Source organism: Prunus mume, linkage group LG2, assembly GCF_029339155.1.
Source record: "Prunus mume cultivar Tortuosa linkage group LG2, ASM2933915v1, whole genome shotgun sequence".
Lineage (NCBI taxonomy): Eukaryota > Viridiplantae > Streptophyta > Magnoliopsida > Rosales > Rosaceae > Prunus > Prunus mume.
The window spans coordinates 43,262,763-43,334,590 of record NC_142699.1 but is presented as its reverse complement, the minus strand read 5'-3'; the positions used below and the strand labels follow the sequence as shown (position 1 = coordinate 43,334,590).

Here is a 71,828-nt window from a genome sequence, read left to right as displayed (position 1 = left end):
AGGTGGTGCGGTAAGCCCAAATAACCTCTGGGAGTAGCTCTGGCAGCAACCCTTGGCTTTGTCAAGCTTGGTCTTCAAGGTTTTCTTGATAATTTTGTTCACGGCTTCGACCTGGCCATTGGGTGAGGATGGGCTGGAGAAGCGAAGCAAAGTTTTATCTTGAGATTGGAACAAAACTGCCTAAATTTTGCGTTGTCAAATTGCCGGCCGTTGTCCGTGACGATGGCGTTAGGGATGCGAGCGACTGCGATATTTTGCCAAACAAAAGTTTCAATGCGAGCGCGCGATGATGGTGGCGGGCCTCGGGCCCATTAGTGAAGTAGTCATTGCCACTGCGTGTGACACAGCCTTTGCCCTCGGGCATAGGTCCAATGAGTCAAGTCCCCAGCGAGCGAATAGCCAGGGTGACCATGGTGTTAAAGGTTCGGTTGTGAGTTGCGGGATATTGGCAAGCCGCGACACTTATCGCGCACGGGTGAAGGCTTAGGCATCGTGTGAAGTGAGGGCGGAAGTATCCTTGCCTAATGGCCTTATGCGCGAGGCGGCGCTGAATGGCTACCGGATGCCCCGTGAATTTCCGGAGGACATAGTGGCCTTCCTCTGGTCGGGCGGGTAAGGTAAGGTGAATCGGCGCTTATCTGAGGCGCCATTAATGATCAGTATCAGGCGGGCGATAAGCGAACATGTCGCGCCTCAGTAGTCGGGTAGTGTCAGTTACTGCAAAAATTGGAGGATGGGGTCCATCCATGTTGGTGTGATCGATGGCGCGGATGAGTGGTGTCCGTGTGCTTGGTGATCCAAGATTTCCATGTGGATATTGCGGCCAAGACCACCTGCTCTCATGGTGAGGCTAGTCTAGCTAGGGCATCGGCATGGCTATTCTCGGCGTGGTACGGCATGAGATAAGCATTGAAGGTTGCTGGCGGATGGCGTGCATGTTGGAGGTAGGTTTGTCATGGACACGTCCTTAGCGTGAAGTCTGGTTGACTTGGTGCCTGACAGTGTAGTCGCGAAAATCTGAATTTGCCTAGTGCCCATCTCCTTGGCTAGCGGAGGCCACTAAAAGTGCCGTATTCGGCCTTATTGTTGGGCGTGGAATTGGAAGCGGCGTACTCGGGACAACCTTATGCGGAGGGGCGAGAACAAGGCGACTCGCATCCACAGGCGTTGGAAGAGCCATCCATACAAAGTCCATAAGGCGTATTGTCTGAAGCTGCCGTTGCCGGCGGCGTGGACTGGCTCGGGGTGGGAGTGGGCTCCATCGTGATCTGGTGGCCATGGCATGGGGTTGGTGGTCGGATATAAAGTCAGCCACGGCTGGCCCCGTGGCAGGGCGGGGTTTGTAGTGGATATCAAATTCGCCAAGCTCAATGGCCCATGACTAGCCTCCCGAAGTCTCAGCCACGCAATACTTGCGAAGTGGTTGATTGGTTAAGACATGAATGGTATGAGCACAATACGGCTGAGGCGCGGCCGAGACCACGGCGAATGCCAATTTCGATGTGCGGGTATCGAGCCTCGGCGTCCTATAGCGGCTTTGGCGTAATGCTGGGGTGCTCGGCCGTTCTTGTCGGATGAGCCTGAGGCCCGGCCGTGGCGAGGCGGAGAGATAGATCATGAGGGTGTCGCGGGCTCGGTGTTGACAATAAGGCGGCCGCCATATCGCCGGCTCGTTGAAAGCTTTATCGCACTCGGCCGGTCCGAGGTAATACTCCGCTTGCTGCCCTTAAGTGCCTTGAAGAAGAGCGCGATCGGTGGCTTTGGAGATGAATACAGTGGCTGCGACTTCGCCCGGTAAGGCTCTGGATGTCCTTGATCGTCTTGGGTATGGCCATGTCTAATATGGCCTTGATCTTTTCTGGATTGGCCTCAATACCCCTCTGGCTGATCATGAAGCCAAGGAATTTGCCTGAAGCCACCCCAAATGCACACTTGGTGGGGTTGAGCCTCATCTATCTTGCTTGGAATGGTGAACATGGCTGAGAGGTTGGGGATGTCTTTGGTCAGTAGTGCGACTCTTGACGAGCATGTCATCGACATAAACCTCCATGGTGTTGCCAATCGGGAAGCGAATGCCGTTCACGAGGCGATATGTGGCCGGCATTCTTGAGGCCGAAGGGCATGACCTTATGATAAAGGCCACGATCCGTGATGAAGGAGGTATGTGCCTGGTCCTCAGGATGCATGAAAATCTGGTTGTACCCCGAGTAAGCATCCATGAAGCTGAGAAGGCGTGGCGGTGTGGCATCAACTAGCGGGTCGATCTTGGGTAGGAAGCTATCCTTGGGCGGACTCGATTGAGGTTGGTGTAGTCGACACACATGCGCCAGCCCTTCGTACCCTTCGGACCATCACCACATTGGCCAGCCGGTGGGATAGTCCACCTCCTTGATAAATCCAATGCTAGTTAGCTTGTCCACCTCTGCCCTCATGGCCTCGTATCGCTCTGGGTCATAAGCACGGCGCTTGCGAGCGGGTGAGCGGCGGGATTAATCTTGAGCGGTGGGATATGATCTCGAGGTGATATGCGGGCATGTCATTGTGCGACCAGCGAAGACCTCGTGCAAGCGAAGAAGCGACAAGATCGAGCAAGCTCTGTGAGAGAGAGTGCCAATCGACTGCCCGGTCAGGGATGTTTTCATCAGCGTAACGGCTCAAGATCTTCCACGAGTTCGGCTGTGGGGTAGCAATTCCTCCTAGGGTCCTCACGGCGCTCGGTGCGGCTTGAACGGTGTTGGGCACAGGTTACTGCGAGGCCTCGCCCGATGTTGGCGGTTGGTGGACCTTCTTTGCCGAGCGTAGCTTGAGGCGCCAAGTTGGTCTCCACGCACCGTGCACTGTGCCATGAGGTGTAGGAAACTTGAGCAGCAGCATATGGGTGGAGATGAATACCTTCATTTGGGCCATGGCGGGGCGGCCGAGGATGACATTGTAGGCTGTGGGGCAGTCGATAATGAGGAAGGAGTGGTGATTGTCCTCCGCTGGGGTGCCGACCGATAGAAATGGGAGATAGAATGCTTCCAATGGGCTGGACCACCTCACCGAGAGAAGCTCACTAGGGGTGTGATGCTTGATCGGCGGAGTGAGATGGGACACAGAGCTCATTGAAGGCCTCGGCAAACATCACAGCGGCCGAAGCTGCCGATGTCCACGGGATCGCCCCACATCAAAGTTAGAAATGTCGGCGCGGATAATGATTGGATCATCGTGGGGGAGGATAACACCGCGCTCTTCCTCCTCACAGAAGGTAATGGGAGCCCAGCCTGATTTGTGGGTCTTGACAAGCGTCCCTGCTCGGTGGCGAGGCACAGTGCGCTATAGGTGGAGCGGACATAATGTTTGATGGAGTTGTTGGAGGTTCCAGCCAGGGTGGGACCACCACTGATAGTTGAGATCATGTTGATCTGGCGTTGGTGAGGGTTAGGTGGGGGTGGGAGATTGCTCACATACTTGTCCAGTTTCCCATCGCGAATAAGTCCTTCGATGATGTTGCGCAGGGCAACACAAGATTCGGTGTCGTGTCCACGAGGCGGTAAGCGACGAAGACACCCGTGTTGGGCATGGGCTTCTTTGCAGTCTCGGGGAGGCTTGGGTATTTTAGGTGCCTCGTGCACAGGACATTTCGTAGGTGGTGTTGAGGTGGTGAAGACCTCGAACAAGGCTTGGGTGAGAAGGAAGTGGAGCCGATCGCTTGCCGTCTTGGAGTTAACCCATTGGGTGAGTGGTGGTTGTTATATACTGCCCGTTTGTTATTGTTGAAGGTATCTTGGTAGTTATCCTTAGTTTGGAAGTCTTGGGCACCCTGGATACTAGGCGGGAGTAGAATGTTGAGGCGGGGTTGAGGTGGGTCTTGAAGCGAGTTGGGGATCGTGAAAAGATGATGTCTTGGGGTGGCGGGCCACGCTTTAGAGTTGAAATACTCGGCCTTGGCGTGTCTGCGGCTTTGCTTCATTAATTGACATCGTGTTCCAAGGGTTCTTTGTGGACAAGGTGCAATGCCGAAAGTTAGACTCTCGGAGGCCACTCTTGAAAGCAAGCGGCACGATCATCGGTCTCGGGCAGCAGGCGTACTCGTGGTGAACTGGCTGCATACTCCCGAAGGGCTCATCCTCACCTGCGAAGCATATGCGGTCGTCCGCGCGAGTAGAAGCGATCGGTCGGATCATGAAATGGTCGGGAAAGCTGCCAGGTATCAAGCGTATTGATGGTGCGGGGCTCGGCTGTAGAACCAATTGGGCCGCCGGCGAGGGTAGATGGGAAGAGGAGGCACATGCCCTCGTCAGTTAAGCCTTTACATCCCATGGCGGTTGGAAAGAATGTATGTGGGTGAGGATCCTCCGTGCAGTGTAGAAGGCAATGCGGAGGGCTGGATTCCCTTCTCTGGTGGAAAGTAAGGATCGCTCAGTAAAGGGCCCAGTCGTGGCTTTGCCCAGTGGTTGGTGGTTCTGCTGCTGCTCATTCTCAGCGTCGGACCTTCTCAAGAGAAGTCTCATTAGTCGGCATGGGGAGAGTCTCGGTTCTTTGGAGGTGCGGTGTGTGTGTGGCGGGGAGCTAGATAAAGGTCAGTCCATCGAACTCCTCGGTGTGATAAGGCTCGCGCTCTTACAGTAATCATGCTCCCAATCGTCAAAGTCCCCATACCTCTCCGGTAGGCACATGGGTTGGTTTTGGTGGGGGCCTAAGTGTGTCACATTTGGGTCTTGAGATTGCAGAGGATAAAAGGGGTCCCGTCGGCGGTCGAGATCTGGTCCTGCAATCCTGTAGACCCGTTGGTTCATGAGGCCGGTTCCTCGGCGGGAATCTGGAGAAAGGCGCGACAGTCGTCTCGGATGGAGGGGTCCTTACCCTTCTGGGCCCAGGCTGGATTGAGGGCCATGGTGGGAATGCTCATTGGTTTGGTTGTGTCTTTCGGGTTCTGGGTAGGGCTGCGTTAGGAGCCACAGGCTTGGTTCCGTTCAGTTTCGCCCGGGGCCAGCGATGAGTCGTGTTCCAGCTCAACATTCCAGGTGAAGATGGTCACACCTCTCAGACATCTTGACCACCTTTGGCGCGGAGGAGTTCCACCTCGGCACGGAGGTTAACCTCTGTGATGGTCCCCTACGAGAGGTACCTTCACTGAGAGATCTGTATTGGGCATCGCGGCTATCCTCGGTAGGCATGGTGAGTGTGGAGTGAAGAAGGCGGCGGGGCGGATAGGTGAAGGAGCAGTGAGGTAGTAGAAAAATGGGTTTCAAGTATTGGTTTCCAGAGTGGCGCCAAGCTGTGATGCTCTTTTTGGGAGGTCAACTTAGAGAGAGGGGTTGTCTTTAGCAAGAAGAAGGGCCTGGGCCTTGGTAGAAGGCTAACTTGCAAAAAGACAAAGATAGGAGAAGCAATCGTTAAGCCGGACACGGTGTGGTGCGGCCGAAGGCTCTCGATGCACAGTCACTAGGGTGATGACTATTGCAAAGTAGCGATAATAGTGAGAGAGAAGTTACCATTTTCTTGGTTCTGTTCCTATTTATAGGGAAGTAAAGGTAGGAGGTTTGCACAAAGTTCCGATGTGGGACTTTGTGCAAGTTCTTGTGATGATGATATGTGTCTCATGTGTTTTAGGTTTGGCGGTTCGACTTGGTGGTTGTCCCTTGGAAGAGCATCTCCCTTTGGCAGGGAGGAAGACATGTCTACCTTGGTGTTCAATCACGCTTGGTTAATCATGGTGTAAACAAAACAGATTTTCAGATTTTGGAATCTTAAAATTTGGATGCTTAAATCAAACTAGAGAAAAAAAATACAGAAATTCGGATGGTTAAAGTTCATCAAGGAAATGCTTTGCTTTCCTAAAAGAAAAACATCAAAGGAATTCATCAAGGACATGCCTATATTACCTATATGCTACAGAAAGCCATCCAGGCTTAAGCTAAATGGAAATGTACATTTTAACTAGGCAAGATGCATAGAAACAGATTTTTTAGATTTTGGAATCTTTAAATTTGGATGCTTAAATCAAACCAGAGAGAAAAAAGATAGAAATTCAGATGGTTAAAGTTCATCAAGGAAATGCTTTACTTTCCTAAAAGAAAAACATCAAAGGAATTCATCAAGGATATGCCTATATAACCTACATGCTACACAAAGTCATCCTGGCTTAAGCTAAATGGAAATGTACATTTTAACTGGACAAGATGCATAGGAACAGATTTTTAGATTTTGGAATCTTTAGATTTGAATGCTTAAATCAAACCAGAGAGAATATGACAGAAATTCAAATGCTTAAAGTTCATCAAGGAAATGCTTTGCTTTCCTAAAAGAAAAACATCAAATGAATTCATCGAGGATATGCCTATATAACCTATATGTTACACAAAGCCATCCAGGGTTAAGCTAAATGGAAACGTACATTTTAACTGGGCAAGATGCATAGAAACAGATTTTCAGATTTTGGAATCTTCATATTTGGATGGTAATGTTGCACTTTTTATAAAGGTGGAATACTTCTGGGGTCGGATATTCGACGTGGAAGTATTTTGAGCTCGGAACATGTCGACTACAACCTGAAAATTATGCAGTTGAGTGACTCACTATTTGTGACAAAATATGAATGAGCGACATCATTAATTATTTCATCCACGATATTAAATCGAATGGCAGCTAATACTTTACATACACATAAACTTACCAATGAGGCATACAAGTTTCTGGAACACAAACAAATTTGCAATGTTGCTACTCTTATTATCGGCTATAGTGGAAATGTGCCAGAAATTTATAAATTTGTGGAGATTTGACTGAGTTGAATTTCCACATAGTGACAGAATTAAAAGAATTGATAAATTTGTGGCAATTGGTTCCGGAGCTCCTTATTCTCGTGGATTTTTGGACCAGACTTCATATGCACTGACATGCCCGTGAAAAGTCAAGAACTTCTGTCAACATGCTCTTATCCATGCTTCATTATTTGATTATCTATCTGGGGGTGGGATTGATCCATATTTTATTACTGAAAATGGATATACTACAGAAGGTAGGAGGGTGTTGAATACCTACCTAGAAAGATATAAATTCCATCAAGATGACAACAGCCGTGCACTATTGCTTGCTATTCCATCATCCGTTTGTGTGCTTGGTGAGTTTGTGACTAGTAGAATGCATGAATCGCTTGTCGGGTAAGTTGAATGATTGATTTGCTTACTTTATCCAAGTTTTTTGTTATATCGATTTTTAAATTGAATTAATTTTTATTTTGTTGCAGGGATTATATTTTGAAAACTAAACATTGTGTGGGCGAATTGAATTGGTTCAATGTCCAATATCATGTATATCGGATTACATTGGAAGGCGGAGGTGGAGCAAATGAATTGTATTTGGCGATACAAGAAGGATTTAGAGATAATGAAGGGCCATTCCCAATAAATGATGATGTTGCAGGCGTGTGGGTGGAAATTAGGCAATATGAAAATGAGGTTCTTCAATGCTTTTTATGTGAAGATACCGAGGGAGTGCTAAATGATCTGTTGAATTAAAATCCCAACAATCCTTATCAATTACAACGATTGAAGAGGACAGATTAATGTCATGGATGAAACTGACAAAAGAAGTGATTTGGGTGGTGATATCATCAGATTGTTCAGATATCATCTATGAGAGAGAGAGACGTGGAGAGAGAGAGAGTTGACCTGACCCCACACAACTACTAAAAATGAGCTTTTTGAATTATTTGGACATGTTTTAATTTTCCAAGTGTAGTTTGTTCAGGTTCTGGGGTTCTTTCTGACTAGTTGCTTTCTATTGTACTTTTGATTAAAATCATGTTATTGACTTGTACTGAATTGGGTTCTATTCTATGAGAAAATACCAAAAAAAACATTTTTTCTTTGGTAGTAGAGGGGCAATGAAAAATCTACAGTGAATATTTGCAATGCCAACTACCATTTTTCAGGGGTAAGTACATCTGACAAGTACAAAAACATTCGAGTTTACTTCATACGTATAAATGATGGGTAATTATAATTTGGTATTTACCATTTGCCTTTACCAGTCTAGACATGTATTCTTCATCCAGAGGCTTATTTCGATTATGAATGATCTTTTCTGCATGAAATTTATAATTTTTGTTGTGGCCAAATCAACATAACCAATGGCAGTGATCTCTGTTTTTGTTTATGAGTGTTGTATAAATGGGTATTTATTAATCTTTGGTTATGAAAACAGCCTGGGCTTCTTGCCAAGATAATTGAACAAAATGGGATTCTTTGCCTTATAAGTAACAAACACAACTGTACATAACTATTCTTGAGCCATTCCCTTTTTCACAGTCTATGCATTGAGCCAGAAAAAGAAGGAACTCTTACTACTTGTACATGTTGTTCTTTTCTGGTTCCTACTAGGTGGGGGGAGTAGTCAATTGTAGAACTTTGGATGAACTTATTTGAACATAATCCTTTTGATGCTATGCTTTGTTATATGGTATCAAACTGATATTACTTTGATACAGTGGGAAGCCCTTGCTTTGTTTCTCATCAGGATTAGCATAAATCAGTTGCGATCTTTACAGGAGGGTTCCACTGCTTTAGGTCTTCCAGTTTCAACAAGCGCATATGTATACACATTGATCTGTGTATACACATTTTATATGTAACAGTTCCATCCTTGGCCTCTGTTTACAATGAGTATTCTCTAAAGAGCCAATATGACACAAGTATATACCTCCAGGTGAGATGTAGGATTTTATAATTTGCTCATGAAAGTAACTGGTTTTATTATTAAAGGATGTTGAGGAATTGGTTTTCTAAAGGTAGCAAATGGCCATTTGCTTCTGTTCTTGCAGTCAGTGATCTAGTACCAATTTGGATCTTGATTACGGTTTTAGGATTTTATTTTGGGTGGAGCTATCTATTCTGTTTCTCTAAATTTAATAGGTGGTTTATGCATATGGTCGGGCTTGGGCTGGAATTTGCAAATGATGAGCATGCCATATAATCTCTTGGTAGCTTAGGTTATACCAAGGATTTCTATGGGTATTTCACTGATGTTGAAGCTTATTAACAAGCTGGACAATATCACCGAGATGTCGGCGATAAGGTGGAAGGACATACCCTTTTCCACTCGTTTTGGTTTGGATGCATGACCTCATCTAAGATCAAATGCCTCAGTGTGAACCTAGAGCTTCATAAACATATCGTAGCAGCTTTGGTTTGGATGCATGACTTCGTCTAAGCCTTCTCAACAAATTCTGTCCTCTTTTTTCTTCAAATATGCTTGTTGGTTTTCTGCAATTGCAACTTCAGGTGTAAGTGTCATGCCAATTTGTGTATGGACACGTTTGCTGTAATATAGAGATTGCTATCTTCACAGGCATGGCATCTGCTTTGCTGTTTGGTCATAAATTGACTGTGAACTTTGTTTTAGGAATTTCTATTGTCTTCATCTCAATGCACCAGGTAACCTAATAAATGAACTTTTTTTCGTTTTCATTACTTAATAAAGAAAATGACAGAGTTCCAAAACAAGAAAATGTGTAATTAAAAAGAGCTTTCTTTCTTTTTCTTCTTGTTCTTCTGATTTGAATGTTGGGCAAGCAATCAGCTGGTATTCACAATTCCCTTTTCAAATTTTCCTCTCTGTGTGTTCTAGTATGCTTCGAATTCATGCATTTCTTTCATATTGTTATAGTACACCCTGGCTATGTTTTTTTTTTCTTTCAGTGAACTCTTTTTCAATCATGTCTTTATATCTGGGCAATGATCAATGAAGATCCTCGTTTTCTGAAAGCGTAGTTCTTGACAATTTATTTCAATACTGGCTGGAGTTTTATTACAATTTTTCTAGAACATGTTGTGCAAACAGTAGTAGGCAGGTATACATCTGTGCGTGATTTCAGTTTTGCATCTGGAAGCCTCTTGAATTTGTAATCAAGATTTGTCTATGCATTGGTCTTCTGTTTTATGGATTTAATTGTCTAAGCCTTAATGTTGTTTTTGATGGAGCGATATAAAGGTCCTATTCTCCTCTAATTATTCACTAAAATCTTTTTGTTCTTCCATGGCAGTCGAGGCAAAAAGCTCTTGCGGATTTGCACCAAATGCGAACTGTGAATGTAAGTATCTGTAAAATTTCTACATGCGCACATACATATATATTATTGATACATACAGACATGGGTTCATGTGCTTGCTATCTTCATTCTACAATGGAGTAGCTGGTAACAAAAGTGTTCAAAACATAAATGATCTTAGTACTTATCTTTCTACCATATTGCAGAACTAGAACCATATTTAAAACTTTTGCAGATTTAAGTCAGCAAGGCATCATTTTTGAAATCCCTATGCTAATCCCCAAGAAGAGGCTGTGGCTTACAAGCCTCATCTGACTAGTACTCTGCATTTACTTTATTGATATCCTGGCTGTGTTTTTCTCAGATGGAGGAGCTTAGCGACGTACAGCGCAGACCCGAGTCTCAGCTCAAGTTCATAACTGATGCCTGGCAGAAGGTGAACTACTATCTTTTTGGTTAGATATATAAAGATTTATTTTCTTTGAAAGATATGAAAGGAATTATTCTAGTGTTTTTTTACAAAGTAGCTATAACATCAAATTTGATTTGATTTGCCATGAAATGTTGACAAATGTGTAGGAGAGTGCTGAAATGGACTTATGCTTATGGGCACTGTACTATTATCACCAGTACAACTTCAGGCATGTGGAATCCTGAATGTCTCTTAGTAATTGGCATTATATCCTTAATTGTGCACCAGTCATCCAATGAAGTGCCTTCAAAAACCATTCTTTCTTTTCTCTAGTTCATGCAGCATGTCTAAACTATGAGAAAACAAGCTTTGAAGAAGTAATATGTGTGCTTCTTAATTACTTCTCTATAAGAAGGTTAGTTCCTCCGATTAGTATCAACCATACAATTGCAATTTTCTTTTGAAGCAATTTTTTTTTTTTTAATTTCTTCAGAGTTTGCACGCTGTTTTACTGGGGATTGTGGACTGCAAAATTTGGTTTGATCGTCCCCAGAGGATGATGCAGCCAATTTCTTTCATCCAAATCTACTGCAATAACCCATTCAGACTAATGCATTTCAGATCTCCTTTGGTCAGGTCATCAGAGGAATACAGATGAAGAGTTGATATGCACCATAGTGGCTATGAATCAAAATGTCATTGTTCTAAAGGATTGTAAATGCCCTTAATGTTTTGATTCTTTCTTTTTCTCAAACAAACTTGGGTGCTTGTTATACACTTGATTTTCAAATTTTAAAGAATTTATAGCACTATGTATGATCATATATCTTTTGTCACACTCAAAAAATAAAGCAGAAATCCAATGATACCTTTTCATGATCGTAAAGGGAAGGGGACCAGAAAAGAAATGAACTATTATTTTGATTTTCAAATTTTAAAGAAATAGGAGAGGGAGAAAAGAATAAAATCGTTCTTTTCCTCGGTCTTTTTCTTTTCTTTGGTGAAATGACATACTTTGTCTATATTTGGTTGGCTCTATGTAATTTCAATTTTATCAATAAACTTTTGTTGCAATCAAGTACATTAAGCTCTTTAGATTAAATTTTGTTGATCTATGTGGCAATTTGAAAAGGTTTATTTGCTACTTTAATAATCTATGCCCCAATAGACTCTTCAATGAAATTAATGTAATGTTATGAAAAATAATGAAAAATACGAAACCATGTCAAGAATGTCTATGTATTTATTATCTGAAAAGAACAAATTTATAAATAAATCCAATCCTAGACATGTATTTATAAAAAAAACCCAAGCACTATTTAAACATAGAAACACACCCAAAATCAACAATTGTATATTTTTTGGGTGTGTTTATGAATGAGTTTTGAGTGTGTGTAATGATGGGTTTTTGGTGTGTTTATAAAGTGTCTTGGGTGTTGGGTTTTTTTATAATTTCAGCCCCTATTTTGGATGTTTTAGTAAAACTCCCAAAGAAAAAGTGCATGTTTTTAACATTTTCAAGGTAGGTTTTGATGATGTGGCTAACTTATTTTAGCAATCCAAGGCTATTGGAGATAGTTTTGATGATGTGGCTAATCTATTTTAGCATTCCAAAGTTGTTGAAGAGGTTATTGGAGATGCTCTTACTATTTCATCACTTTCGGGTCAAAACAATCACTTGGGACTGCCCTGAAAATATGGTCCAATAACGAAAAAAAATATCTATTTAAGATGTTAAAAAGTGAAAAGCAAAAAAAAAAAAAGTACTTATTGTCCATTATACGCTTTTCTCTCTCATCCCTTTGAAACTTTTTGTAGGAGGATACTTTTATTTTATTTCGCATAAAAGGAGTGGAAAAAAAAATGCAAGAGGAAGATGAGGATAAAATCTTTATGAAATGGCACCTAAAGTGGAAACCAAAGACTAAAAACTAAAAACAATCCCAACTTCCGTTGTCAAGTTTTTATTTCATACATTCTTCTTTCATTTCTCTCATATTCCTCACTCATCCCTACCTCTTTCCCGCTTTTTATTTTATACATTCTTCTTTCATTTCTTTCATATTCCTCACTCCTCCCTACCTCTTTCTTGCTTACTACATTTCTTACATACATTCTTCTTTTATCTTTTAACTAAAAATGAAAAAGGATAATGCTAAGTTTACCACATTTATATATACATTGGTACCACCTCTTTAATAAAGGTGGAGCCCACCAATACCTGTATTACAATTCACAATTCTCTCACTTTCCTTTTCCTTTTTCACACTGCCCAATATTTTTCTTATTAGAAAAAAAATACTTCAAAAAATAAATAGAATAATAACATAAATTATGTGTTTTTTTAGAAGGAGAAAATAAGACCAAACTTAGTTTTAAAAAAGCAAGAATGCAAGAGAGACACAAATTGTATGTATAAAAACTGGTAAATTTTTTAGAGAGAGAAAATGAGACATTTGTAATATGCCATTATCACACAATACATTTTAATTAAGTTTTTCTCTTACACCAACACAAGTGAAACATAATGAAAAAACCACTCTCTAACACTGCTCATGTTCTCTAAATTTGGGTCTATATCGTCTTTAAATGAGGTTGCCACAATCACTCAATTGTTATTTGTCAAGGTAGTTTTTTTTATTCGTTCTTAAGCGCATGTAGATCGTTAGAAACCATGTTTTCCCCAATTATGTTACGGATGTAGTGGTGGGTGTAGCTGCGACGACACTTCTTCAATGTTGGTGCTAGGGTTTGTTTAGGGTCATACATTGCTTTAGAATTTTGGTTATGTTGGGTATATGAGCTTTGTTTAGGTTTATGGTTAATTGTGGTGATGTAGTATAATAGTTTTAGTGCGGCTTTTGTGCGCTTTAGTTTTGTTTTTAACATTTTAGTTTGTTGCCTTCTTAGGATTGATACTTGTTAATGTTTTTTATTGTAATGTTTTGTAATGTTGAAGTTTATCTAATAGAGTTTATCTTTGATAAAAATAAAAAATAAAAACATAATAAAATAAAATAAGACCAAGACTCAAAAAAGTATCAAATACCCCAAAAACACCAAAGTCACCAAATTCTCTCACTTTCATGCTCCTCTTTCCCACAACCAATCTTTTCCCTTAATACTCCAAACAATGAATAGAATAATAACATATCATAACATACTGATTAAAAAACAAAACATAGCATAACATATGTTTGTTTAGGAGGAGAAAATAAGATCAAACTTATAGTTCCAAAAAAGAAAATAGTTTAGAGTTGTGAAAAGCGAGGGACATTTGTAAATTGTATGTATCGCAAATGGTAAAAAAAAAAAAATTTAATAGAAAATTTGATGGTTTTAGAGAGAGAGAAACCAAGACAAACAAACTTGTAGAGAGAGAAAGTGGACATTTTCCATAAATAAATAAATAAATGGGAAGGACTTAGAGGGTATATCTATCTGTCCATCTGAGCATTTGTTGATTTGCCTCACCAGTCGGCCACTCCGCGTTGCCTCTCTGTCTTTCTTTCTTTCTTTCTTTCTTTCTTTCTCTGCTTTTTTTTTTCCTTCTCACATACAACAAACCAACCCAACCTCTCAGCTTTCTCTCACCCCCCAAAAAGCAACAGCCTAAGCCCTTTCAAATCCTACCTGTCCCTTCACCTTACAAACCCTAAAAGAGAAAGACAGAGAGAAGCGAAGAAGAAGAGAGAGAAACAGAGACAGAAAGAGAAACAGAGGTAGTCGTTTTCATCCTTATATTGTTAATTTTCTGTTTATCTTGTGTTGCCCCTTATTTCCTGTAAATACGGTTTTTCGATCTGGCTGGCTTTTCTTTTACGACCCAATTCTCATTCCCTATTTGACCTGTTCTCATTTCTCTCGTTTCCCTGAATCTCAGAACTCAACCCATTTCCCTTTCTCTGATTTATTCCTTTTTGTAATTATTCTTAAATTGAATTGGGGGTTTCCTTCGCTTGTTAATTCTGAGATTGTTTGGTTAATTTGAAGAATTGGGATCAATTCGTTTCTGGGTTTCTTGCTTTTGTCCTGCAATTGATTGGTTTTGGTATAATTGTGAATTTGCATTTGTGTTTAATCTTGATGGAGGGTGCTAACTGCCGTAGCCGTGGTTTAGTGGTAAGAATAATGTCTCTTTTATTAATGATGTTTAGTAGAGGTATATATGCGAAATTTATTGGTTAGTATGTAATTAAGATGAATCTGATTCCATCTCTCTTGATTGTTGAGACCAGGCTCACTGAATTGGAAGAAATAGAAAAAGTATTCTAAATTATGTTATGAATTACAAATTATATGAATAAATTTAGTTTATGTGCAATGCTTTGTTTGGCAATCATATAAATCTATGACAGTGCTGACTGGATTACCAAAAAAGACAGTCCTTACTGATTGTTTCATTTGCTTGTATTTCTCTTGGATATTTTTGAAAGCATTAATTTTTCAATTATCAGGACTTTTGTTCGTTTTAGAAATTACTTATTATGTGATGATGCTGAATCCAATCAAATTATGGCACAATGCAGGCACATGCCCCTCCCCCCGGTTACTTTGTACGGTTGGAGAATACAAGTACTGACGACGATTTATATTTGAGGAAGAAAGTCAGGATGCGCAAGTGGCTCTGTTGTACTTGTCACGTCGAAGAGTCTTATCCATCAAACGAAAATGAACACCTGAAGAGCCCGAAGCATTATGCAGATGGTACAATTTTCTGACTTTTATTTAGAATTATGAAGAGTTTCCTGTAATTGAAAAAAGGAAATCACTTTAGTAACCTAAGGTGTTAGTTCTCGAAGTTTCTAGTGATTCTAGAATCATGGTTACAGTGTTAAATTTTGAGTTCAAGTTAAATCCTTGAGCTATCATTTTCAAAATTTACTACTGCCCCCACAACACAAGCGCCAACACTATGCCAAACTGGAAACCACCAATATTCCGTTGCCATGTTTATTATATGACCTTTGCCACATCATGGATTTCAACCACAATCCATATCTCTGTCAGCAGTCTTTGAACATTAAGTTTTAATTCTTGACTCCAAATAGCAAAGTTTTTTCTATGTTTCGGCTTTGAACATACGCAGGCAAATGAAACCTGTGAATTTAATGCTGTTAAAGATCACCTATTGAACAAGTGTCTGCATGTGTGAGTATTCATGTGTGTTTATGTGTTGATTTTTCCTCATCAGACAAGCTTATTTAACTAGTTTTGTAAACGAAATTTTCAGGAGTTATTAATGTTTCATTATAAGTTGGTTTTTTATAAAATCAATTTGTATGAAATTTTTTTAGTGTTATTATAAATATGAAATAAATTCAATAGTTTAATTGGTTTTTGAGGTTGCTAACAAAGTACTGGAACAATTTAATGGAAATGTCTTCCGGTTATAACATAGGATTATTTTGGCCATCTATTTTTTGCATGTTTAGGGAACCAAAAGGGCAATAAGGTGTCAGCTCCTGTAAAATCTGACGTACAGAAGGCCCCACCACCTATTGAAGTGCCTCCATTGTCTTTGGAGGAGCTGAAAGAGAAGACTGACAATTTCGGATCTAAGTCATTGATTGGTGAAGGATCATATGGAAGAGTATATTATGCAAGCTTGAATGATGGTAAAGCTGTGGCCGTGAAGAAGCTTGACGTTGCATCCGAGCCCGAGTCAAATGGCGAGTTTTTGACCCAGGTCTGTCTGCAACTCTCTTTCTTGAAATATAATTGTATCACAATTTGGTATATGGTATGTGACTAGTGGTTTCTTATCGTATCTGACTGCATCTTGACATATTTCATATAAGGTTTCCATGGTTTCGAGATTGAAGCACGAAAATCTTGTTGAGTTGCTTGGTTACTGTGTGGACGGAAGTTTGCGCGTGCTTGCTTATGAGTTTGCGACCATGGGATCTCTACATGACATATTACATGGTTTGTAAAACATCTTTTCATTTTAATTACAATTCAGATTCACTTGATTTGAAATTTCCTTTTAGAAACTAGAACCCATTAAGTTCAATGCGAGTGCAATTACAGGTAGAAAGGGAGTTCAAGGGGCTCAACCAGGTCCCACACTAGACTGGTTGCAGCGGGTGAGAATTGCAGTTGATGCGGCTAGGGGATTGGAATACTTGCATGAGAAGGTTCAACCTGCTATTATACACAGAGATATAAGATCTAGTAATGTGCTTCTCTTTGAAGATTTCAAAGCCAAGATTGCAGATTTTAATCTATCAAATCAGGCTCCTGATATGGCTGCTCGTCTTCATTCCACTCGAGTTTTGGGAACGTTTGGCTATCATGCCCCAGAGTATGTCTCTTAAACTACATATATGTGTTTATTAACTTATTGTCATGTATTTTATGGTTGTTTACTTTGGGTTGTTGGTTTTCAAGTTTTACTCCCTCCCTCCTCCTCCTCCTCCTCCTCCTCGTGTAAATAAAAGTTTGCTATGACCTGTCTACTAGGCTATTTGATGCATCCAGCTGGAATGAGATCTCGTAGTTCGAAATTCTTTGTATCATTTACTTCACCGTCTTTGGTGCTTATTTGTTGATAGGAATTAAGTGGCAAAGTGCATTTATCTTGGGATTCATTGTGAAACACTGTTTGCGATTCTTTCGACCATCAAATTCAATATGCCTTTTATAAGATGAAGTAGTTTTTACTTAGAATAGGATGGTATTGGACTGGAATTGTGGTGGGTCTAGATGATAATTGCTTCTCAATGGATCATGTTATTATTGAGATATAGTTCAATTAAACTTTGATGATAAGGATTGTTTGAATTATGTGGACCTACAAAAGGCATCACTCAAGTAGTCATTTGTATCAAGAGTCACTGGAATTGCATTTTTCCATATATGATGTCAACTAGTCTGATCACTGAACACTGAGTGGAATTGTTTGAAAACATTTCTTTGAGGTATATGCACCTCTATTGGTCATTGAGGAGTGTAAATGGTTATAGATCACAGTTAATTTGAATTTGCAAAAATGTTCTGCAGGTATGCAATGACTGGTCAATTGACACAGAAGAGTGATGTGTACAGCTTTGGTGTGGTTCTTCTAGAACTTCTGACTGGGAGGAAACCTGTCGATCATACAATGCCACGTGGACAGCAGAGTCTTGTTACTTGGGTGAGTCTATATGCTTACTTCTTTGGGAATATCATTTCCTTTCTGTTCTACCAGTCTTCTGCTTCATTTAGTTTGACCTGACATATACCCTGCTTTTTCTCAGGCTACTCCAAGATTGAGTGAAGACAAAGTTAAACAATGTGTAGATCCAAAGCTAAAGGGAGATTATCCTGCTAAAGGAGTCGCAAAGGTTTCTCTCTCTCTCTCTCTCTCTCTCTCTCTCTCTCCACAACCACCTGTCCACCATTCACAGAATTTTTTTGTTTAATATTGGTGTGCTCACAGTTTTTGATATCCAATTATAGATTTAGCAACTTAGAATGTGATTTTTGTTTTGTTGATACAGCTGGCAGCTGTGGCAGCATTGTGTGTGCAATATGAAGCTGAATTCCGGCCAAATATGAGCATTGTTGTCAAGGCTCTTCAACCCCTTCTGAAGCTGCCACCACCACAAGCTCCAGAGCCTTGAAGTTTCCTTCTGTTGGAATTTCTGCGTCCCTGAAACATTCTGCTTTCAAATTGCCTGCTGATTTCATCATAAACTTTCTATAAATATATATTTTTCTTTTGTTTTTCATATATGATATTGGATGTGTAGGATTGGTTTGGCCAGTTTCATGTCATTGCTGAGTTCTGTATGTTGCTGGAACTATCCCGGTTTCTAATTTTTTAGTTATGAATTGACTTGGGGATTGGGTTGTGAGGTGGATATATTTTTCTCTGAATACTGTTTGCTTTCTTTGGCTTCTGTATCATTGAATGAAGTCTATCGCGCATGTTTTGTAATAGAAAATCAAACTCTGCAAAACCTGGTATATAGGGTGTTCATAATTGTGCATAGTCTCGACCAACCTGGTATAGAGTTTCAGTTTTTGGTACTTATAACTGCCATATTTGAGGCCCCAAATGTTGAACAGTTATTATTATTACTTTTAAATTTTTAGAAAGAAACAATTTAACAGCCATTTGCTCGCAAACAGGCCGCATGTACCATCTACACTGATTGGTCTTTTTGTTACAACTTTATGAAAGAATAGTAAATTTCACATTGCTATTCGGAAGTTTACGTTTCAGCCTTTCCTATTTCAAGTATTTTTCATGTTAACTTCGAACCTAAATTTTGATTTGGGTTATTTGCCCAAATGGTCATAAAACTTATACCCGAGTTGCATTTTGGTATCTTAACTAAATTATTCATTTAAATGGTCCACCAACTTTTTATTAATCGGTGCATTGGTCCTATTGTTATATTCTGTCAATATTGCCGTAATATATGGGTAAAACAATCCAGTTAAATAAAATTGTAAATAAATTAAAAACTAAAAATCAAAGAAAAAAAAACCTATATCCCTCTCCCAGCCCCCAGCTTGATAACCATTGCCCCAGGCCCCCATCTTGTCCTCCCCACAGCTAACCCTATCTTCTCCATGTCCCCTCCTCTCTCCCTCTATATCCTAGAGAGGGAGAGGGAGAAAAAGGGGGACGGGGATGGGGAGAGTGGAGTGCCGAGATGCTATTGCAAACCCACAATGAGATGGGGGTTGGGATTGGAGTGGGGGAGGATGAGATTGGGGTGGGGTTGAGTGGGCTGGTTTTTTTTAGGGTTACTTTTTGTTTTTGTTTTTTTTATATATTCCTTTATAGTTTCTAATTAATTTAAAAAATAAAATTTGTAGTCATATATTTTTATTTTTTAGTTGTCAAAAGTTTTATTTACCCTCATAAATGTAGCATGTGCTGCTCACGTGACTAAATTTAACAAAAAATGTGATGGTAGGACCAATGCGCTGATTAATAAAGAGTTGGTGGACCATTTGAATGAATAATTTAGTTGAGGAGCCAAAATGCAACTTGGGTATAAGTTTGAGGACCATTTGAGTAAATAACCCTTTTCATTTCCTACCACTTCATACCATTGTTATTTTGATTTCTTTGTCAGATGGTGTCATAACAATTAATGGACTCATTGGACTTGCTCGTATTCTGCCACGTGGAATGACAAAATAAATAATAATTTTTTTTAACATTAATTAATTAAAAATGGAAGAAAAATACTCCTCCCTCACCCTCGCACTACCCTCCTCTCTCTCTCTCTCTCTCTCTCTCTCTCTCTCTCTCACCAACAAATGGAACTTAGAATGCATTCGTCATCAAATATCACCATAGCAACTAAGGTAATTGAAGCTACCAATGTGGGCAATGAAATTGATGATGATAGCTTAATTTGGCCAAGAGACCGCTCTAGTTGCTTCCTTTTACTGTGAAATCACTCACTTTTTGCATGAGAATTCAGAGTAGTGTCCCTCCTTAGTAGAGGGCCTTTGAGCTTTTCCATAAGTTTTTAATGCATGTGGTTTTTTTCCACATGATGTGCATGCATCCATTGTATGTGCATCAATTGAATGTGCTTGGTTCATTAGATGGTACAATGCATCTAAAGCCTTCTTTATGACTACATGAATGGAGGTCTATTCTCATTTGGGAATCAATTGAGGCATCAAAGCATCAAGTCAAGTATGAGTGTGAGTGAGTGATGACAAAAAAAAAAAAAAAAAAAGTGTGAGTGCGAGTGTTCATTTACTAAGGAGTTGGGTGTGTATCAAGAGTGTGTATAATTCTTGGAGAATTCAAGAGAGGGAATTTCTCTTGCGTGAGAGTGATCTTCACATGTTTTTCAGAGAAAGGATGTACAAGGGGTGTATCCTAAGGGATATGGGCTTCAGTTTGGGTACAAAACTATTGTGCAATTTATTTTATTGTACTTTTATTTCTTTCATATAGTGAAGCGTAGACTAGTTTTTCCTGAACCATGTTAAATTCTTGGTGTCTTTTGTTTCACTCATTGTCATTTTGGCGCATTCCTTTTTTATTTTGTTGTGACGAGGAATACTAATTTTTCCAACAAGTGGTATCAGAGCTTTGGCTAGATGATCATGGTGCTTGTAATCATAGTTTCGTCATGGCAATAAGTATTCCCTCACAATTCAGGGTGGAACAATTTGATGGAAATATGAGCTTTACTATTTGGCAAAGAATAGTGAAGGGTAAGGATGCAAAGCAGGAGAGGATGGTGGGTGAGAAGACTTGGAGTCGAGGTATGTCAGTATAGAGACTGACTCTATAGATGAAAGTGGCGAGGTCAATAAGAGTCGAAGTGAATCTATTTGTCAAGCAATAATCTATTGAGCTTTTCAATGTGCAATCCATCAAAGGCATGCTTTATCAAGGCGTAACTCTATAGATGAAAGATGGAAGGCGCAAAGAAGCGCCGCTCTACCCAACGACATTTTTTTTGTTATATGGCAGTTTTTTATTTATTTAAAAAAAAGGTGTTGGAGAGGCTTACTACTTCCTTTTTTCTCAATTTTAATGCGATAATCTCCATCAATTTTATTTCTCTCCATAAGTCTCTCTCCTTCAGTTAATTCTCTTTGTACAAGATTCATATAAATATATATATATAAGTTGTTTTTTTTTTTTTTTCCAAACACCACAATAACAAACTAAAAATAAATCTCCACACAAAGCGAAAATCATAGGATTTGTACAAGCTAAATGTTGATGTATTTTAAGATGAGAATGTTGTACTAGAAATCTCATTGAGCTTTTCAATGTGTCAAGGGGTTGTTGAATCAACTGGAAAGGGTTGATGTCAAGATTAAGGAAGAAAATAAAACTTTTTCACTGCTTACCTCACTTCCCAATTTGTATGACCACGTTTTTACTACGATGTTGTATGGTAAGTATACATTAAAGATGAAGGATGTGGAGGCAACTCTCTTGTCTAATGAGAAGAGGAAGATAGTTGAGGATAGCCAGGGGTCCGTCTTTGTTGCTCATAGTCAAAATCAAAAGGGAAGGCAAACTGTTAGGGGATCTAGCAGTCACAACAAGTCAAAATCCAGGGATAGTGGAAAGGGCGTTCAATGCTACAAGTGCAAGGAGTTGGGGCATTTAAAATGAGACTATCTAATTCGAAAAAAGAATGAGAAGGATAGTAAGGCTCGGATAGTGCCACCATTATGGTAACACTTCTTCTCACGATGATTGGATATTGGATTTGGGATATCGTAATCACATTTGCTTTAGGAAGGAATATTTTGATGCGTTCAAAGATTCAAACGGAAGGTTTTCTTCTTTTCCTAACATGTCCAAATGTGACGCCATTGGGTTTGGAATAGTGAAAATCAAGATGTTTGGTGGAGCGGTGCTCACTTTGGGTGTTGTAGACTTTTTCCCAAAGTTGCGAAGGAATCTGATATCCTTGAGCCAAATAGAATCCAATGGCTGCAAGTGTTCTGTAGTAGGGGAGTTCTGAAAGTCACACGTGGTTGTATTGTCCTGATAAATAGAGAAGAGTGTTGTGGTTTATATCGTTTGATAGGAAGTACTTAAACCTCGATGGCTTATGGGAAATGGCGTGTACATGAAATTAAGTACTTAAGGCGGGTCTCATTTGCGGGGACAGCAGAGACATGTTATATGTTTCTTAGGTTCAGATGATGGGAAGAAGGAAAATTCAGCTAGGGAAGGGGTCGAGTCAAGGTTCGTCTTCAGAGCTAATCAATAAGTGTTGCTCGGCACAACTGCACATAAGCATTAGTCGTTATGAATCAGTGGGAGCTAGGACCACATTCTGATTCTAATTACGTGTAGATGGTAAAAGGTTAAGGCCAATGTTTGTTTGTGGAATTTACAAATAGTATGTCGGATTGAGATGGACTTTAGGCATTGAAGTGGTGGTGTGATACCCTTCATCTAAGTCAAGAGGGGGAGATTGTTGGGTGCAATGTCCCTTCTTGGCACCTTTGGGGTTCTCAACAAGTTTTCAATGCATATGGTCACATGGTACATGCATCCATTGTATGTGGATGGTGGTTAGCATGTACTCATTGAATGTGTTTGGTTCATTAGATGGTATAATGCATCTAGAGCCTTTTTCTATGGCTATATAAAGGGAGGTCTATTCTTATTTGGGAATCAAGTAAGGCATTAAGGCATCAACTCAAGTTTGAGTTTGAGTTTGAGTGTGAGTGTTCATTCACTAGGGAGTTATGTACGCATCAAGAGTTGTATAATTCTTGGAGAATTAAGACAGGGGATTTCTCTTGGGTGAGAGTGATATGGGCTTGGAATTAGGTACAAAACTCTTGAGCGGTTTATTTTCTTGTACTTATATTTCTCCCATATAATGAAGGCGGTAACACTTCGTGGGTGTAAGCTTGTTTTTTTGTCGAACCCCATTAAATTCTTGGTGTGCTCTCTTGTTTCACTCATCATCATCTTGGTACTTTTTTATATCTTTCCATCGTTTTTGTTCTGACGAGGGGGAATAATTTTCCGAAAACACATACCTTCCAAGTGGAGTGAATCCCTTGAAAAAAACTTGGGAAATCTCCTATATGCCCACCTTTTGAGTGAAAGTTATGAGAAATATATGAGCCTCCTCGCCACTCTTTTTTGAAATTGAATGATGATGCCTCATGGAACAAGGAAGCTTTCAAAGTGAGTTTGGGGGCTTATCCTTAGAGTTAGGATTGGTACCGTCATAGCAGTTGTTGCTTTTCCTTCCTTCCAAGGTTTTAGGCGAGTGTTGATTGGGGAAGCAACTACTGCTTTTTTAGGGTTGAGACAAAATGGTCGGTTTAGGTCTTAGAAATATGTGCATGAAATCAAACTCGTAGGATGTCTTTTTGTTGATTGAATCATATTTATCTCAACATGAAGTTAGTCATTGTGGGTATTTCGAAATTCAGAACTTTGAGATGCAGTCCAATTTTAATGTTTTTTTTTTCTTTTTCGAAATTTGGAAATTTGGAATTTTTGATTGCCATATTTAATTTGTGAATGCCAAAGCTGGAAAATTTCAGATCGGAATATATCGAAATTGGAATTTCTTATCCAACTTGCACCCCTAGGTCGGAGAAATGGGTCATATACCCACATCTTTTATGGTTCAATGTACATCTTCTTTGGTTCAACATGTTGGATTGAAACCCAAACTTTTGGTTTTTAGGTTGAAAAAACGGTTGTATATGGCTAGGCCATGATGTAAGAAATATTATGGGGCCATGCGTAAATTGCAATTTGGTAAGCTCGCTACAGCCCAAGACGGTACTGTTCACAGGCTTAAGTGTGTTGTAGCCCAATGCAAAATCTATAGAAAACTAAAGGGGGTCTAAATTTTATAAGCTATTTCTACTCCCCAAAAATTTTAACCTACCCCACTTGCCTTTTTTTAATTTTTAATTTTTAATTTTTTGCCAAATATTGTAACTTGCCTTTATTTAATATTTCCAACATTTCTGGGTTGACTCTAATATAATAAGCTAATGGAAAAAATACATATTGTTATTTAATAATATATCTTCAACCCACTTGCATTCTCTTCGCTTAATTACCTTCTTTTTATTGTCGAATTTTACCAATTAACCATAAAGTCTATTCTTTGGCTTTTGTTTGGCCTAACAAAACAATCCTATGTTCTCTTCTCTCTCAACCACTAAAAAGTATCTCATATCTCCTTGAACTTTGATCAAGTGGCAATAAAGAATCATAGGTATTCTTACTTTATTTCCTCTCAAGGTAAACTTGATTGTAGTTTTCAATCTATTTTCTTATGCTGTGTATTTACTAAAGAATGCTATTCTAAATATTTGAGTTTATATTATATGTATTTCTACTACAGGTATTGACAAATTAAGGTTAAGGTACAAAAAATTGTAATTTTTTTTTTCTGGCTTTTTGTACAGTAAATCTTGATAGTAGGTACAATGAATATTATGATTAAATATTGGCTTTATGCTCCATAGCTGTAGTTGGATTGCATATATTTTGGATTGCTTCTGTTGGATTGCATTTGCATTGCTTCTAGCTTTATAGTATTCTTGTTTGGACATAATATCACATGTTGATGATAATAGGCCGACAAAGAGGGGAAAAACAATTGATTCATTCTTCGAAAGAAGTTGTAATGATACTTCAATTCCGGAAGAACCTATGCATCTCAAACCTCACATAGTTGGACCTAAAGAATTTGATGCTACTTCTTTAGAACGGGATCCAGTGAAACACATTGCAATTTGTGAATAGCCCATTAATCAAAATTATGAGATTCGAAGGGCGTATATCAAAATGGGGCCTTATCAATCTAAACTTTTTGAGTATCCAAGGACTTTATTCCGGAAACAGAGACGTTGATTTCAATATTCTTGGTTCTCACAGTTTCCATGGTTAGAGTATTCTCCTTCGTCACATAAGGCATATTGTTTACCGTGCTTTGTTTTTGAAAAAAATCCAGCAAGTGGGTCTGCACTAATTATTGATGGGTTTAACAATTGGAAAAGAGTTAATGATGGAAAAAATTGTGCATTTTTGCTTCATGTTGGAGGTCCATCTTCATCACATAACAAATGGGTAAGATGTGCTGGGGACTTAATGAAATCTTCTCAACATATTGAGAAAGTGATTCATAAACAATCGAAAGAGCAAATTTTGAAGAATCGATTACGACTCAAGGCAACAATTGAGAGTATTCAATGGCTTACATTTGAAGCATGTACTCTTAGAGGGAATGATGAATCGATAGGTAATGATGAATTGTGGTAATTTTATTGAATTGATAAAATATACAACTCAATGGAATGACAAAGTTGTTGAAGTTGTTTTAGAGAATGCCCTCGGAAATACTAAATATATCTTAGGGTTGATTCAAAAGCAAATTTTACATATTCTTGCAGACAAAGTTAGAACTAAAATTCGTGAAGTTAGAGAATCAAATTATTGTATTCTTGTGGATGAAGCAAATGATGCATCTAATAAAGAGCAAATGACCATTGTTCTAAGATTTGTTGATAAAGATGGTTTTGTACGGGAATGGTTTTTGTTTTTTTTTAGATTGTGAGGGTTGAAGATACTAGTTCTTCAACACTAAAACAAGAGATATATCGGGTTCTTATTAATTCTGATCTCCAAATTGATAAAATGCGAGGTCAAGGATATGATGGGGCTAGCAACATGCGAGACACATGGAATGGACTACAAGTATTATTTCTTAGAGATTGCCACTGTGCATATTATGTGCATTGTTTTTCTCACAGACTACAATTAGCATTAATTGCAGCATCAAAAAATGTTGCTCCTATTTGGTTGATCTTTTCAACATTGAATTCAATTATCAATATCATTACTGCTTCTCCCAAGCTATAGGCAACTCAAGCAATTGATATTGCACATATGTTGGATATTGGTGAACATGAGACAGGTAGATGGGCTAATCAGATTGGTACCTTGCATCGACCTGGAGCTACTTGTTGGGGATCTCATTATGATTCTTGTTTGGACTTGATAAATATGTATAATGCATCTTGTACAATTGTTGAGACATTGATTAAGGATGGAGCCAATAGCTCCATACGCAGGGAAGCTATTGGTACTTTCAAAGCTATGATGTCTTACGAGTTCATTTTCATCTTGCATTTGTTGGAAAAAATTATGGGACTTATTGATAGCCTTCGTCGAGCATTATAGAATAAATCTCAAGATATCTTGACTACCATGAATTTAGTACATAATACAAAAGATATTCTTAAGAAAAATTTCATTTGGATGGATGAGATATTTTCCTAGAAAATGTGGAATCATTTTGCAAAGAAACATGACATCGATATCCCATATATGATTTATTCAATGATATAATAGATTATCAATTGGAAGAGTTAAACAGTAGATTCAATGAAGGAATAATGGAACTTCTTATTCTTAGTTCTGCTTTGGACCCTACCAATGATTTTAAAGCATTTAAGATTGATGATAATTGCAAGTTTGCAAAGAAATTTTATCCGCTGATTCTCATTGTTAAAGACTTGCGTTTATTGACGTGTCAGCTAGAACTTTTTGAGTTTGAAGTACATCAACAAGATCTTGATATCTTTCGAAATATGTCTACTCTTTCTGATTATGTCAAGTATTAAATATTAAATAAAACAAACAAAGCAAATGCATATTATTTGATTGATAGGTTGGTTCATTTAGTATTAACTCTTTCGGTTTCTATAGCAACAATAGAACAAGCATTTTCAACTATGAAACATATTAAGATTGTACTTCGCAACAAGATGGAGGATAAGTATCTTGCAGATTCCCTTATTGTCTATATTGAGAAAGAACTTTCTGTGAATATTGATTCAAATTCAATAATCAATGACTTTGATTCTCTCAAGGAGTGTGGGTTCCACTTTATTAGATCAACTCTTTTTATTTTTATTTTTTTGCAATGTAATATTTGTTTGTTGTTTGACAATATGTGTTTAATTTATTGTTTATATATATATATTTTAAAGAAAAGTAAGCTTATAATAGATATCTCATTATATATAAAAAAAATATTAGTCCACCCTTAAAACAATTCCTGGTTCTGTCCTTACTACAGCCTACGTGGAGATGGGCCCGTTCAAAAGCTAGTATGATGTCAAATATGTTTTTAATACAAACAGAATGACTACCCTAAATCACAAAACCATATTTAATCTCTATGATTCCAATGGTATAAAAAAAAATTCAATGGCCCAAATTCAAATGCAACGATCAAAATAGTAATATTTTGTTAGTACGATTCATAATCTAAACTATAGGAAAGAGGGGGTTTCTCACTCACACACACTACTATAATGCTATAGGGGTCTAAACCTGAGACGAGCTAGACCATGTTGGCATCAAAATAATAATATTAATCTAAATCGGATCCAATCTCAAAACTCATCCCAAACTCTATAAATAGCTATCTATATGTTTAATTTTCCACACAAAATCAATTTCTTCCTCTCTCACATACATAGGTGCTTCAATCCTTTTCATTGTCCTTTCATTAAGTGAAATAAAATTATGTTTTCGAAATTTAAATTTTTTGAGTTAAAGTGTTCATAAAAATAAATTATAATGGTATAAACAAAAATTACTCATAAAAAGTTAACTTCACAAAAAATTTGAGGTTAAAACTACTCTTAAATAATTAATAAAGTTGTGGACTCAATTTTGAGACTATTTGTGTACATGAACATTTGTATTTTGAAAGATAGAATTTTTGGTTTAGCTCCATAAACATTGAATATGGTCTTTGATTAAGAAAACTTTGAAAATGGTCTAACAATAATATTAAAATGCGCTAACGACAAAAAACACCCTGTTGGTTTAGGGTCATTCTCAAATTGGACCCCATAGTATCAATTTTATCAATTTACGCCCTGACGTTTTTAAAATCGTCCAATTTCATCATTCTGTTAAGTTGACCAGACGTGGCACCCGTGGGACCTACCCCACAAGCGCTTTGACCATTCCGCGCATGCCAGTTGAAGGGCGATTTGGGTTCCGGCAATTCAAAAAAAAAAAAAACTGAACATCACGCCCAAAATTGGGCATGCTTTGCAAGAGCTGGAGATCGAAGAGAAAGCCCCAAATTTATCCTCAACCTCAGTTTAACCTAAATCCTAAATTTCCATAGCTGAGAGCTCAGATCTACGATTTCGAAGAAGTGAGCCACCCAAAAGGTGTATCCGAGTGTATTGGCTTCTTAACCCAGAAAACAAAGGAGAAATGGAGCATAAGGCAATGTTGTGTTGGTGTGGTAAGAATGCGAGAATCCAAACCTCATGGACAATTTTGAATCCTGGGAGCCAATTCACTGTGTGTGCAAAGATAAAAAACTGGATTTGGTACAAAATATTAGATTTTGAATTGTAACAAGTGCAAATATTAATTTATAGAGTGAGTTTTGTGCAGGGTAGAGGAGGTTGTGATTTCTGGGTTTGGTATGATGTGGAAATGTGTGAAAGGTCTAAAGTTGTGATTCTGGGGTTGCTAAAATGACGGGATAAGTTGGAGAATTCACTAGCAAAGGCTAGACGCAGAGAGAAGGTTCTTTGGGCAGCATTGGTGGTGTCATGGATGCTTATTGCAATGTTCTTCTTTGGAGGGAATGGTGGATCAGATGGAGTGAAGCGGAAGACTTTGGAATTGGCATGAAAGGGGGTGTTTTAGGGATGCACTGTGCTTTCGATATAGGAAGTACTGTGCTTGTGGTGTAATGTAGTGTGCTTTTGGTTAGGGTCTACACCGTGCCTTTGGTATGGAAAGCAGTATGCTTTTGGTTATGTAATGGGAATGAACATTTTGCATTTTGGTTATGTAATGGGAATGACTATGTAATTTGCATACAATGTGAAATTTTGGTAATGCAATAGCCTGTTCATTCCAACAACTTCTTTGTACAGCATATGAACAAATTCATTTCCACTTGCAACATTACAACAAAAAAGGCCACATAATAACATATCCACTTGCAGCATTACAACAAAATAGGCCACAGAACAACATCTACAACCTTCCAAAATAACACAACTTGTTTTCCAAAAAAACAGAACCTGTCTTACGAAATATCACAAGCTATCTTCCTAACATAAGGCAACTTGTCTTTCAAAGTTACATAATAAACTATTCCAACCAGCTAATAAAGCTAAAACTGTCTGATGCTCAAAATAACCAAACCAGCTAATAGAACACAGACAAGTGTGCAAGACCATCATTGTTCCTTGCTCAAGTTTGATGCTCCCATAACCATAGGTCGTTTCCTCAATAAATAAGAATTGCAATTGAAGCTTCAGTTGATGTATAGGAGGGGCAGATCCAGTTGCAAGAGAGGCATATCCACTTGCAGGATGGGCATATGTTGAGGATGGAGCAACTGAATAAGTTGGTGATGCATTTGAACTTCCAGCTACAATGGTGCCATTTCTCTTCCATTTTCCTTTCTGCACAGATCTTGCAGGCTTAGCACGCCTTGTTTTTGTACTAGGACCAGCTTCACTTGTTTGAGTAATTTGCTGGGATGAGACAACAAATAATAAACTATTAGTTGCATCATATTCCAAAAACATTAACATTTATAAAATTAACAAATGTTCATCCTTAGATGTTTACCTCAGCCTTCCTTTTTTTGGTTTTTTTTGTTTTTAGGGGGAGATTCCTATGACAAGTCCTTTATTGTGGCCCTTTCTTCCATATTGGCCACACTTCAGTGAGTCTTGAACTTTTGTAACAACATTGACTTTCTTGCTGCATTTACCTGTTTCCTTCCTTCTAGCCTTTCTTGGCCTTCCAGGTTGTTTGGAGTATGAATGAGGCACACATGATGGCATATTAGTTATATCTCACAACTCCATCCCATTCATAGGTAGTATGAGGTTTTCATATGCCTTGAAATATGTCTGAGTGTGATAACATGCATCCAGATAATCCATTATATTCAGGCCCCCATTGTAATTTATAACTGCTACTCCATGAACACAAGGCCAACTAGTCAAATCCCATTCTTTGCAAGAACAGGTCCTCAAATCCAAGTCCACAGTATACTGTGAAATCCCACCACTGCCAACTTGAAATTTTCCTCCACCTGACCACATAGTCACACAACCACCTGCTTTTGCTTTATTAATCTGTACATTCTTAAAAATCTTGGGGCAAATTTCCTTTATCCAATTCTTCATTTTGTCCCTTCTGCCTTATATCCTCCTCATCAACTTACACCTAACTATCTCAAGCATGGTCAGTATTGACTTATCTTTGCATGCCAATATAAATAAGTTGAAAGGACTCACACATACTGTTTAAAAAAATATCACACTTCACATGAGTGCTGAAGTGTGATCAAGATTAATGCCTGGGAGGTTTTTCTGGTTTAGTCAGCCAAGCATAAGCACCCTTATCAAGGTTTTTCAGCTCTTCCATCTGTTTTGCAAACTGTGGAACAATTGTTGCTTTTGCAGTGCCCCAGAATTTGTTAGACAAAGCTTTCCCTTTGAATTGTAATATGAAGTTGGTGAACAGATGTCTTGCACAAAACCTATGTTCATTATTAGGAACAACTTGCTCAAAAGCTGGTAATAATCCTTTTTGCTTGTCTGATATGAAAGTGTATCCAAACTAGTTAACAATCTCTACATCATTTACCAGCAATTCCAGAAACCAAACCCATGAGTCTTTGCACTCAGACTCAACCACTGCATACACAATCAACCATGTTTCATTATTAGCATCTATACCAATTGCTGCTAAAAAGTGCTCTCCATATACACCATTCAAGAAGCAGCCATCTAATCCAATAATGGGTCTGCATCCAGCAATGAACCCTGCTTTACATGCACCTAGGCATACATATAACCTTCGAAAAACTGGATGACCCAATTATTCATTGAAATCACATTGAACTTTGGTTGTTGTTCCTGGATTGGTCTTTCGTAACTCTTCACAATAATCCCAAATTCTGGAGTATTGTTCTGCGTATATTCCCTCAATCTGCCTCAATGCCCTCTCTTTTGCCCTATAAACTTGTTGTCTAGAAACTCCAGTGTTATAATCCTTCTCCAGCGTCTCCATGAATGAGCTAACTGGCCAACTTGGATTGCTTTTCAATGTTTCCATATATTTGGTGTTCGCACTAAATCTGAACAGATAAAATTTTAGGCTAACTTACAAGTATGCTGATGGTTCCGAATTTAGGAGGGGATACCGGTGTGGTACCTGCCGAAGGTACTCCGATGCCAAAGTTAGTGACTAAGAGCGATTCTATTGATAGTTAAAGCACTAATCAAGTCAGAAAGTCTTACCACTTGGCTGGGCGAAGAGGCTTTATTTATAGAGAGCATTTGGGATGCTCTTAGCACTTAGTTTTGATGTGGGACTCGTGGGAGTGTCTTCAGAGGTCGACACGTGATTTTGACAGGCTCTGTCAGGAATTCTGAGGCAATATGTTAGAATCGGATTGACGTGACGGTTGGTCTCTCGGTAGACAATACCGAAGGTTGGAGGAGATAGTGATACTTCGTTATCGACCCCCTGAATCGGTATTGAGTGCCGAGAGAACATTTGGTATGGCTCAATTGAGCTGGTCTCTGGCTTGAGAGCGTTCCACGTGTCACGACGTGAGTGGGTGGTCAGATATGGTACAAACAGTAGTCCCCCAAGTTTCCAATGGAGGAGGGACTTCTTGGTTAGAGACTTGCTTGTGTCCCTGAGCTCGCATTCGACCCGGAACGAGCAGCCACCATTTGTAAGCCGATGGTAATCATGTAGTCCCCAAGTCCTCAAGCCAAGGGTTGGTTTGAAGATTGGAAGGGAGCGGCAGCGAGCCGAAGGTGGGTGAACATCGCATAAAGGATGAGGTAGGAAGTGCCGTTGACGAGAGGTGAGTGTAAACAAGACCCATGCGTGCGACGCGTTCGCACGAGGGGTGATTGAAAATCTACCGTGTGTGCTGCCGTTCGCACGAGGGTGAGTGAAAACAAGACCCGTGCGTGCTTGCGTTCGCACGAGGTGATTGAAAATCGACGGTGCGTGCTCGCCATTCGGCACGAGGGTGAGTGAAAACAAAACCCTTGCTTGCTCGCCGTTCGCACGAGGTGATAGAAAATTGACGGTGCGTGCTGCTCGGCACGAGGGGTGATTGAAAATCTACCTGTAAGTGCTGCCGTTCGGCACAAGGGTGAGTGAAAACAAGACCCTTGCGTGCCTACCGTCCGGCACGAGAGGTGATTGAAAATCGACCGCGTGTTTTTGTTCGGCACGAGGGGTGATTGAAAATCTACCCGTGCATGCCTGCTGTTCGACACGAGGGTGAGTGAAAACAAGACCCTTGCGTGCCTGCCGTTCTCCAAGAAAGTTGCTGTCTCAAAAAGGAGAGGAATGGAGAAGTCGAAACATCGAAGTGTAGGCGCTTGGGCTCCCCTGTGCATGGGTGACACGTGTCGGCAAGGCGGCGAAGAGTTGCGACATTTCGGTTCCCGAAGCGAGGCTCGTCCTATAAAAAGGAGGAAGAGACGGTAGGGGGAGGTACTTGAGTTTTGGAGAGCAAACGGAGCTTGTGAAAGGCGATTTCCGGCGAGGGTATTGCGGCGGCGTAAGGCGATTTCCGGCAAGTATTCGCGAAGGCGGAGCGATTTCCGACGGCTTCCACCACCGTGTGAAATAAGGTATGTTGGTTTTTTCCCTCTCAGTATGAATCAAATGCTTGTATACTTGCATGAACAAATAAGAACTTAGATGAACTGAGATGAGCGTAGATGAACATCAGCTCTTGGGCTTTAGGATAGGGGTTTGATTCGAGCATGTTGTTTAGTTTCGTTTTGCTTTTGTTTGTAGATGTCAGACACCGAATCAGACTATAGGCGTAGCCCAAGATCTTTTGATGGAGAAACGGCCTCGGAGAGCACAACCGCGAGCCCTGGATAGTGCTGATTTCGAGGACACGAAAGGGAAGTATCGGAGGTGTCTACCGATTCGGGAAGCACTTCGAGTGTAGAAGTAGTGGGGAAGTAGTGGGGGCTGATGGCGCTCGGCCATCGACAAGTGGGCATCGGATGGGAGAGGCCGAAGGAGCTGTCACCTTTGCCGATCTCGAGAGGGCGTCTTGGACGGTGGTAACAGCCGACAAAGGATACCGATGGCGAAGCCAAAGGACCTTGTGTTCGGTGGACCACCTAGAGCCGAACATCATGACCGAGGCGGTGGTGGCAAAGATAAGGGCTCTGTACAACATACCGGAATCGGTAAAGATGCGGATCCCGGCGTTGGAGTCACCGAGGATCAAACAGGAGGTGGTCTTCTTCACGGATGTCTTCAAGCACGAGCTTCGGTTGCCGTTGAGGCATTGGTGCGAAGATCTTGGCGGCGATTGGTTACGCCGGCGCGTTTAATCTGAACTTTGGATTACACTCCTTGGGGCGATCACGGCGTTCGGCATAGCCGGTGAAGGAGAGCCGAAGCTATGAGCAATTCGCCCATCATGCAGTGTGACGAGGCGAAGAGCGCCGATCAAGGAGTTTGGGTGCGGTAATGAACCGCTGGTGGCAGGCGGAGGGCACTTCATAGTCGGGTGCCGACTTCGTAAGAGTTGGTGCCGGCATCGGTGCCGTGTCCGAGCCCGGAATCGCACCGGGTAATTGTGGAGAGGCATATCCCTACGTCCTTCTAGACAGTCGGTAGGTCCATGGGATGCCGTGTGGTAGTAGTATTATTTTTATTATTTATTTATTTATTTTTTGGGTTCCGAAGCTAACCGAAAGTTGTTTTTTGTGTTGCAGTGTCCTTGAAACGGCCTATCGCTACAAAGAGGGAGATAGAAGTGACTGCGCGTTCGTTAAGGATATCGAGGAAGGTCGCTTTCACAAGGCTCTACTGGATTATAAGAACTTGTACAAGGCAGGTCTAATCAGCGAGCTTGAGTACCTCCGAAGGAAGGAGGAGGAAGAAGAAAAAGAGAGGCAAAGTAAATGATGTCGTTCGGTAATGCATCGGTTTGGTGTATTGTAGCGTATACCGAATGTGCCCTAACCGTGTTTGTTGTGTTATGCGATTGCGGGAGGGAGGAGATGACGGACGGACGAGGAGGCGGCTTCAGCCCGGGCTCCCTGAAGAAGATGGGTTCCTCGCGGTCAAAGACGAAGACGCCGCGCCAGGGTGCATTGGCACAAGAGGGCACGCCCGCCGATCGGCGGCGGGAGAAAAGGGTTTGAGGCCGAGCTGATTAGAGAGGCCCACCTCCAGGTCTGTGGGTCTTCATTGAGCTCTTTTATCACCACACTTGTTTTTTTTGTTGCCTCCATTGTTTGCATTTCCCACCAACAGGAACAATAGCCCCATAATTGTCATCAAGCTCCTCAATTACAACTCCTCAATTAGGCACAATATCAGATTCTACATCAACAAACAGATTTGATCCTGATTGACTATAAAACCAACCCTCATTACTATCAACCCCATGATGTAGGAAGATGTCTATTAGCCTTGTCTCTGGTACAAATACAAGCATGTCTATGACATCTTGATCTTCCTTAAGCTTTGTTAGGCCACCATTGCTATAGATAGGGATACTGTACCAGTAACTAATCACCTCATCATAGCCTAACTCCCTCACCATATTGTCTATCTCAGTCATTGACATTTTATCCTTGTTACAATAATCAAACCAAGCTACATTGCCAGAAGCATAACAATTACCACAGATTTGACCACCATGATACATTCGAATAGAAACAATTCAGGATCACCTACATATTACATGTCCCAAACATAACACATAAAACAAAACACAGCATTCAAACAAAGTATAAGCACATTACACAAAAACCATAACTCACTTTTCAATTATTTTCAGTTTAGGACCATTATACAAAAGGCCAAATTTTTATTAAACAACCCTTTTCACACCCTTCCACCTAACACTTTTGCCTTATTAAAAGCAGACACTTTGACCTTATTAAAGGCAGACATTGCCAACACATGCTTAGCTTGAAGGACCACCTATATTCGAAATCTGCAAAAAGGCCATCTATATTCGACAAAATCTTTCATACTTCTCCCACTATTCCACTAAACCCTATAAAACACAACATTCAAACCAGAATAACCCATACGACCTCTAACCTATTCAACATAGATATTGCAAATCGCAAAAATTTAAACCAACTTACCGTACGAGGGATGCGGAGTGCTTGGAGCCCTGAAATCCCAACTCATTTCTTCTCACTTCTTCGAAATCGTAGAACTTCACCTGGCATGAGCGGAATGGTCAAAGCGCTAGTAGGGTGGGTCCAACGAGTGCCACATCAAAAGCACGAATTGAGTATGATTTTCAACTTAACAGAATGATGAAATTGGACGATGTTCAAAACGTCAGGGCGTAAGTTGATAAAATTTATACTGTTGGGTCCAATTTGAGAATGACCCTAAACTAACAGGGTGTCTTTTGTCTTTAGCCCTGTTAAAATTTTCAAAATTATAGAGGCACTTTACGATAAACCCTAAAACCTTTCGATCGATCCATACTCTTGAACAAAAAAATGAACAAAAGAAAAGTGAATAAATAATCTCGACATATACTCTACAACTATATGATTCAGTTGAAACTTCACCGCTACACAGAAACGAACCTTCACAAGTTACAGTCTCTCTCTCTCTCTCTCTCTCTCTCTCTCTCTCAGTCCCTTTCTCAGTCTGTACCTCTCCCTCCCTCCCTCACTAACCTATGGCAGAGGATATGGATTCTGATACATGCGTCGGCTTCAAACGAACAATCAAAGAGATCCAAGAAACCCAAACTCTCACACAACGCTCTAACTCTCCATCTGCTGCAATTCCAGAACAAGATAGCCACTCGTCTGAGATCGTTTCTCCGCTGAAACAAGACTCAGATTTCACCGACAAGAGTCCTCCTTGTTCGGTCTCCGATTCCTCTAAGAAGGTCAAGCTTTCACCTCACGGCCAAGTCTCTGAAACCCATCTTGAAGAAATTCAAGAAATGCCCAATTATGTGAGTGGAAAGGCCGAAGCTTGCGGTTTAATTTCTGGCTTAACTGTGTCTGATGGAGTTGCTCAAGATTTTATGGAAATTTGTGAAATGGGTCTTGTTTCTGATAGCGAATTTGTGAAAACTGAGACTGAACAGACCCCGGATGATGAGAAAGAAAGGGTTGTTTCGGATTTGGTTGACAAGAAAGGTGAAGGTTCTGTGATAAGTGAAGTGGGTTTTGCTGATATCGAAAAGTTAATGCAAGAGACGAAGTCTGTTACTGAATTGGACTGCAAGGAAGGTGTGGATGCTTCTCTGTCTACTTCTGTTGAAAACAAAGTGGTGTTTGTTGGAAAAGAAGCGGAATCTCAGAGTTCCTTGGAACTGAAAAAGAAGCAATTACTGGAGGAAGTTGAAGCCATTCTTGTGCCTGCAGAAAAGACCCTTGTGCAAAGTGGTACTGATGGGTCTCTCAGTTCTTTCAAGATTGAAGTAATTGATGATACTGCAATGATATCATTGCTTGGCAATGGCTGTGGAAAGGAGTTGGGTTTTCTGGGTCCGGCTAAATGTGTTGCACAGGGGAATGGAAACAAGAATGCAAAAAAAGAAATGAATGGGAAAAAAAAGGCAAGAACCTCGGGAAGAAAGGAAAAAGTGGCTAATAATCTGGTTGAAGCTCATAGCGTGAGTTTAAAGAAAGGGAAAGGAGCCAAGATCTTTTACTCGAGGATGGAGTTGGAGGCCATGAGGTATGTGAACGTGGTTGAACAAAAGAAACTGTGGAAAGATATATACCGTGGACTTGGGCCAGTCGTGGCCAAGGAGTATGAAAATCTGGCAAGTGTTAAGCATCAGAAGAACATCCACAATAACTTTGAACCTCACAAACGCTTTGAGAAGATGGAAGTGCCACCTGGTATTCTTGGTAAGTACACTTTTTTATTATTATTATTTTCTTTATACATTTTGTGGGCTAAATCTTATTAGAACTCAGTTGGATGATGAAATATGATGTATGAAACTTATATGTTCTAGTAATTGTAATTTTTATGGGTTAATTGTTATTAGTATGGAGAGCGGTATTTAAATTAATTTCTTGCAACTTATATCTGATAGTAATTGTAATTTCTATGAGTGAATTGTTTTTAGTCTGGAGATGTGTGTAAAATAATTTGTGGCACCTTATATCTGCTAGTGATTTTGAACTCAATGAGCTCCCAGCTTGGTCGTCAAAGAATTGCTCTATCTTTTTCTTTTTAAATTCCTTCTATTGTAATGCATGGCATTCTTAATGTATGAAATAGAAGAATATTTCAGAATTAGCTTTTGTAGCATTATTAATTTTTATGCAATTATTCTTTCTAATGAAAAGATCCTTCTATTATAGCATAGCATTCTAAATGTGTGCGAACCACCGTGACAAAGTGTCCATCATAATAGTTTTACAGAACCAGTTCTTTAAACCTCTAGACAACATGATAGAATACTGCTTAAATGACATTTATTTGGTTAGGATAAAGTGCTTATGACTTAATCTCCCAGGTTGTGCCCAGGACTCTATAATAGTTTTGGCTGTTGTCATTGTCAGCATTAAAAGGTTGTTTGGATATTCCCTTACTTTGCTTCGGATTTGTCAATGTAATGATAGAGGTTGAACAAACTCGCCTACTTTAATGGCGAATAGCCGTTCTGTTTTGTCTTGGTCAAGTTTAGTGGGTGCAGAGGCAATAAATTGCCAATGGACCTTTTTCACAAACAACATTTTCTTTTTCTTTAGGCATCATCTTTGCTGAACCATATCTGGTTCCTGCCCCCTTCCCCCTCTATTATAGCCTTAAGTAGCTAGTCTTCGTTCTTGCATTCCCTAACCAGTAAATACGTGGTGTCATTGTTTCTTTGATTACTCAAATAAGTGATATCCTAAACGAATTTTCCTCACTCACTCTTTCTACTTTGCTAATGAAAACACTCGTCTTTGTTGCCTACTGCCTCATTTAAAGTAGTTTATCAGGTACCTTATTGTTCTATCTCCACATCACTTTGACAAGGAAGCCTGCATTGCCATTCAAGTATATGCATTGTGGCTTTTCATAATGTGACATGTCCAGTATTTTGTCCATTCTATTTCTGACACTCAAAATTCCAGATTATTTGATTTTCAGCACTTAATTTAGACTTATTTTCTTCAGCATTTGAAAATGCTTTGTGGTTGTTTGGATCTGGTGACAGTATTTTATCTCTCCTTTTTTTCTTTTGCATTTACTTTAGGCTGTTGTCATTTTGAAATCTATCATTTTCTCAAAGTACATCTCCTATGTTTCTTATTCTACATTAACTCGATTTCTTAAAGATCAAGGGCATAAGATTTTAAATCTTTGTCTTTCTGTTCGTTGTTGCACTCATAGTCCTTTACTTTCCGAAGTTCAGCTTTTAACCAGTTTCACAGCCTTTCTTCCAATCCTGTAATCCATTTGTGGACATTTATGAATTCTCTTCACATGTCTTTTCTCTCGTTGTTCTTAGCTCTGATTGTGTCAATTTGATGGGTTCAATTTCTGTTGTGCACAGGTGTGGTTGCTTCAAGGGGAAGATGGAATCAAATGAATATCTTTGTGCATTGAAGAATGGCCTAACACAATCTGCAAAAGACTTAATGTCCAACGTTCTCGATATGTGTTTCTTCTTCTGTGTACTTAGGTCCTTGATAGGGTTGTCTTGTGTACTACTTGTATACAGTCCTTGTACATGGAAATTCTTGCTTTTGGTTTCTAGTTTGTGAAACATACTTTAGTCATAAGGATGTTGGTATATACATTCTTCCTGTTGATGAACAGTAATAAAAATGATATTCCCAGGTAATTTGTAGTTGTGTTGACTGCGCACTTGAATGAAAGGAGTTTCTTTAACCTGTTTACCTTTACTTCTATGGATTTCACTAAAAAACACATTACCTTTTTTTTTTTTTTTTTTTGGTTCAGATCAAATCTGTTGTTTCTACATTTGTGTGATATTGCTAAGATTTTTGTGATTACTTTCAGGGGAAGCATTTTCAGAAAATGTGGATATTGAATTAGAAGACTTGGTGAATAATCAAACCCAAGATGCAAGTCCCCTGGACCCTTTTTGCAGTTACAGTGCCACTGATGAACATGGCTACCCATTTCCAGAAAAAGAGTGTAGCGAAGATGATGACAGTGATGAAGATTATGCTAGCATTCAGAGACCTGCCTTTGTGGTTGAAGGAGAACCCAACTTTGATTCTGGTTCACCAGAAGATGGACTTGAATATCTTAGGCGTGTCAGGTATAATTATTTGGTCTTGTCTATACCATCCCCTTCCCCTCAGTATTTGATTGATAATGCTAACTGCATGCAGTATGTAGGCTATAACATGGTGGCCTTCTTCATGGTATATAGGCCATGGGTTAAATGTTGGTTCTCGAGGGTGATTGGTTGCGTGGGATGACCAGTTGTTATAACCATGACTATTGTCGGAACAAATTTCTTAATTACTGAAGTAGATCCTACATTATTGTGACACGGGGAGTTTTCTTGGTATGCAAAAGATGCAAAATCAGAGGATCAGATTCCTTGCTGTATGGCTGGAAGTCATGAGTTACATTTTAACGCCAGCCTAGTAGAAACCTTCTTTTGAAATTCCTTCTTTTATAGCAAGGATCAGATTCCTTGCTCTACATAATGCTTTTGAAACCTTCTTTTGAGACATGAATGAATTTAGAGAATTTCCAGCAAGCATATGCTTCTCCCTAGGATTGTGTGATGCAACCTAACCTTAGGTATGATGCCTAAGGCCTCTAGGATTGATTGCTAGAACCATATTGATGTCATGATAGTAGTTGTATCATTTCAACGCTTCCTTAATTCCTTTCTTTAACTGCCAACAATTTGCATCAACCACAAGGACTTATTCACTCAAACAAGAGTTTTTTCTGCTTATCATTTTTGCTTGTCCTGCATCATATTGATTTACTCATTATGGTTTATCTATTTATTTATTCCTTCTTCTCTGCGTCGTTCTTCATTGATGTGTGAAAGTTGAATTTGTCGTTGTTTCATCTCATGGTCTGTACATCCTTGGCGTAAGGGATTACATCTTTCAGGGCTAATGCCATATTCATTATAATTTTTTCTGTATATTTTAGAACATAAAAGGACTGTTGACCCACATCTTAGAAAAGCTTAAGATTTTAAAATTTTAAATTTTTTTATTTATGCGAAACATAGATTTTCATTGAAAAGAAAAGGAGATCACAACACGGGGCAAGGTGTTCCATAAACTACACCCAACTAAAGAACAAAACAGAAAACCAATGAAAACAGAACAAAAGAACAAACTAATATACAACACTGCTCCAATTTGAAAAACAAAAACAGCATGAAAGGACCAATCCTTCAAATGTGAGGAAACTGAACACATAAGCATTTCCAGAAATGAACGCTGTTCCACAAATGATCAATATCCTTCCCCTTAGCAGCCTAAAGAATTCTCCCATTTCTCTCTATCCAAAACAACCCAAAACATTGTCAGCACATCACATCTTCCTAGCACTTTTCCTCTCCATAAAACTTAGTCTACTCACAATGTAATGCATCAAGATTCTGATATTCACGAACTCAATCTGGACTCCCTAAACACCCTTATCGTCAATGATGCACAACTGGACAATGGAGCGTTAAATGGTTCAGACATTCAGCATCTCTTTTGCACATTAGTACACACCATTAGGACAAAGATGACAGTAAATTTTCCTCTTCTGCACCATGTAGAAAAAGCTTAAGATTACAACAGTTGTACACTAATAAAAGATTATCATGGTATTACAACATCGACAAATTTAAGATAACAATAGTTGTAGAAAAGCTTCAAATCCCTGCAACTACTATCTTCCGGTTTAAGATTACATAAGGATATGATGGGGAACTTGGTAATTTTGCCTGATTTTGAATTCTGCATCAGTTATTTTGCAATGACTTGTCTATCCATTATGTCGCTCTTGGTTGAGGTATTTGACCTTGATGTGCAAGAATAGTCAACGGCCATTTTAGGGCCATGGGGCCACTTAAGAGCTAGAGATCACTGTAATGAGCTTCTAAGTTTGGGTGGAAGGCTGAGGTTTACTTTTTTCTTGTCACTACTTATGGTACATTTATTTATGTAATTTTACTTTTACATTTTTGAAAGGTAATGTTCTGTGGGGTGTGAGCAAGAATTTTTGAAATACACTAGTTGTAAGATTGAGTAGAATGTAGAAACTAATTCGTATACGACTGCATGAGAAGGAATGACAACTTTATATCTGAGAATTTAAGTCCTAAAATGCATCTTTAGATATTGGCCAAGGGAAAAAAAAGCTTCTTGGACTAGGCTAAATTGGGTTTTCATGCCATTTGGCAATCAGTGTAACATTTGGGGAATCAGGCTAGCAACTCATGTATTTATGGGGGGTCTCTTGAGTTTTCTTGGGAGAGTTGGATGGAAGCCTCAAGGAATGTTTGTAAATATTGCTTACTTCTTGTAGGAGTAGCCATGCCCATCTTGCAATGCTTGTGAGCAGAACGCTTGCTGGAATTTAAAGCACAATATGGAATGGATCAATAATGCATTAATGCCTACATTAGTTTGTTATTTGGATTATTGATTGACAAGATGCACCAGGCTTGAGATAATCTGAGATTGTAGAAAAAGAGGATAGAGGAGATAAGTGGTTGGTAGGCTTGGCTACAGTACTTGTCAGAAATTTGTCTTGGGTGTATTGGTTGCTCTTTTTACAGAGCTGACTTGTAATAGCGAAATTTCTGGTGTGTCTAGCTTTCTGGCCACCACAAAATGTGGGATATCACATGCATTCGAAGAGAAAAAGCTGCATGTTCTGTTGAGTCAATATATAATATCTCATAGAGATATGCATTTTAGTGAAAGATAAGGTCTAGAAGGCTGTCTCCCAGATGCACGTATCTTATTTTTGGTTGATATGATCATTATCATTTGAAATGAGGCTCCAGGTGGAAATTGAGGCTGTTGCTTCGCAACCAATATATCTGGCACATATATAGTCTAATATATATGTCAAAGAGATAAAGGTAATCTTGAGAGTTGCACAGATCTCACGATTGGTCTCCATCTTATGCATGTCTGTGTGGTTGAGAAAGAGAGGGTGTGAGTGCCTTGTGTGTGCACTCGTGCTTGCATGCATGAGATAGTGTACTAGAAGTCAATAATTATTTCTATAGCATACTGTCTATATGACAATAATCAAAGCAGTATAAACATGTATTTTACATTGTTTTCTTGGTGTTGTATGGTTACCCTTATTACCTGTGCAATCCTATAAAAAAGTAATTTAAATATGGTTGTGAAGGAATGAATACTTTTATCAAAGTGAGAAAGCCACCATGTGAATGGGAAGGGGTTGAACCAGAAGAGATCTTAGCAAAACATTAAGAACAAAAGTGGAAGTAATTCATGACCTTAAACAAAGGCAGATTATTTGGACTGCTAAGGGGGGATTAAATGTATAAGTCAGTATCACCTATTGGCTAAAGCATTTGAAAATGGTGTACATCTTTTATTACTGATTGCCAACTGAACTTTAGTTGGTGATGTGCCCCACTAAAAGCTTGTTCAGAAAATTTATGAACTGCCAGCTGTCGTGAATTGTGTAATGGTCAAAGTTAAGATGGCATACATTGAGTCTATTTGTTGAGCAAATTCATTGAAGCGACAATTAAACCATAGAGAAGTCTCTATAAACTGAAACATTGACCCATTTGAAAGATCACTTGATGCAGATGAAACCACTGAGCTTTGTGTTTAACCAAGTAATGAAACCCAGAGGAGTTCTTAACTGTCCTGATGTTAATTATTGATTATTATTTTTGTTCTCATTAATATTCAAGAGATAAGACTATCTTAGGTATTAATAGGAACCTAGGAGATAGGACCTAATATGTTGACACATTTTGCCCATCAATTAGATAAAGCTGTATGTTATGATGCCAATATCTGTCCTGGTTTATGAGGAGCACACTGTTAGAGAGAGTAAAAGATTGGGGAATTCATCCATCAGATCCAGTTCTCTAATTTTGTTCTCATCTGGCTAAATCATATATGAAATTCTCTCTCTCTCTCTCTCCAAACCTTAATGATTTTCTATTCTTGAAAAGTTGTCTGTAGCTTGAAGTTTTTTGCTAGTTCTCATTTGCCTTAGAACAATGTATGAGGGAGTGGCTTAGGTAGTCTTTCAGTAATATCCTGAGTAAGTTTGAAGTTGATATAGCATTGTTCTAACCGTATTTATCTTTTAGGTGGGAAGCTGCTCGAATTCCAAAAGTGAGAGTAGCCAAGCTTGATAGAAGTAAATTTAACATAGAGCAGAGTGATTATATGCCCAAGATTCCTGAGATTGCCAAGTGTCCAGAACAATTGCTGCCACTGAAACAGTGGGAGGATGCTTTTCTTGCTGAATTTTCAGAGCTAAGGCTGGTATGTTCTCATCCTGATTATTCTTCGTGCTCTTCTTCCTATAGGAGAATTATTATTCGCATGGTAAACATGAAATTTGGTTAAGAAGGTGGTCAGCTCTGCTTCTCTTGGTGCTTCTCTTGACGCCAGAATCCTGTATCTCTTTGTGCCTTATTTTTTACCACAGTGGTTAAGCCTTTTGCATGGAAATATTTTTCCCCCTTCCCTACCTTTGAAAAATCTTTTTGCTGCACATGATGTTTCTAGTTTCGCCATAGACAGTTGGGGGAAACTAAAGTCATTAAGAATGTGGAGGGTAGAGAATGCATTTTATTGAGGTCTCTGGATTTTGTTAGTCAGGACAATTTTTATTTATCAGTCATGTGTTTCTTCTTGAGTGTACTTAAGGTAAATGGCTTAGGGTTTAGGGTATTAATATGAACATAGGACCTAAACCCATTATAAAGCTGGAAGAAAGGTAGCCATATTTGCAATCTTTTGTTTTTTCAATATTCTTTTCCAACATTAAGTGCCGTTTTTCCTATTATATAGAACACTTCAATAAACTAGGGATCTTAAGGCGGCAAGGTAATACATTTGATAAAAGGAGAGTTGACTACATTTTCTGACTTTACTCTGATCTTAATCTCAGGCTGTGTCTCGTTTTGAGGGTTATAATGCAAGCACGTCTCAAGATCCCCAATCAAAAAATCTTCTTCATGACTCCCATCAGCTACCTGGGAGTATTGTTTTTGAAAAATTTGTTAATGTTAAATCCAAGGAAATTGACATCCACTGGCCTCATGACTGTTGCATCCTCGGGAGCTCCATTGATCAGCTTTCCTTGTCGACTACTGAAGGCAGTAATGCCTCTCTGCCTGCTGAGACCTTCAGTCCTAAGTCTCATGTGAGCCAAAGTTCCAGCGACTCCCCTTTGGTGTCGGTGATCTTACGAATGGACTCTGTAGCTCGAGTGTCGATGTTGAGAAAACGCATAAACGCGATAGAGGCCATGAGCACTCTGTCAAGGAATGACTGTCTCTGGCTATTTTCTCTGTGTGCTGTAGTTGATACTCCACTAGATGCCGATACTAGTGCTTCCCTTAGGAGTCTGCTAAGAAGGTGCGCCGCTTTGCGAGCTGCAAAGTATGTACTCGACGATGAGGTAGTAATGTTGAATATTCTTGCCACAATTTCAGGTAGATATTTTGGGCAGTCAGAAAACTGAAGCTTTCTAATATATTACATCTCTTCTTGAAGAAAGGCTGAGGTATCATTTTAGTTCGGGTACGGCATATGTCTTATGTATACAAATCGAGTGTCAAAATACTTAAACTTGTATTGGCATTGCCGTAATTTTGAACGTACCATGATGGTAGTGCTCTATTTTCTGGTGTGTGCCTGGAATCACTTTAAAGGAGTGACACCCCAGTATTTTCCAGTGAGCTGATTGCACTAGATTGGTTCTGGTTGTGAATATTTGACACTGGGTTCTGGTTTTCAGTGGGTTATTTAACGAGTTTTAACACTAAAAATGGCTGCTTGTAATTCTGCGGATGAGTCCCGAGTATCCAGGTTTTTTTTTTTTTTGGTCAGTTGTCCTGAGTATCCAGTTTATTATAACAATTGTCTGCTGTAGTAATTTAAATCTTTTCGAATATTTTTTTTTCTATTTTTGGTCAAATCTGTTTGACAAAGTTGAAAGCAAATTCATTTATTTCTGTATCTTAATTTTTTTTAAAGATAATAAAAATGGTTGACAAACATTTTCTCAAGCGATTCACTGATTTGGCTAAATGACATGCTTAATCCATTAAGACATTAATAATTTCCCAAGTAATAATTTTTATATGAGTGTTGCTAAACCAACTTTAAAATTAACTGAGTACAACATACTACTAAACTATTTATTGAACTACTAATTTATCATCATATAAAATGACCAAAAAAGATATATTGAATTGTGAAACAAATATAATTTTAATAAGTACACATTACTCACAATATTCAATCCTAATAAGAAGTTTTCGTATTGCTTAGTGCTCACTATGAACAATGGCAGCGAGCAATGGCAGAGACGCAAATGAGGTGTCGTTGAATGTTCATTCAACATTCAGTCACTAGGTGAAGCAAAGCAACATTCAATCTGGAGATACGGTGGTGCCTCAATATTTTCGAATCTCTAAAGATTCCAAATTCGGATGTGGTTGTAAAGCTTCAAGTATAATTTTATCTTCAAGTGTCCTCTCTTCACTCCAATCAAAATCTAGATTCAAATCGACAAGGTTCCCTGCAGTAATGAGTTCTGCTTTCTCAGCCGCATTCACATTTTGTAGGTTTCCACCACACCTACAAATATGAAGATACCCTTTGAGGTTCAAAATTTTCAAATCTCCCAGCTTAAATGCTTCGTCCTCATCATCACATGATACAACGAGCATATCGAGTGTTAAGAGAAGTTAGCTTAGCAATTCCCCTCGGCAAACTTTCTAGATTAAAACAATAATCAAGGTGAATATGTCTTAAGTTCACTAGTTTTCTAATTTGCATGCAATCGTTGATCAACAAGGTTTGCAAGTTTGATAAATCACACAATGTCTTCCGCAATATTCTCACATCAGTTTACGAAATTAAAGATTTTGATGCAAATTCAAAATCTGAAAAAGCACGAATTCATGTAAAAAGAGAAACTTGGTTTAGGATTGGTATTAAGGTGTTCTATGATAGAGAGTATTAGGATGTACTAGAGGTATTTTGGTAGTTAAATAGGGTGTACTTAGTTAATTTTACATATTGATTTAAATAATAAGGTGTACTTAAATCATAGGGTGTACTCAGTTAATTTTAAGGTTCGTTTAGCAGCACTCTTTTCATTTAGGAATTCAAATTCTAAATTTAGGTTTGAAAACAAATATCATTGCAAATACCAGTTATCCACTTGTAAATATGTCAATAGTTGAATAGGCAAGTATGAAAAATGGTTTTTTTGAATAATCATTTTCTCAAAATAATTTTTGGCGGCTTTTATTTCTTACACATGAAATAAGAAAACTTGACTTTATGAGATTTTAGTATGAAGTATATATTGACTTAATGAGCCATAATTTTTAGCTTAAATCGTATTTTACACTAAAACCGATTTTTCATATTTTGACTTGGTGAGAATTTGATTTTCTAGTATTTTTATTTGAATTCAAATAGGGGGTACTTCCTTATTTACATTGTAAACTTAAGTAAATGGAGTAATATAAAAATAAATTAAAGTCAAAGGACAAAGACATTTACTTAAATGTTGAAAATGGAAATAAGGTAATCTGTACATCTAGAGTGCATCACCACTAGCTGAGCAAGGGCGCAATTTGAACTACCTCCTTGTGCCTTAATAAGTCCGCCACAATACATGTGGGTACATATCAAAACATAAAGTATTTGAAATAATATACATATACAAATACATAACAGTATAACAAACATATACAAGAAGATACCGTGTTATAGGTTGGGATTGTTCTAGGTGACGGCTAGACACACCACCAACTAAATCTTATGTTATAACATGTTTTTTGTTTATTAATATGAATTTTAAAACATAACTCAGTTTTTACCTATGTTATAACACGTGAATTAGTAGCATCAGTTTTTTATGGGATGATAAACCAAAGAGTTTCTTGGGCCATGACATACTTAAACGTGATTCTATTTCCCTAGATAAAATGTTTAGCACCAAGAGCACAATGATTTTCCACTTAAATGTGATTCTATTTCATTCTACACATTTGTTTACATGAAGTATGTATACGTATTGAGAAATATTTCTTCAGATATTCTTTTTATGTGTTTTATGTTAACCTAGTAAAGTTCTCTTCTTCCACTTATATGTGTTTATGCTCTTAGTCCTTTTTTCATAGATATATAAAATATTCCATTTTATAAAATATAGTTTGTATTGTTAGTTTTGCCATAAATTATGAATGAAAGTACTATTTTTATGTTTTTTTTTAAATATTATTGTCTTCTTAACAAAATTTCAAGACTTACACTATGACCCTATGAGGTCACAATCCTGTGTTGCGTTTGCCATTGCATAAAGTCATCGTGACTAGCCATGTCATAAAAAAATCTTAATAAAGACAAAACGTGATAACTTCGTAAACCCCATGAACCATTTGTGAAAAATTACTTAAACAAGAAGATTGGGCACCTTGTGTGGAAATTTGTTACATAGAACTATTTTTGCATGTTGGTGTAACTGTGGATGGGATTGAAGCACTTTCACATCCCCAATACAAAAGCATAAGGATATTTACGTGGAATGTTGACTTGTACATCTTTTTTACATGAAAGTTTTTCTCCTACCTATATAATATAGGGTACTAAAAATTGAAATTAATTGTACAAAGAAAATTCCTTAGGAAGCAAATTAATGTAGCATTTTTAATACAAATTAATAATAGTCATGTATGAAATATCTGTGCATTGTTTGCATTCAACATCTATGGTAGCAGAAGAATTTAGGACTGGGTAACATCTCACATTGCCCACATATTGCGGCCACCAAATTCTTGCATATGTGGCTACATTTTCCTGAATTTCAACATGAATGCTTAGTCGTGAGCAGTTGCATCCTTCACGCTTTGCTTCTTTCTCACACCTTTCTGTCATTGCTAAATACACAGAAAAATACATTGTATTAAACAAAAATGTATACGAAAAATATCACGAGCCGTATAGTTACATATGTACGTTTTTGTAGGAATATATGCTTGAACAGCTGCATACATCAATGGAAAAATCTAAATAGTACATAACCAGATGTAATCTCTATGCTAGCTAGAAAACATATAACAACATTTCCAAAAATGTCCACCTTTATAAGGAGGATGATGATTATTAATGAATATTAGGAGTCTTTTAATTAGTATATGCTAGTAATTATAATTGATTATCTACAAATGATGTAATGAAACTATTTTAATTAAATTGATTACTTATATACGCACCCATATTGGTGAAGAGGATGGCATTCAAGATGAGAAAGGAGTGGTTCAAATGTGAAATCTTGGCAATCTTTCATCACCTATATGCAAGGCAGCAATATGATAAAGTTATTTTATTTAGAGCACACAAGACTGAATTGATCTTACAATATTTATGATTACAAGGAGCCAGCCATTATAACCCTAGAATACGTTTAAGGGTTGTGAAGGAAGAAAAATAAAGGGACCGCCATTATAACCATCAACAACTTTTAAGGGTTGGCAACTTCTTTACATGTAAGAAAGTACTTATGTTCTCATTTGTTCATCCCATATTTGTATAAATTTTTAGTTGCAAAATTGACTGTTGTAGCCCTCAAATTGACACAACATTGACGGAATTTGAAGGTGGAAGCAATTTGACGCTAACCAGAGAGTTGAAGGACTAATAACTTGAATAATGTAATTGAAAGACCAAAATGAAACTCGGGCATCAGTCCAAAGGACATTTCGATCAAATGGGTGCTCATGCTTATCATATGTTCTATTAACAATGTGGGGACGTCCACTCTTCAACCTTCCTATATGTCCCTCACCATCTGTCAAATTTTCTATTTTAACCTCTCTCTCTTCTCCACATTCTTATTTTAAATGTATTTTACTCTAAATGCTCCTAATCTGATAGGCCTACACTTTAGGCACTAATTAGAAATTACTAAGAAATTTTAATATTTACAAACTTAACTTGGCACCATTTGACACCTACGGAAACTACAGTTTCTACCTGGGCAGCATTTATGCACCTCTGGCCAGCTCGGGCTAATTAAAATACATCAACTAGACATTTGGGGTTTACCTAGAATTAGAATCAAATCCACTTGGAGGCTATTAGAATCAAAACATTTTTATGCACGCCGGATATTGAGAACAAGAAGAAATATTATTAGATTAATATATAAGTACGTGTAGTTGTGGAGATGGAGAAATTATACAATACTACTGTAGCACCAACTGGCATTGCTAATTGATACTACGGTCCAATAAAATTCGGATATCTGTACAACTTATACACATCAACAAAACCGTCATTAGCAGGATCAACGTTAACCAAACAGAGGTTATCAGACCCCAAAAAAAAAAAAACCAGAGAGATTAATTACCAACCTTCAGACTCTGTGACGGCCTTGCCAAAAGCTTGAAGTCATCCGACGGTGGCTTTAGATCATAATTGCTTCAGTGCTTCAGTTTTAGATTGACAAATTTGTGTGCAATTTTATTATTTGACTTTGGGTCATAACCCCAAATAAAAAAGCTTCAGGCACTGATTCATGGCCAGTGAGAGGCACAAGGGGTTGGTTGGGTACCTCACCACCAACAAGCCGTCAATTTTCATGGTAAATATGCAATCGCAAGATATAATTGTAGCCAACACCACTGTTGTTTTTTAATTTCTCAGCCACCACTCATGGGAGAATATGGAAAAAAAAAATTAGTGAGAGCTTATCGGAGATGATGGCGGAGGCCGATGGAACCTATCCTAACCTTTTGAATTGAGGCCCAAAATCGATAAGGAATAGGGCAAGCGACTTGATAAACTCCCAAGTCTGCGATGGTTCTTTCTTTTTCTTTTGGTGGTGAGTCTTTGATGGGCAACGACAAGTTTGGGCATCGGTTAAAGCCACCATAGGGACGTCGTCACTCTCAGGTGGGGTTGCCCAAGAGAAAGTAGTAGTGTCGAGTATTTCTCGTTCGCAACAATGGTGGTTAACGGGCGTTTTTACTTTCCAGTGGTTACAGGATGTTAACGGCAGTACATTAAGTTGGTTGCTGATGTGTTGTACACATGTCCGAATTTTATTGGACCGTAGTACCAATTAGCAATACCAGCTGCTGGTACTACAGTAGTATTGTATAATTTCTCGTGGAGATGTATGGGCCAGAAAGGCCATATAGAGCTTCTAATAATAATAGTATATATGAGAATAAAGAAAAACTATAGGGATTTGATGATATCATCGGTGGAGAATGGAGATGGAAGATGATAGATACTATATACACGGAGGCCCCGTTTGGATCACGAAACGAATTTGAGGGAAAATTATTTCCTATGTCATTTCCCAAGGGATGGAAAATAGAAGATTCATTTCCCACGTTGGTAATGCTGGAAAAATAACTGAGAGATATCACTTTATTTCCTTTTCCATGTTTGTTTTGAATGGGAATGGAAAACAAAGTTTGCATAAATTTTCAATTATACCCATATTAAATCAAATAAAAAAAGAATGAATTTAATGATATATTGTAACTTTAAATTGTTAATGGGGACAAAATGGTCATGAAAAATGTTAATTTAATATTGGCTTATTTTCCCAAACTTTCCCATCAGGAGGGAAAACAAAACCCAAGTTGAGGATGACTTCATTTTTCCCCCTTCTTCCCATGGCCAGACAACGATTTCCCATGTATGGACTTACCAAACATGGAAAAACAATTGATTTCCCATGAACCAAACGGGCCCTGAGACTTTTTATTTACGTGTGATACACTATATAGTTTAACATGAAAATCATAATTTTCATGATGTAGTTCTTCAATCTCTATTTCCAATTCTTTGTTTTTGGTCTTCATTTCCATAAGCTCATCATAATATACATCATCCTGTTGAGTTTTTTTTTCTCGTTTTTAAAAAATTCCAGCGCAATAAAAGCAACTAAACTTCCAGCATCTTTATTTGACAAACCCTTTGGAAAATCCAGATCATCAACATAAAATACGACAACTACTTGTGATCATAATTCAAATTTTGTTGTTTTTTCACAAAATTCTTACATATGATAAGGTTAATTTGAAATCATCCATTTCTAGATTGCTTGCATTTAGCAGCTGTGGTAGCACATGCATGTTGGACCAACGAAACCCTCAAAACTGTCCACAAAGTGCAGACTCCAAGTTCTTGCATTTCTCGCTACAATTTCGAGAATTAATACATGAGCCCTGCCAGACTAAGCTTATGCGCAGATTACTGCATCGTTCAGTTTCAGTCCCACAATTCATTGCCATTGCTGTTAATAAACAAACACAAAACATATTATATATATATATATATATATATCAGTCCCCTTCTATTAAGGGATCCCTCAAATAATTTAATTTTAAGGACACCCTTTAGGATACTCTATGATTTTTTTTTAAACGATCCAAACCATCTATTTTTTAAGTCTACATTCAATAGATCATTCTTGCAAAATATTAGACAAATCGAAAACCGTTTCAACATCCAATTCTCTGTAAGGTCCCTCAAAGAAGTTTATTTGAGGAATCCCTCAATGGAAGCTCCCTATATATATAATTACCAAACAAATTTACAGGTTGTTTTTGTTGGAAATTTAATATTAATTAATATTAATTTTCTTATTTGAATGGAAATTAATGGAGACCATTGGACAATGGTTTGTTGATTTTATGAAGAGGGTATCAGTGCATCTATTTATCTAAGGGACACATTGGTTCACTTTTCAGATTGGAAGACACCCCTTTGGAATGGGCTTTTTAGCATCTATAAAAATAGTAGTCCTCTTGCAGTCAATTATATGGATTTTCGTTTAGTCTTTGCATATATCCTCTTCTATACATAGTCTTAGTATAGTCACTGATCATAGTCTTTGATAAAGTTTCTTGCATAATCTGGTTCAAAAAGTCCTTGTGAATTGTAGTTCTTTTATAAGGAGAGGAGTCATTGTATGCGAGAGTCAATAACCATATAAGTACCTGTGTAGGGCGTAATTCGTCTTAAGGTTAGTGTCTAACACTTGCCTCGACTCAATTTTTCAGGTTTTTCTAACTCATATCATGTGAATTTATCGTTGTGTATGTGCTTTTATTTTGAGCATGATATGCATGATTATTTTTTTATTTGTGTGATTAAAAGCAATTAGGCCTCATTTTTCCTACAGAAATAGTACATAATTTGCGCAAGTGATTAATTAAGTTTGCATATGAATATTAATATGTAGTGAAAATATAATTGAATTGAGTTTTACGTACCTATATTGGAAAGGAGGATGGAGACATTGACAAACCAGAACTGGATCAATTAAGAAGTCTTCTTCTTAGCCATATTTTGGTATCACCTATGGCAATTAGCAATGACAAATCTTATATTTACTCTAAAGCGCACACAAGGAGCTAGTTTCATGCTCCATGCTTGAGCTAGGTTATGGATTCGAGTATATAACATGCATGGAAAGCTAGATAGGGTCAAGCTTGTATAATTATATTTCAAGCCAATTAAATCCTTATCGAATTATGCAATGGAGTTGAAATTTTTGGGACTCTCTCTCTCTCTCTCTCTCTCTCTCTCTCTGTGTCAAGAAAATTCTACAAAACATATATCAAGCTGTTGTAATTAAATATTTCAAGCCAAGCGAATTAACCACGACAAATTCAAAGTCTTAACCACGACAAAATTTTGGGTGCTTTTTGTTAATTTATTACAAAATATATTGGTATCTCACTAAAGTGGACTTGAAAAGCAGTACTATATTGAATTATTATTATTTTTGGGTACTTTATCAACATTAGAGCACCAAGAATTTCTTTCAAATTTCAATAATGCAAATTGATACCATAAAATTGCATGGCAGTATCCAAGCAATAGTATTAAAGAGCACACAAAGGGAAACGGGGCTTTGTGTAGTGGCACCATTTACACACACCACCTTGGTAGTTTCTTATTTATTGAAATTCAATGAGATTTACAGTTGAATAAAATTTCCACATCATGTGGAACTCGAAATTTTTAAATTTGGTTTGGTTTATGCAGTATTCTAGTTTTAATATGAATTTCAATTCAAAACAGAAGGGTGTGAGACAAAGAGATGTCATTGTCTATAAGGGGGCGGCTATAGATCAAACGTATGCTTATATATATAGGCTTAAATGCTAAAATAGTTAATATGTTTTATCACATTGGCCAATTTAATTCATGCGTTTTCAATTTGGATAATTTGATCTCTGTGTTTAGGGCCGTTAGCCAATGTGATCCAATCTGTTAAATTTATGTTAAAAAATGTTAACATTGTTTAAGTATTAATAATATATATATATATATATTTGAATTCAATTTAAAAATAGATAATTAAATGAGATCTAATATGTTGTTATGGGTGTTTTTGAGTATTCCAGGTACACCACGTAGCTTGTGTACCATCCAATAGACGGAAGACATATGGAATATTTGCAATCTTGCCCGCCACATGTTATAAAAGAAATGCAGTAAGTTAGACAATAATTCCATATGTCCTATGTTTATTGGATGATACACCAACCACGTGGTGTACCCGAAACATATAAAAATTTCTTGTTATTATAGGCTTTTAGTCCCCTTATTACCCAAAAAAAAATTAAAAAATTTAAAAATTAAAAAAAAAAAAAAAGATCTAAAACTAAAAGAAATTCAAATCAAGGGATGATAATACCGTCCAATCTAGCCGCCACCCCTACCACCCTTTTCTCTTCTCTCTCCTCTCTTTATCCGAGCTACTTTCTGCAGCAAGACCCAAAGGCACCAACTTCCCTAGCCACATCCACCTCCTGAACATGAATCCTCCCCACCCCTGAGCTCTCTCTCTCTCTCTCTCTCTCTCAAACAACCCCTACTGCCCGACCATGTCCTAACAAGATCTTCCCCAACTCCACCATCCCTGGCCATTTGTCCCATCCGAAGCCACGCCATCCAGATCCTCTAGCCCACTCTGGTCGTCGCCCCACTTCACACCCCCCAAAAAAATCGTTGAGCAGCCTCCCCCTCTCCCTGATTCCTGTTTTTCTTTTCTTCCTAAAGTTATGTTTTGGTTTTCATGAAGTTTCAATATATTTTTAAATTAATTCAATTTCTAAAATCAATTTCAAATAAGTTTATAGGTTTTCAACAAAAAAGAAAAAGAAACAAAATATCATTTATATTTACTTAACAGCAATTTAAACGGAATGAACCACATTGGCTACCGATCTTAAACAAGGGGACCAAATTGGCCAAATTAAAAATACAAGGATAAAATTGGCCAACGTGGACTATTTTAACTTTTAAGCCATATACCTTGAAGCTCTTTAAACCTGCCAAAGTTCAAAATCTCCTGCATGAAAAGAAAATACGATAACAAAAGAAGGAGATAAAAAAAAAAAAAAAAGGGTTATCTACAGTAGACGTCCCTGAACTTGGCCCCCAGTTGCAATTGGGTCCGTGACTTTTTTTCGTGCCAATTACTTCCTTGAATTACTTCCTTTAACTGGACAAACAGTTGCAATTAGGTCCTGTCATCCAACTCGGTCAATTTGTCTGTCAAAATGAGGGGTAAAAGCTTCCTTTCGAGTTTGAAGACTCTCCTTCGTTCAAGGGCTTTAATGGTGAAAGATTCTAAATTAATTCCTACATCCATTACAACCATTTGAAAGATCTTTTCAAATTCAACATGTGTCATTAATTACACCCCCACATAACACGTTAACTTGTAAATAGGGGTAGTTTTGGAATCCGAAAAATATAATAAATCAGATTTTAAGCTAGATTAGATAACTTGCTTACTTGGATCCAAGTCATCGGGTTTTATTTGAAAACATTGGGTATTTTAAATAGAAAAATAAAGGAAAGGTTTGCAGGTGATTAAAAATGAATTTTATGGATCTAAGCTCAAAGATGACATGTAGATGGAAATTGCATTGCATAAGGTAATAGTATAAAGGATTCCAAGTCCAGGACATAAAATATTACAAGAAATATTTTCTTCACAAGTAACTTGAAAGACATTGGTGGTGCTCTTTTCTCCCTTGGGGTTTCTTCCGTGTAGTTTTCTTAGAAAGGTTTTAATAGGCCATTGTGTTCATGCTTGTCTTTTTGTATGGATTATTGGAATATAAATGGAATCGCTTTTGCTCTCAAAAAAAGAAGAGCTTGTGCCACTATCCATACAAGAACCGGTTGATAAAGAAGAGACATACCACGGCTCGGTTATTTGGCTTTGATCATATTCCACCTCTGCAAAATTTTGTTGGACACCAGAAGCTTTAACTGACAATTGAATTCCCTCCAACTCTACTGCCACTTCTTTCATAGTAGGACGCTTTCTTCCATTCAAATTCAAGCATGCTTTTGTAAGATTAGCAACGGCCACAATCTGGTCTTTTCCACCATCCTTCATAACTTGAGCATCAAGAATAGCAAACAAATTATTATCCTCCATGGACAGAAGGAAATAAGTTGCTAGGCTTCTGCTTTCTGGTGACCTCATGAACGAAACTGGTTTTTGTCCGGTCAAGAGCTCAGCAAGGACGACTCCAAAGCTATAAACATCACTCTTCTCTGTAAATTGGCTAGATTGGAAGTATTCTGGGTCCAGATAACCAAATGTTCCACGTACTAGTGTTGTAAGGTGCGTTTGGTCAATGGAAATTGACCTTGAAGTCCCAAAGTCTGCTACTTTGGCTCTGTATTTTTCATCCAAGAGTATGTTAGAAGACTTGACGTCCCGGTGGTAAATTGGAAAGGAAGCTGCAGAATGTAAGTAGGAAAGTGCTCCTGCAACTTCGATTGAAACTCTTAATCTCGTTTCCCATGTAAGAGGGAACTCCTCATTCTGGTGATGAATATATTGAAAAAGTGTTCCATTGGGTATGAATTCATAAACCAAGAGGGGAACTTCGGTCTCTAAACAACAACCCAATAGCTTAACCACATTCCTGTGGGAAATTTGTGAGAGAATGACAATTTCATTAATGAACTGTCCAACTTCACCTCCCTCAACTATTTTGGACTTCTTGACAGCAACAATTCTTCCATCCGCCAACATTCCTTTATAAACTGTACCTTGGCCTCCCTGACCAATAACTCTGTCTGCATTAAAATGGTCCGTGGCTTTCTCTAGCTCCTTGCAATTGAACAACTTAACCTTCTCAACATTGAGTTCACCGGAAGATAATTGTTGCTCCAACACTAAACCACCATTTTGTCTAAAGAACTTCTCTTTGCGTTTCATATCTTTCCTTTTCTTTATGACTTTGTGCGCCCACCAGATGCCAGTTAGCAGAAACAACAGCCCAAGAACACTGCTGGGAACTGTATAGTTCAATGAAACAAGAAAGGATATATAACTCGGTCAAGAGGATGTTGTTTCATATATATATATATATATATATATATATTCTCTAATACGAACGTCCTTATTGTTTCTAACCTCCGGACTACTTTTTTTTTTTTTCCTGCTTTATGCACAATATATATAAGGGACTACTTTTCTTGGTATTGTAGAATAGAAATCATGCTCTGCCGCTACTAAAAAGTCAAAAATGACCTCCAGATTGGGCTTTTTCTTCATTGGTGGCCTGTAGAGAGAACTTGGAGGCTGTTTATGTATTTCAGTGCCTTTTTGTTAAACGATAATAATATTGAAAAGAAGAGAGATGCACAAAACAAAATGGAAATTGTTTCCTTTCCATTGGATGAATGAATTTATTCTAATCATGTAAAAAAACAAAACGAGTTCAGACATTAAGAAGTATTCGGACGTCCGCACTAGAGAATAGTTCAAAATATATATACTCTTAGTGGGGACGCCGGCAGTGGAAAGGAAGCCATTTACTTTTTGTTTTGTGTATCGCTCTTCTTTTCAATATTATTATCATTGAAAAAAAGGCACTGAAGCACATAACACCCTCCAAATTCTCTCTACAGGCCACCAATGAAGGAAAAGCCCAATCTAGAGATGATGTTTGACTTTTTAGTTTGACTTTTAAGTATTAGCAGAAAGAAGGCAAAAAAACAAGTAGTCCGGACGTTAGAAAAGAGAACAACTCTCTCTCTCTCTCTCTCTCTCTCTCTCTCTCTATATATATATATATATGTATTTTTTTCAATTTAGTCATCAATAATCAAAGGATTAGTGCAGGGGCATACCTATAATGGCTAGAGTAACTCGTGATGATCGTTGATCAGGCAATTGACACTTAAACCCCCCAGGATAATTGACGCAAATGCCGGAACCACATCTACCGGGATCGTCGCATTCATTGATGTCTGATTTTTAATTGACAAATGGAAGGTAAAAGTTTTGGCAGATGATAAGAAAATATAATAAAAAATGAATGAGTTATTTTTATACAATTCCACTCATCATTTTGCCATGCAAAAGGTTGCCATGAGAAATTATAGAGTGGAGAAAGTATTAAGAAATCAGTAAAAAAGGAAAAAATTCATGAAAAAGAAATAAAGACTTTTGAAGGTTGGACAATGGTAGCTAGAAGTTTACCTTGACATCCATGAAGAAGATAAGGGTTTCCATGGTGGCCCTTTGAGCAGAAACATTGGCTGCTGCTGCATTCCGTACTTTTATCATCTCTCCAATTATTTGTTCCGTATATATCTGACTTGGTATAATTCAAACCAAATACGTGCCATTCCAGCACCATAGGAACGTAGTCCATTTCATAAATGGCAGAAACATTTGTTGAGTTTGATGTAAACCAGTCATGCTCTACAAGGAAGGCATACTTGCATGTCTGTCTGTCAGCATTTAATAATAATGCTCCAAAACGAGTACTGAAGGACCTGAGATATGGAGTAATGGTGGTCTGGCAGCAATTCATCCCGATGCAGCTTTTCGTTCGTAGATAGCTAGTACTTGTATAATCACATATGGACAAGCAGCCAGCAATTGTTGAACCATCTAAGGATGTCATCAAGGCGACTCCTCCACAGCTCAATGAAGTAAATCTGTTTTTCTGGGAGAACACAAACGGGCTTCCTTCCAAGTTAGGCGTCTGGCGGCCTACTGGCTTGTTACTGCAATTAGAGAAGGTAATAGGGCTTTTCACCTTTAGTGTGCCTTCAACAGAAATTTCCAGCACCTCCAATCCGGTAACGTTCATGAAAGCTCTCGATGGGTTGGTTGAGTTGTCACATATTATTTGGAACCAGTCACCAAGGTAGCAGCCATCTTCAATTCCAAAAGGATATGGGATTTGAGTGACTAATCCGCATTGCGATGAACAATCAGGCTTTGCCAAGGATGTTTCTTCTGATGCTACCGCACTCATATACCACAAGAACAGAGTAATTTGGACAATGTTCATTCTTCTGCTACTTCTTCTTCCTCTCATTAGTTTCTTGACGATAAACATTACAAATTGAAAGAAAAAAAAATGCAGGAAGATGCTGAGGTAGTTCCTTTTATAGATTACATAAATTCAAATTCCCATTAAGAGTTGGGCTCATAATAATGAGCTAATTAATACAGTTATTGACTAGTGGGCATTACCATATACGGACAAATTGAGGTCACAAAAATAAAATGATCCATCGCCTCCAACACAGAATACATCGGTTCAGTTTTTAAAATAGAATATAAGTCACGTAATTTTTTGTCACATTCTGGGATCGACTCCAGTAAAGACGATATCGTCCACTTTGGGCCTCTCTCTGCTCTCACGGTTTTGTTTCTAGGAACTCATGAGCAACTTCCCAATAAATCGCCATCATGGGATTGCTTCTACTAACTCGCTTAACCGGAGTTCCCATGACTCAAGCCAATGAATTCTCAAAAGGTCTCGTGCTAAATGGAGGTGGGCATATACATATAAGGCACATCACTCTCTCTCCGTTGATTGACGTGGGATGTTACATTTTTAACAGTAAAAAACACACAAATTACTAAATGCATATTTCATGACTTTTCCAAGTCAAGTCCACTCAAGATTTCAAATTTTCCAAATTTTGTTTGATTCTGACATTGTCCAAACGTATAGATTAATCAAAAACATATATTTTTCCAAAGGTGCAGTAAATGAGGAAAAAGCTCTTCCATAGTTCCACAATTTACAAGACCACCTATTGATGTAGTACGAAGCAATAATTGGTTTTGGCGAGGACTTTTGTTATCATTTGACTCCTGTAGAGAGGTATAGCTAATTGAGCAGCCAAACTTGACCGATACATATAAGAGCACTTCCACCCCAAAGGGCAAGGACAAGGTAAAGATAAGGCCAAAACTGCACATTTGACGAAAGTATATATGGCCAAAACTGCACATTTGACGAAAGTATATATGGGCAAGACTGCACATTTGATCCACTCCTTTCTCATCTTGAATGCCATCCTCTTCACCAATACGGGTGCGTATATAAGTAGTCAATTCAATTATAGTAGCTTCAATAATTTACTGTATTCTTTTGTAGATAATGAATTATAATTACTAGCATATACTAAAAGACTCCTAATATTTACTTGTTATTATAAAGGTGGACCATTTTGGAAATGTTATACGTTTTCTAGCTAGCACAGAGATACATATAATTATGTACTTCAGATTTTACCCATTGATGCATGTAGATGTTCAAGCGCATATATTCCTACAAAAGCGTACATACGTATGTATACGGCTCGTGATCTTTTTTGTATACATTTTTGTTTAATATAATGTATTTTTGTGTGTATTTTTACGTAAGAAGCAAGCCGTGAAGGATGCAGTAGCTCACGACTAAGCATAGTGTGGCATGGTTCATGTTGGAATTCAGGAAAATGTAACTAGAAATGCAAGAATTTGGAGGCCGTAATCCATGGGCAATGTGAGATGTTACCTGGTCCTAAATGCTTCTGCTACCATAGATGTTGAATGCAATGAACATATATTTCATACATGACTATTAATTTTTATTTAAATACACTAGTTAATTTCCAAAATGCTACATTAATTTGCTTCCTAAAGGGATTTTTCTTTATAGAATTCAATTCAATTTTTAGTACATAAATTCAAAAGCAAAATGCTACATGACGATAAACATTACACATTGAAAGAAAAAAAAAATGCAGGAAGATGCAGAGGTAGTTCCTTTTATAGATTACATAAATTCAAATTCCCATTTAAGAGTTGGGTTCCCATTACATTCCTTCTTTTATTTTTCTGAAGTAGACCACCTATTGATGTAGTAAGAAGCCAAAATTGGTTTCGGTGACGAGGACTTTTGTTATCATTTGACTAGTGTAGAAAAGTATAGCTAATTGAGCTGCCACACTTGACCAAAAGCAGAATGGATGGAATAGGGCTGGATGGAATGTTGCTATTTTTATCGTTTGTGGAAATTTCAAAAGCGGAAGTTACTGGGTATTTGATCACGTATTCAAATTTTCAAAAGCAAAAGCAAACCGACATCCGCACTTAGATTTCCTAGATTTAATTTGGATGGATCGTGGAAGTACACATTTGTCTACATGGGAACATGAATTTTGGCAATCAATCACAAGACGATACATGGATCATGAAACTTAGATTTCCTAGATTTAATTTGGATGGATCGTGGAAGTACACATTTGTCTACATGGGAACATGAATTTTGGCAATCAATCACAAGACGATACATGGATCATGAAATATTTTTTAGATCAAATAATTATGCTAATCAAATCCGATTTAATTAGCCAATTATAGCCAATTGTCCTAGATTTACGATAAGAATATCTCCCCAAATTAAGGATCCGATTTCTTGCAAATCTCCTTAATATTATCATGTCATTTAAGGAAAAGAATAATTTCATTCCATATGGAAATTGTTCCCTGCAAATCCTAGCCGACAAGGACACTCTATAAATAGATGGTTACACTCCACACATGAGGTAATCCTTTTCTAACCCGAAAAACCCTAGAGAAGCACTCTCATTCTCTCCCCCTCAGGCCACTATCTCTCATCTCCCTCAAGGCTCCAGACACACCCTCACACACGGTTCTTGCCGCCTAGCTCTCCCCATGAGAGAAAACTCCTTCATTTCAATATTTGCCGCATCTTCCAAGATCCCTTTTACTGACTTAAGCATCAGAGGGCCTTTGGCGAACAAACCCCCGGGTGTACTCAAAAGACAACTTTGTTCTGGTGGCAAAGAAGGATCAAGGCAAATGGAGATCTAAACAAGGCATGCTTGAAAGACAACTTTCCATTGCCAAGAATTGTTCAACTCATGGATTCAACTTTCGGTAACCAACTGCTCAGATTTATGGACGTCTACTCTGGCTACAATCAAACCATGATGCACGAAGACGACAAAGTAAAGACTTATTTCATAATTGAAGAGATGCATATTGCTACAAAGTCATGCCCTTTAGGCTAAAGAAAGCTGGAGCAACTTACTAGAGGCTCGTGAACAAAATTTTCAATGAGCATATCGGCAAGACTATGGAGGTTTACGCAGACAACATGCTGGTTAAAGGTCCTCAGCGAGTAGATCACATCAAAAACCTCACCGAAGCCTTCAACATGCTCAGAAAATACCGCATGAAGTTGAATCCAGGCAAGTGCACATTTGGAGTCTCATGTGGCCGATTTTTGGGATACTTAGTCACCCAAAGGGGCATCGAGGCTCTCCCCAATCAAATCAATGGCATCCTCAACATGAAGTCACCTGCCACAATGAAAGAAATACAAAGCCGCAATCAACCAATTTCTTTCGAGGTCTACCGACAAATGCGTCATTCTTCAAAGCCTTAAGGAAAGGACAAAGAGACAAGTGGGATTAAGAGTGTGAAACAGCTTTGCAAGACTGAAGGCATATCTCACTTCACCTCCCATGCTCTCAAAACCGTAACTAGGCAAAGACATATTCATCTACTGGGCAGTGTTCAACTAAGCTGTCAACTTAGAACTCATCCGAGAAGAGCTCGAACACAACATCCGGTATTCTATACATCAAAAGCTCTCCTCGATGTAGAGACGAGCTATCTGAAAATGGATAAGCTCATTTTGTCCTTTGTAGTTTCTACGAGACAGTTAAGACCCTACTACCAAGCTCGTCATGACAAAATTTCCTTTGAGATCGATTATTCATAGCCCCGACGCTTCTCATTGACTCATGAAATGGGCTATCGAATTGAGTCAATATAACCTCCTCTACTGATTGAAGGCTACTATAAAAGCCTAGGCTTTAGCATATTTCTTTGCGAATTCACTCCATTAGATAAAGAAGTGAAGCTGGTCAACAGAAACAAAGAAAGATCTAGAGCAAACGAGTGTGGAAACCATTCTAGGGTAGATCACAAGCCCAGAAAGCTCTGAGCATAGGCTACTTCTAGCCTACCAGTTGCCAAGACTCGACAGAGTATGTCAAAAGATGTCATCAATGTCAACGATACAATCCAATTCCTAGTCTACCCACTGAGGTGTATCATTTGCAAAATAGCCCATGCAATGGGCCATTAACTTAGTGGGTATCATGCCACCGACTCCTGCTAAGAAAGAAATGATGATTGTGGCCATGACTACTTTACTAAATGGGTCGAGGCCGAAGTCCTCCCCTCTACTAAAGAAGCCGATATGGAATAATTCATCTGAAAGAACATCATCTATCGCTTTGGCTGCCCATAGTCGCTGGTCACAGACAACATGTCACAATTAATTGGCAAGCAAATCACCGGATTCTTTGTGAAGCAACATTTATAAACTCTAAGATATCTGCAAGGCAATGGCCAAGTAGAGGCCTCTAATAAGATCGTGATGGACTGCCAGAAGAAAAGGTTGGAAGGGGCCAAGGGAAAGTGGGTAGATGAGCTGACTGGAGTCTTATGGGTTTATCGCACCACCAAAAGGAGATTGACCTGTGAAACCTCATTTTCCTTAGCCTATGGAACTGAATTAATTATTCCTCCTTATATCATCGTTTCATCCATGTGCGTCGAGGTGGGCAACATTGATCAAAACTGCAAGCGATGAAACTCAACTTCGACTTGCTTGAAAAGGAATGAGAGAAGGCAAGATGCAGCTTATCAGCAGCAATAGATGTCCTGCTATAATAAGAGAGCTAAGTTCAGACAATTCCAACCTAGGGACCTTGTGCTAAGAAAAGCCTTCGCTATAGCACATAGAGAAAGATCGAAAAACATAAAACCCAATTGGGATGGTCCCTACGTGATCAGCTGACCTTCGGGCAGAGGAAGCTACATGCTTGACACTATGGAGGGAAAAGAAGTTTCGAGATAGTGGAATGCATATCACTTCTGGAAATATTATATGTGAAGCCTCAACTCAACTCTTTAATCCCCAACACATGACTAAGTTCACTACACTTCAATTCAAAAAAGAAAAGTTATTGTTGATGTTTTCGAGTTGTTCATACAGTTGTTTCCATTCAATAATGCGATATAATCACACTAGCATCAATGCAGGTTAAAAAAATTCATTCAATGAAGTGTTTGAAAAATATTCACCCGCAATAAAGGAAGGCACCATTTCCTTAAGGGTGGGTAAACATTTCACCCTCAGTAAAGGAAGGCACCCTTTTAAGGAAGGGTGGGTAAACATCTTAGCATCCTCAGGGAGATGTTCTAGGCGACTAGTTAACCCTTTAACTTAGCCAAAAGACGATGAATTCGAGAGGTTTTTCAGTACCTGAACAGAATATATGTCCTTTCAGTATGATATGCATCTCCTTGAGACCATATACTGACTTAGACTTAGGCATGGTTAGCTCCATCCTTTTAGTATAATACACATCTTCTTGACATTTACGGACTTAGGAGTCATTTCAGCATGATCTATACCTCATTCAGACCATTTATTGACCTGAAGCGTTAGATGTTCTAGAACCTTGAATATTCATTTGACAAAGCAACCACAGTCCACCAAAGCTGTAACGCACGGCTACGATTGTCCACCCAAGAGGCCAACAGGTCCACCAAAACGACAACACACAACTTCGGCTACATTTGTCCACCCAAGCAGCCAATAGGTCCATCAAAGCAGCAATGTACAGCTTCGACTATAGTTGTCCACTCAAGAGCTATTAGGCCACTCAAGCAGTCCACAAACTCAACACAAATTTTGGTTAAAACATTAACTGCATTTTCTATTGCAAAGTAGCCAAAGTTCAACAAAAAAGGGATAGTCAACAAAGACTAGTACTTCAAGAAAAATAAAGCTACAAAGTAGGAAAAATATAAACAATATTCATTTATTACAAGACTTTAGCAAGTGACTCTTGGTCAGCAACCCCCTCAACTCTAGTTTAATCAGCTATGCCCTCCGCAGTTCGATCCAGCTATGTCATCTGCTCATCAGTTGTAGTCAGCTGCTCATCAATTGTGACTGCATGCTCACCAGCTGTGGCCACGAGCTCATCAACCTCGACTACTTGCTCCACAGCATCAACCTCTGCCTTTTTAGTTGCGTCATCCTTGGTTTCATCTTCCTAGACTGCAAGCTCATCGACCACAATCTCATCACCTACTCGCTCATCAACCTTCTCCATATCCATAACATTAACCTGCTCACCTTAAGCAGGGGGAATCTCTAGGCATAACAATTCGACATCCTCATCTTCAAAGGAGTGATAAGGAGCATCTCCTCTCTTGCAATCTAAGTAGCCCGACTTGTAAGCATGAACAATGACTTCGGACTTGGATTCATGAGCAGCTTCTCGGTAGGCATTAAACTTGGCCAGCAGCTTAACATAGTTGTGGCTCATGTTAGCAACTCATGCTCAAGATGGAAGTAGGCATCTTTTCTCTCATGGAGAGTAACAGCAGAGGAATTGGGTTCACCATGCTTCAGAACAAGGGCAATCTTTAGTAGGGACATGTTTCTTTTCAAGTAATATATTTTCATCTCCTAGCGCGATTGCTCGGTCGAGTACAGGCCAGTTAGAGCATCATTCCTCTTCTCCAACTTGACAAGCTAAGCAGAAGATAGGGTAATAGCAAATGAGCTCCAGATAGCCTCAGCAGTGAAAATCACTCATTTTTTTAAGCAAAGCAAAATTCTAAGCTTTACTGGAGAAAGGCTTGAAAATATGCCAAGATCTCCTACTTGACGTAGATGATCAACTAGTCCAACACAAGCAAACGAGCTCGATAAGAAGTTCGTATTGAGCAGATCAGATATGCACGCATCCCAAATAGAGCTAGGCTTGTCAATCTTTGGGCCATCACCTCGTGCACTTGTTGAAATTTTCGCTTGAGCAAACGACTCCTTACCTTTCATCATAGCAGCCATTCTCGCATTAAAGGGAGTCATCAATACTGGACCAACTCCATACTTGGCTTTCTGTAACTTTGCAGATGGCGCACGCTTGCGAAGAAAAGAAGCAGCCTTCTGAGTTTGATCCTTATCCTTTAGCTAATTCATATGACTCGAACCTCCTTGAGAAAGTCAGCAACTTTTTGCTTCTTGGCAAACGAACAAGGCTTGGTGCATATTTATAAGGCATATCTACAGTTTTGTGTTTTTCAACTGAAGACTTTAGCAGAATATCCCGAATGTTCTACATGCCACCGACCTTCTTAGTGTCAACACCTACGAAGTGCTTAACCTTGACAGATGACGAAGGAGCAGTTCCCGTTTTAGTCTTCTCAGTAGACGGGATCTCTTTCGAAGAAGACTTGAATAGAGGCACATCTCTTATGCGTGAGGTCACAACTTCATCTTTGGAAAACTTAGGAGCATCTTCCTTCTTTTCAAGGAGTTTGGTTAAGGACTCCTCCTATTCGTCAGGCTCATCATTCGAGTTAGGGCCATGTAGTTTCCATCTATCAACATCTTTAGCTGGGGGAAGACCACGTGCCTTTCTACAGTGCTCGTGCCATTCGTGAAACTTCGCAAAGATGTTCATGGATTGACGAACCTTAACCATGTTCGGCTCGAGATCAATCCTTTTGCTAATGTCATCCTTTACAAGCAGGGGATAAAAGTTAGTGATCTGAGTAACCGAAAGAAATTCAAATAAAGTAATATAGATCAACAGATCATGACATGTCGTGGCAATAAGTAGTAGGAACCTACGAACCATCATCTACATCACCTTCCCATCTTTTGTTGACCTCCCACACATTCGTACTCAATGCATCATCGTCGAGGCCAAGGTTGTTAAAAAACTTCTCTTTATGTGCGCGAAGTTGAGTGTACTTCTCGCAACGTCTCACTTCAAAGAAGTAGAAGAACTCCTGCAAAGTTAATCCTAGCTTGCAGAAAAATTGTTAAAGTAGATCTCGACAAGGTAGAAATTCATAGTACAGTGACTAGGAGCACACTCAATAGCGTGGAACACTTTCTTAAAGAACTTTGAGATGGTAATCTGAAACCCAAGGAAAAGTAGAACATGCGGTTGAAGGCTCCGCCAACCTCACATGTACATCTGCCTGTATGGTAGTAGCAAACTAGGTCCTCCACATTTTGAAGTGTGCCTTACTCTTGATACGATGCAAATTGGCCACGAACCTCTTCTTGTGCACCTGAGAGCCACCCCACAAATACAAAGCCACTTGTGAACTCGATGATCGACTTCTCATGTCAAACAACATAATAGTTGAACAACTGCAAAAAGGAAGAAAACGACAAGTCAAAAACCCTAGCTTGTAGCAAAAGAAAAAAAAAGCCACACGACCTAAACCACCATAGCCCCTTGCAACAGGTCCAACTTGCCAGCGAGGCCCACTCTGTCCTTCTTGCATAGGCTGAAACGTAGCTCAACTGACAAATCGCAGCGAAAGTCGCAGCCTAGTAACTAGGCCATGACGTGGCTCTAGCGCAAATCAAACTCACTTTCAAATGCAACATCAGCTGCAACCCAAGCTACCACGCAGCTCGTCCTACGGCTAGCATCGACACCTTCTCAGGGTTAAAGGTGTCAAACGGACCGGGCCAGCCCAACACGACACGAGAACGACCTGTTTAAGTGAGGCTCGACACGAGGTAATTAGGTCCAAAAATACGAGTCGTCTACTTTGCCAAGAGGTGGCAGGAGCGCAACGATATAGCCCAAACCTACTTAGATGAGGCAGTAAGGTGTATGAAGGAAGTGACGACCCTTCTTCTTGAAGATGGTAAATATAAATCCCCTCCATCTCAGGTCAGTTAAAGGTAGGTAATTAGGTCCAATGGTCGTACTAGCATGTGGCCCATCAAGGGTCGTGTCGGAACGAGGTAATTGGATCCGATTTCCAGTAAATCTCCTTGATATTATCCTGTCATTTGAGTTAAAGAATAATTCCCTTCCATATGGGAATTATTCTATGTAAACCCTAGCCGACAAAGAGACTCTATAAATAGTTGGCGACACTCTGCACATGAGGTAATCCTTTTCTAAGCTGAAAAACCCTAGAGAGGCACTCTTACTCTCTCCTATCCCTTATGGCTCTGGCCATACACCTTCACACACGGCTCTGACTACTCGTCTCTCCCTTTGAGAGAAAACTCCGTCCTTTTAGTGTTAGTTGTATCTTCTGAGACCTCTTTTACTGATTTAGGTATTGGAGGGCCTTTGGCTCACACCCCCCGGGTGTGCTCTGTTGACTAAATCTATTTTTTCAGGGATCAAGAAAGAAGAGGTTTGAGTTTCGAAGAAATCGATCATCCGTGAATATTCTTTCGTGAGATTATTTGCAAAAACAAGATGCCCACTTGCTAGGAAGAAATGGGAGGGGGGCCAACATTTTTGTGCCCATGCACTTGTTTCTTTAGCATTGCAGGGCAAAGATTTGAGCATTCGATCTAAAACCAATTTGTCATAATTACAGACTCAAGATATTTAAATTTTGTAACATAAGGTTTATAATTTACATCTATTGATCAAAGAACCAAAAAAAAAAAAAAAATTTACAATTTTTTTATGTGAGATGTTTTGTTTGGTATGGAGAAATCTTTTTGTCCATCCATCATACAGCATAAATTGCTCGACTACACTCAAAAAAGCAAAAGCCTTTCTCTATTTTGGTGTCATCAGGCTCCACACCACACTGATATCCCACCCCTACGATTGTGATGTCATATATAACAGTCTACACCAAAGAACTTCTTTTCATGACCAATACAACATGTCACTACTTCGATTCCTCTTGGTGATGAATGGGTTATCTTTGGACCGAAAGAGGAAAAAAGCCCATTTAGGGATTTTTCAATTAAAATGGACCTTGGGTTATTCGAATTTAGAAAACTAAATATTCAGAAATTAAGGCCTAATATCAGGTGACCCAATATCTTTGGCTTTTCAGAATAAATTCGTTTTTTACACTTGGAAACTTCTTTTACTCGGTTAATGGCACAGTTACCTAGTTTAAAACTCATAGTCGACTTCGACAACTAGAAAAGTCAAATGTCGAAGGGAAAAGTTGAGAACTGGCATTAAATGATTTGAACCATAAAACTATGTATGGACAAGCAACCATCGACGGTGCAAAAAGCAAGACCTGACACATACTAAAATATCTCTTCAGCAAGCGTACAAATTCAAGAACCAAAGAGCCTATAAATAGATGCGGAGCACAACTCTAAAAAACATAGCTTTTCCCATAGAAAAAGACTTCACACTCAATCAACGAAAAAAGACTTCACACTTGATCAACATCTCATCTTGTTGAACTTAACTAATCCTTTTAGTATTAAGATATCCAGTGGACCACTCTTGAGTTACCTTTTTAAGTTTATTGCTCTACCAACACTTGGTATCAATTCCTAGTTGCTAAGCGAGTCTATTTCTTTCTGCATCTACGTATCAGTTCATGAGTTTATCATCTTTTCAATTGTATTCACTTGAATTACCAATTATAATGGGTTAAGTGGAGAAAATCTTCAATCCCATCTCATGTTTTTTTGATTACATTTGAGTTAATGAAGCTTATTTCTTTTGTTTTAGTCTATTTCTGTTCTCATCGGACTAAAGTTGTTTTAGCCAGATCATCAACTTATTAGCCCGATCAGGGCTATTTCTTTGATATCTTACAAGAACTAGTGTATAAAAGTAGAATATTGAAGTCCTCTTCATTAAGGCATACAAAGGAACTAATCTGAGCCAGTTCCCCATTTAGAGCACAATGGCTTGATTAGACGTCAGATTATAAGCGTAATCTATCATAATTACATCATTAATTAAGCAATCTTTTTCTGTTGGGCTTGGCGAAAGTTTCAACAGTGGCACACCTGTCGCAAAGACACAAATTGGATCAGTTCGAGGCCTACAACTTGAGCTTCAAACATACTTTTGCTAACTTGGTCCAATAGAGGAGAGGTTAGAACAATATTCCTAGTGTGCTTGGTCCCGCTCTTTCCTCTTAGGCCTTCTCCTACCCATTTGGGGCTAAACCCAAATTTTCCTCCTCCAAAAAGTAACTATTTGGGTTTTGCTTAGACTCAAACCATTTTTTTTCCCAACCCTTCGAACTCAAATTTTAAGTCTGCAACTTCATTAAATGGTTTAACTCTAATTTTTTGTTTTTTTGTTTTTATAGATAACTTTTCTTCATTTAATCTTTTTAAATAACTTTATAAATTTAATTTTTTGAACAATTTGACCAAAAAAAATTTGAAATTCTACAAATATAATTTTATTCCAAAATAAAACACACAACATAAAAATTTAAAAAAAAAAAACACACACACACACACTGTAGGGGCTTTTTTCTTCCGCTCAACACACACACACACACACCCAAAACATAAAAGAAACTTACAATTTTAGGTCAACAAACCACTATCTCCAAAGCTACTCCAAAGGTGATCAATCAAATCATGTCAGAGATTCTGATGCACATGTGGAGATCGAACTCTATTATGATGAATCATGTAATCAGAGAGAGTCTGTCTATCTTGGTGGTACTTGTATGTAATGCTTGCCTCTAGCTCATATTGTCCTGCTCTGGCTCTCCTGGATTGTTGTGGACACGTATCCTCACCATCATATTCCTCTTCAACGTATTCATACTCATCCTCCATAATTATATTGTGCAAAAGTATGCACGTCATCATGATTGAGTGGAGGTTATCCTTGCACGACATACGTGCAGTGCCTCGAACAATAGCCTATCGAGCCAGTAGTATTCCAAATGCTCTTTCAACATCTTTCCTGTACGCTTCTTGCATTTGTACAAAAAGTCTCTTCTTTGTTATCAGGAGAAGAGATGGTCTTCACCAAAGTAGCCCAACAGGGTAGATCCTATCTGCCAAATGGTATTGATTTTCATTGACAATATATTCAACATGAGGAGCCACTCCATGCACCACATCAATGAACAATAAAGAACAAGCAAAAATATTGATATCGGTGTTGGATCCAGCAGCTCTAAAAAAGGCATGCCATATCCATGTGTCTGCGAGGCCGTAGCCCCTAGCAAAATAGTGGGGTTTTTCTTTTTCTTTTTTTTGGTGACCGGTAAGCTGGCCTACTCAAGCAGATTGGTAGCTCTTCTATTTCCAATGCATGCAGTCAAGACTTCCTAACATAGCATGAAAAGGTCAGCTAGATTTGGAGACTTGAGGTACCATTGTCCATACACGGCTTCAACAATGCAACAAAACTTATGGAGTGATTCAAGAGCTGTGCTTTCACCCAATCTACAGTACTCGTTGGTCACGTCAGTGGAGCATCCCCATGCGAGCATACGAAAGACAATGGTTAACTTTTGCTCAGGGGATAGCCCTTGTCGGCCGAGCCAATCTTTTTTCTGGTGAAAGTATAGCTCGTGGTTGACAACATCATTTAAGATGTGGTAAAACAACTCTTTCCTCATTCATAACTACCTATGATATTCCGTAGTATTAAATTGTGGCCTTTCAATGAAGTAGTCGGACATGAGATTGCGATGGCAATCTTCCCTCTCACGGTTCTTGTACTCACGACCTACTTCCGACCCACCATGTTTTGTGGCTTCATTCTCTAGTGAAGTATGGTGGACAATGGCTTGTATCACTCTCTGATGATGTTCCTCATCATCTGAATCATCATCAAACATAAGGGAAAAGATGGCATTGCCGCGATTATTCATTGAAAGCTTGAAATGATATGAAAAGAATGAGAATGAAGAAGATGATGTGCCTGAAATGATATGAAAGTATGAGAATGAAATGAGATTGATGAAATTGACAAAGGAAAAATAAATTGAGAAATAGAAAAAATATTTTTGGTAGATTAATTGAGAAATGGGTGGGTATTTATAGAGTTTGGAGTGAGTTTTGGGGTTGGATCTTATTTAGATTAATTTAAAATATTGTTTTGATCATTGGATTTAAATTTCAGCCGTTGTTGTCATTGGATTCCAACGGCAACATCACCATGCCGCGACACGTGGCGAGCCAGCAGTTGCCACAAAGCAGTAGCACAAGAACGCGCGGGCCCCCCAACAGATTCCTTGCACATGTGCTGCATCAACTTCAATGGATGCCACCGAAATGTTTTTGGGTCCAGGTAATAGTTGGACTGCTATTTGGCCCAAGTTTGGATATTCCAAAATTTTAGCCTCTTCATTTTCTTAAATTGGGAGAGGATTTGTGCTAAAATTTGAGATATTTTACGTTTAGCCTCATGGGTTGGAGATAGCCTTAGGGTGAACAAGATATACAATGGATCTAGCTGTAAACATGAATGAGTGTTTTGTGGGTAAAGACCTGGTCAAGTGGCTGTCTTAATTTGTTTACAAGGGCTAGTTAACTAGCT

General features: G+C 38.6%; 4 protein-coding genes and 1 pseudogene across 5 annotated transcripts; 3 read left to right on the top strand and 2 right to left on the bottom strand.

Moving 5' to 3' along the window:
* Nucleotides 1-13,906: 13,906 nt before the first annotated feature.
* Nucleotides 13,907-18,308, top strand: LOC103322474 (protein CYTOSOLIC ABA RECEPTOR KINASE 5). 2 transcript variants are annotated; one of them, XM_008224394.3, is made up of 8 exons: nt 13,907-14,167; nt 14,975-15,152; nt 15,881-16,134; nt 16,247-16,373; nt 16,479-16,752; nt 17,451-17,583; nt 17,687-17,773; nt 17,930-18,308. In XM_008224394.3, the coding sequence occupies exons 2-8, from the start codon at nt 15,059-15,061 to the stop codon at nt 18,050-18,052; spliced, it is 1,092 nt and encodes a 363-aa protein (XP_008222616.1). In that variant the 5' UTR covers nt 13,907-14,167; nt 14,975-15,058; the 3' UTR covers nt 18,053-18,308. The 2 variants fall into 2 exon arrangements, with proteins under 2 accessions (XP_008222616.1, XP_008222614.2); XM_008224392.3 differs by lacking the exon at nt 13,907-14,167 and adding an exon at nt 14,297-14,567.
* Nucleotides 18,309-21,339: 3,031 nt separating this feature from the next.
* Nucleotides 21,340-26,112, top strand: LOC148920453 (uncharacterized). The gene is made up of 3 exons (XM_089044634.1): nt 21,340-21,504; nt 25,480-25,626; nt 25,792-26,112. The coding sequence occupies exons 1-3, from the start codon at nt 21,340-21,342 to the stop codon at nt 26,110-26,112; spliced, it is 633 nt and encodes a 210-aa protein (XP_088900760.1).
* A 2,918-nt stretch (nt 26,113-29,030) lies between these two features.
* Nucleotides 29,031-34,654, bottom strand: LOC148920452 (uncharacterized; annotated as a pseudogene).
* A 755-nt stretch (nt 34,655-35,409) lies between these two features.
* On the top strand, nt 35,410-44,941 carry LOC103322493 (uncharacterized). Its single transcript, XM_016792531.2, has 4 exons — nt 35,410-36,848; nt 38,962-39,226; nt 43,250-43,427; nt 44,059-44,941. The coding sequence occupies exons 1-4, from the start codon at nt 35,657-35,659 to the stop codon at nt 44,632-44,634; spliced, it is 2,211 nt and encodes a 736-aa protein (XP_016648017.2). The 5' UTR covers nt 35,410-35,656; the 3' UTR covers nt 44,635-44,941.
* Nucleotides 44,942-55,084: 10,143 nt separating this feature from the next.
* LOC103322492 (wall-associated receptor kinase-like 8) lies at nt 55,085-58,596 on the bottom strand. Its single transcript, XM_016792541.2, has 3 exons — nt 57,682-58,596; nt 57,330-57,449; nt 55,085-56,492 (listed from the first exon to the last, which is right to left on the bottom strand). The coding sequence occupies exons 1-3, from the start codon at nt 58,550-58,552 to the stop codon at nt 55,261-55,263; spliced, it is 2,223 nt and encodes a 740-aa protein (XP_016648027.2). The 5' UTR covers nt 58,553-58,596; the 3' UTR covers nt 55,085-55,260.
* Nucleotides 58,597-71,828: the final 13,232 nt, after the last annotated feature.

Bases quoted from the DNA above. Each gene is read 5' to 3' on its own strand.
- LOC103322474 (XM_008224392.3), top strand. From the start codon at position 14,532: ATGGAGGGTGCTAACTGCCGTAGCCGTGGTTTAGTG. The intron at 14,568-14,974 runs GTAAGAATAATG...GGCACAATGCAG, and splicing joins GCCGTAGCCGTGGTTTAGTG to GCACATGCCCCTCCCCCCGG. The intron at 16,135-16,246 runs GTCTGTCTGCAA...ATTTCATATAAG, and splicing joins ATGGCGAGTTTTTGACCCAG to GTTTCCATGGTTTCGAGATT.
- LOC148920453 (XM_089044634.1), top strand. From the start codon at position 21,340: ATGAAGGATGTGGAGGCAACTCTCTTGTCTAATGAGAAGAGGAAGATA. The intron at 21,505-25,479 runs GTTCAATGCTAC...GTTTTTTTTTAG, and splicing joins CCAGGGATAGTGGAAAGGGC to ATTGTGAGGGTTGAAGATAC. The intron at 25,627-25,791 runs GTATTATTTCTT...CCCAAGCTATAG, and splicing joins ACACATGGAATGGACTACAA to GCAACTCAAGCAATTGATAT.
- LOC103322493 (XM_016792531.2), top strand. From the start codon at position 35,657: ATGGCAGAGGATATGGATTCTGATACATGCGTCGGCTTCAAACGAACA. The intron at 39,227-43,249 runs GTATAATTATTT...TTTATCTTTTAG, and splicing joins GAATATCTTAGGCGTGTCAG to GTGGGAAGCTGCTCGAATTC. The intron at 43,428-44,058 runs GTATGTTCTCAT...TCTTAATCTCAG, and splicing joins AATTTTCAGAGCTAAGGCTG to GCTGTGTCTCGTTTTGAGGG.
- LOC103322492 (XM_016792541.2), bottom strand. From the start codon at position 58,552: ATGTTTATCGTCAAGAAACTAATGAGAGGAAGAAGAAGTAGCAGAAGA. The intron at 57,450-57,681 runs GTAAACTTCTAG...ATTAAAAATCAG, and splicing joins TCTTCTTCATGGATGTCAAG to ACATCAATGAATGCGACGAT. The intron at 56,493-57,329 runs GTATGCCCCTGC...TGAACTATACAG, and splicing joins AGTTACTCTAGCCATTATAG to TTCCCAGCAGTGTTCTTGGG.